This window comes from Podarcis vaucheri, assembly GCF_965113315.1.
Source record: "Podarcis vaucheri genome assembly, chromosome: 7".
Lineage (NCBI taxonomy): Eukaryota > Metazoa > Chordata > Lepidosauria > Squamata > Lacertidae > Podarcis > Podarcis vaucheri.
In genome coordinates, this window is record NC_138765.1 from 49,377,780 (window position 1) to 49,442,381 (window position 64,602).

Sequence of the window (64,602 nt, forward strand, 5' to 3'; positions counted from 1 at the left end):
GAGACCCAGTAGTGTGTCCTGTTGAAGAGGATGGGCTCTCCTTACTGCAGGCTAGTTGCCGAGAGATGGTAGACAGTGGCCTCTGAGGCATAGCTGTCAACTTACAGATTTGAAAATAAGGGACCAGCAGCCTCAAAAATAAGGGATCAGCAGCCAAAATAAGGGATTTTCAGGGCACAGGTATGTTCAGCTTCTGAGCCCCTCCGAGCCAAAGGCAGAAAGCCCAGCCAGCAGCCAAACGAAGCCTCAAGCAGTGGTTCCCACAGCGCAGCAACCCGGCAAAGGGGATGCAGCAAGGAAAACCACCATCACCTCTCCACTGGGAAGCTCTGAGCAAAGGCGAGTCCCCAGGCAACGTGGCCGATTTGATCGGCACAAGGCATGCAAGCTCCACCCCCCAGTCGTTCTTAGACTCCTTATTGGGTGAGCAACACAGCCAAGCAACACAGTTGGAGCCTCCCTCCTCCCTGGCCGGCAGGGAGGGAGGGAGGGAGAGGAGCTTCTTCCTTTGAAACCTGGGAAATTTAAGGGACATCATCAATAAGGGACAGCAGCGGGACACGGTGCTGGGATAAGGGAGTTTCCTGCCAAATAAGGGACAGTTGACAGCTATGCTCTGAGGACATAGAAAGTTGTTGGAGAAATAATTACTGGGATTGCTACACTCTAAGGGACATTCCCAAGTTGTTTGGGACTGCCAAGTCCTCTTTTTCTCCATGCTTTCCACCATGAATAGGCTGCTTACTCCAGTCCCAGGACTCAGCTACATTAGTAAAGAAAAAGCGCATTATATGAGTTACGACACTGTGACACCAGATGGCACTGTGGAGTCCCGTCTTTCGCCAAAGGGAATTCCCCTTTATGAAGTTTACAACACGTTTGACTGAATCGCTTTTTTTGATATGTCTAGATCCAGCCCCAATTGCCTCCAGCCCCAAACCCCAGCATAAATGCAAGCCCTTGATCCTTCATACCAGGGAGCGGTGATCTCTTTCTCACTCATTTCAAAAGCATTCTGCTGTTATTTATCCAGCCTAGTTTTAGCACATGCTTTTAGGAAAACGCTGCAGGGTGTTGATTCAGTTCTCTTTTGGAGCACTCCACTGCTGCATGTCTCGCAAAACTCCCAAGGACCAGATCAAGCCAACCTTTGGGGCTTCCAACTGTCTCTTGCAGCATTAAGTAAGTGAAGGGAGTGAGCATTATTAATTCACTCGTGGCTGCCGTTGCAGATCCATTTTCACTGAGCTCTTGAAGTCAGTGTAAGTCATGCAGCTAAAATCCTTCTCATGGCTTAGAAACTCCACAACACCCCATAGTCTAAATTACCTTGGCTCTCTGCCAGCCGCTTTAAATAAAGGAAAACTGCCGAATACATTAGCACCGTAGAGCCCCATGCTTCTTGTTTACCATGGAGGCTGCGCGCATCATTTGCTTCAGCTGCACACAATTTATTTTTATTTTTTATTTTTCTTAGGTCTGCTTATTAAGGATGCTAGTAACACTCCCAGCGGGACTAGCAGATATTACCTTTCATACTTCACAAAACAAAAACACAGCCGTTTCAATGGCTGTATTCATTGTTTCCAAAGGTCTTAACACTACCAAATCCTTCAAAGCCACAAGGCCAGGCCTGGACAACTTGTAAGCTCTAGAGCAGAACATAGTCTATTAGCCATGAATGACAGCCCAGCGTAGGTTTGATAAGCCCTCTGGTTCGGCTGACAGCAGGGCCAGCCCTGTCCCAAAGACACACTATGCAATTGCATTGCAGGGGGGGCAGAATGCCAAGTGTATCTGCTGCATAAGTGACTGCATTCCATTCAGGGCAACCTTTTAGTGACTGCATTCCATTCAGGGCTACATACTAGTGATGGGCAAGGCCAGAGGCCAAAGGGAATAGAGCAATGAATGTAAACTTCACCTTTGTACATTAGACTCATTTCTACACACACTTGCACACCCCTCTCTATTCTCCAGCCAGACAAGCAACAGGCATTGTCAGAGTTCAAAGACACATTGCAGCCAGGGCTGGTGAGGAGAGAGTCCCAAGGGCCAGAAAGAGAGGTTGAGAAGGTCTTCTTCGGCCCCTGGGGCCTGAGGCTGCCAACCCCAAGGAAGTGAATACCTCACCTACTTTTAAGTTTAAAGTCCCAAATAGCTCGGGACATAAATACCTGAAGGAGTATTTCCTCCCACACCAGTTTGCCTAAGAGGTAAGCTATTCTAATGAGGTTCTTCTCCAAGTAGCCCTAGCTGGTGAAGTGTGTTGTGTATGTACAAAGAAAAGGGCCTTGTCTGTGGTGGCACCCCACATTTGAATACCCTTCCCTGGGGAATTCAGCTGCTGCTACTACAACCTTTTCAGCACCAAGTAACAATATCAACCCAGCTATTTTGAACTTGTGTTATGAACTCTATTTCCTTAATCATTTTGTGGTTTTGCGTCTCAGTTTCGTTGATTTTTATGGAGGATGTTGTGCTCTGCAGGAGCGGTCAATGAAGAGTGGTGGTGCCATGGATCTGGCCTCCTGGAAGCCGCATTGCTGCTGTGTACCAGAAAGGTGTGGAGGTGGGACAGGGAGGTAACAAGGTGGGGATGGTGGAGACATTTCTGGTTGGTTCCGCAAGTGTGGCTGTACCACCCCAACCTCACCACCAACCTGCCCCCGGCAACCCCATTCTGATAAGTGGCTGTGACACTGGTGCCAGGTGGTGAGGTCCACTTGGCACTGCATCACCAGCAACCACTCCTTGTGTTATTACATTGGTTTTTATATTTTTGTGCACTGCTCTGGGATGCATTTTTATGTAGACTTGGTTTAAGATTTTTTTAAAAAAATCAAAAGCAGCCACCAGGATGCCCCAGTTTTCCTGGAATGTGAGTTAATAGGACAAATATATATTTACATTGAATCTCAGTGATATTGATATATATATATTTCTTTGCAGCTTAATAAAAACTTCCCCCAGATTTCTTGGAAGAAGAACAGCATCATTTTTTTTTTGCTTTCTTTTCTTTTTTGCAATTCAGAGAAGTGCCATTTGTGTACGGCTCTGTAATCTGTACTTAAAGCAGCTGGAATGCATCTGCTATAAATCTTTTTCAAATGTTGCAGTCGGAAGCTAATCCTGGGCATGAGCAGAAACCTTACAAAAACCTCAGAACTCAATACCGAAGGCCGAAGGTCGATACCGATAGATTCCATTACCGAAGGCCCTGACAACACACGGCAGCCTCCACCTGCCAAGGGTAACAAACTGGAGTATGAAAATTGAATCCTTCTCCAGCGGTATGTCACCATCTGCTGGCAGATGAGCACCACCAATGCAAATAAATCACTCCATTCTCATAAAAGGGATGCGCACTGCTCACGCACACGCCTTTTCCCACATATGCAACAGTTTTAACTCATTCCTCAATTCAGCTTCAAAGTCTATTCTACCTCCAGGGTAAGAATGGATCACATTTAATTGAGTGGAATGTGGTGCATTTAAAACATGGAACATGCAGACATATGGGTCAGCTTAAGCCTCGCTAGCACAAGAATCACAGTTATAAGCGTGATCCAATATAATGACCTGCCTCTCAAAACCGCAGTAGGTGATCACAAAATGTGAACCTATGTTTCATGACGGATCTACTCACTGGCATTAAGAAAGAAAGAGAAAACCCTGGGATAGACCGAACACAGCCTCTCACATGTGCAAATCCTCAAGCACTCTTCTTTTTCCTGCAGTACAGGAGAAAACAGCCAATACAGAGAAAAGGTCACTTTCATTCTTTGAAATAATTAAGTAGAGCACTGCAGAAACCGTTTGATGGGATTTACTGCAGAGATTGTGTTTAAGTAACTATCCGAGTAAAGGTATTAAATCAAATCCACATATACTCTGAGGTTAGCATAAGATCCAAAGAAAAACATGACATTCCCCATGCAAAAGGCTAGCAGTACTGTGTTTTCCTAAATCTTCAGGCCAGCAAAGACGCACAAGGTTTTACTTACTTCTCCTTAGTTTTCTGGGAAAGAAAATCGGTTTTCAGAGACAAAATGACCCAAACCTTTCTAGGAAAAACTATCATACAAGATCAATAGGGCAGGCATGTGCTACGGGAGCTTAGAGAAGAGGTGAGGAGCTTCAGGACCAAGGGTTGAATGTAACTTTACTTGGGTCACATCGCTCACCAGCCCTGCTTTGCACCCACCCCTTTACCTCACTGGAGCGCATGTTTGGGTAATGAATAGAAAGGGGGGGTGAAGAAAATAGTCCATAGTACGAAGGTAAAATATGTTGGCAGTTTGGGTGCTGAGAAGAGTAGCTGACTTCCAGCTTTCAAGACTATCCCTGTAACTTTATCTCTATACTGACCTCTCTCTATCGCTTTGATGTTTATAGTAATAAACCTGAGGTTGCATCTGGCTTGACAACTCCCTGCTCCCCCTCACATTCTTTTTCTGGACTTCAAGGAGAGAGGTCATTTTGAATTTATACTCCTGAGAACAAAGGGTTCTTTCTTTCTCCAACTAGACAGCTAGCTAGGACTATAGAACTCTTTCCTATCAAGAATATACTTCCTTTAATAAACATAAGCTTTCTTATTTTACACCAAGTCTCAGTTTGATGACCTTTCAGCTGAAGGTGTGCTCCAAGCAAGGATTTGCTCAACTGAAGTTAACTTCTGCTGCTGCTGCTGCATATACAGTGGTACCTCGGGTTACATACGCTTCAGGTTATATACGCTTCAGGTTTCAGACTCCACTAACCCAGAAATATTACCTCGGGTTAAGAACTTTGCTTCAGGATGAGAACAGAAATTGTGCTCCGGCAGCGCAGTGGCAGCAGGAGGCCCCATTAGCTAAAGTGGTGCTTCAGGTTAAGAACAGTTTCAGGTTAAGAACAGATCTCCAGAACGAATTAAGTTCTTAACCCGAGGTACCACTGTAAACTCCATTTGCTAACAAGATCCACTTTTGCCTCTAGCCCTGCCCGACATTTTTTTAAAGGGTTGAAAAGAGAGGCACCTACCTTCACAGTTATTAATTTCCAGGTTGCAGGTTATTAATATGTCAGCCATTTAAACTGTTGACAAGAGGACAATTGGGAGTTGGAAACTCTTGCTGATTTGACTGTGTCACTGTGAGTTCTACCAGTAGCTCCTGATCGACCTTCCACCCACTGCTGGTTTAGATATGTTTGCACTATAAAAGTGGGGAAGGAATGCAAATTCATGGAAGGCATGTCTAGTGACAGCTACAACCCAAGTAATTACATGGATTCTTAGTTTTCACGGGCAACCACCCAGTACCAGATGTTGGGATCAAAAGGGGGAGTTGTCCTCAACATTGTCTCCTCCAGTATGGGTGCACACCTACCCATAATGCATCATAATTATGGGCTATTGCTGGCTCACAAGAATAGCTACGTGTTGTCAATTAACACTTGTGATAGCTAGAATGGTTGCAATATATCTTTCAGGCAGCAGGTGGTGGTAGTACAGACAGATCGTGGTGACATTTGTGTTGCTGATGCCACAAAACTGAAAGGGGGAGCGGAACTGTGATTTTTGGCAATGCTAGTATTTCTATTTTTTAAAAAAAAATCTGTAGCAGCTGGCTTAGGAACTCAGGAAACTGCCTTATACCAAGGCAGACCATTAGTGCATCCAGCTCAGAATTGTCTACATGGACTGGCAGAAGCTCTCAAGGGTTTCGGATTGGGAGTATTTTCAGATGGGGGGGGGTATTTTCAGTATGTACTACTTGGAGTTGCTGAGGATTGAACCTAGAACCTGCTGCATGCAAAGCAAATACTGTACCATTGAGCTACAGCACTTCCCTTGTGACTTTTAAAGGACCAATTTGTTGATCCAACACAGCTGATCCTTTATTTCTATTCTTCTTATTTTATGCACAGCATAATCTACAACACTGGTTTAAACCTGACATACAGTTAATAACATATTTCTAGGCAACCAAAGCTTAAAGCAACAATGACTTACCTACCATATTGGACCATATTTATGCCACAAAGGTATATTGATTGATACCATTTTGAAACTGCTGTGACTTTCCTTATACGATGGATGGAGACTCTGTGACCCTCCAGATATTGTTGAATACAAGCTCCCATCATCTATGAACAGTGGGTGTAAATAGTAGGCCTTTTCTGAACACAACTGAGGAATATGTACAGTTGGTGTAAGTGTAGGAGCTAAGAATGTCAGAACATCAGCCCTCCTTCTGCAATATGGAGATAGTGCTGTCCTACCTTACTGTTGATGGCAAGGAAAAATAGGTATATAAAAGGAGAAGTCCTTGGATGTTAAGATCCAGGTTTGGAGCTGGTGAGAGGACACCAGCAGAAATTTAAAATCAGCCTGGAAATATACCATATTTTTCGCCCTATAGGACACACCGGCCCATAGGACGCACCTAGATTTGGGGGGGGGTAAAGGGGGGAAATTTATTTATTTTTTCCCAGGCGCGGGGCTGGGGCGGGGGAAGCCCGAGCTTCCCCCGACCCCAGCCCCCGGAACAGGCTGCTCTGCGCAAGCCAGGGGAAGGCGGTTCAAATCCCCATGACGGGGTGAGCTCCCGTTGCTGAGTCCCAGCTCCTGCCAACCTAGCAGTTCAAAAGCACGTCAAAGTGCAAGTAGATAAATAGGTACCGCTCCACCGGGAAGGTAAACGGCATTTCTGTGCACTACTCCGGTTTCGCCAGAAGCGGCTTAGTCATGCTGGCCACATGACCTGGAAAAACTGTCTGCGGACAAACATCAGCTCCCTCGGCCAGTAAAGCAAGATGAGCGCCACAACCCCAGAGTCGTTCGCAAATGGACTTAACTGTCAGGGGTCCTTTACCTTTTTATGTTGTAAGAATTTAAAATGTGTTTGAGCACTTCACAAGAGCTCAGGACGTCACATGCATTATCCTTAAAGATATCCTGTAAGTATATCCCTCCCCCCCCCCATATTGCAAGATGTGATATACTGTGGTTTGGTGAGCAAGGTTGGCTGCCATGAAGTGAGTTCATGGCAGAGATGAGAATCAAACTACGGATATCTTGATTCACCGCTCAGTCTCTCAGCCAGTTTGTTGCACTCTGCATGAAGGCCTTTCAATGGATGTGAAGCTTCAATTTTTCAAAGATTCAAATTTTCTAAATGCAAGATATTTGTTATTTAATGCATCCTCAGATTAAAAATATTTATGACCCCTGTGGATTTCACCAAAGTTGGCACTTTGCCACTTCACTTTCATCGCAAGCCACCAGTAAACTATTTACAGATTTCCCCAAAGGATCAGCCAGTCAAACAAGAAGATGACTTAAGCTTGTCTCATCATTTGCAGCTGCTGTCGGGTGGATGAGTTTTTTGTAATAAATAAAAAGTCAAGGCCCACAGATACTTCTGGCATCAGCATCCAGGAATTTATTTCTCTGATGTGAATAACAATGGCACATCTGCAGACTGTAAGGAAATATAAATAATGGGAAGGGATTTCTGGAGAATTTGTCTACATCTGTACTTTGAAGCCACTGAAAAATGTTGGGAGTTGACATGAAAACCTGAACATACACTGTCAACATTGCAGAATCCCTTTGAAACAGCATCTTATGCACTTGCTATGTATTAGCCCAGTCCTTCGTTAACAAGGGAGAAGCTTGTAGTGCCATAAAGATGAAAACAGTGTATTATTGAATAATAATAAATAGTATTTTTTATAAAAATAAATAGAAACAACAACATAAAAAGGTAAAGGTAAAGGTACCCCTGCCCGTACGGGCCAGTCTTGCCAGACTCTAGGGTTGTGCGCCCATCTCACTCAAGAGGCCGGGGGCCAGCGCTGTCCGAAGACACTTCCGGGTCACGTGGCCAGCGTGACATCGCTGCTCTGGCGAACCAGAGCCGCACACGGAAACGCCGTTTACCTTCCCGCTTGTAAGCGGTCCCTATTTATCTACTTGCTTCCGGGGGTGCTTTCGAACTGCTAGGTTGGCAGGCGCTGGGACCGAATGACGGGAGCACACCCCGCCGCAGGGATTCGAACCGCCGACCTTTCGATCGGCAAGCCCTAGGCGCTGAGGCTTTTACCCACAGCGCCACCTGCGTCCAAACAACAACATATTAGCCTTTAAAAGTGCCACACGTATGTCTTAGCTGTATGCAAAAGGCTAAATGCAGCCAGCTACAGCTCTGAAAACTGGTCAGAGCCATTCCCAGTTGCCAGTGATTTGGAAAACACATTTTGAAAAGTTCATTTTGTGATTTCTAAATGTACACCTACATATGCAAAATGTAGGCGTAATAAACACACGTATTAAACAGGGAACACTCAACCAAAGTACAGAAATGGCTTCACATCAGAGAGAGGCAGTGTGGTGTAGTGATTAGAGTGTTGGACTAGGACCTAGGAGACCCGAGTTCAAATCCCCACTCAGCCATGAAGCTCACTAGATGACCCAGACAGAGGGCCTTCTCGGTAGTGGCACCCACCCTGTGGAACACCCTCCCTTCAGATGTGAAGGAAATAAGCAGCTATCTTATCTTTAAAAGACATCTGAAGGCAGCCCTGTTTAGGGAAGTATTTAATATTTAATCCTGTACTGTTTTTAACACTTGATTGGGAGCCGCCCAGAGTGGTTGGGGAAACTCAGCCAGATGGGTGGGGTATTAATAAATAATTATTATTATTATTATTATTATTATTATTATTATTATTATTAGGCCAAGCACTGCCTCTCAACCCAACTGACCTCACAGGATAATATGGAGAAGAAAATGCCTTTGTGTGCCACCTTTGTACGCCACCTTGAATTCTTTGGAAGAAAGGTGGGATTAAAATAAATAAAATACATAAATATCCCAGCTGAATATGCTGGGACGCAAATAATTGAAATATAACAGAGGGAGCTGAAACAAAATGTTGAAGTGTGAACTACTTCTTTTCAGGGTTCTAGCCAGCCAGCCGTTCCCTTCATGGTATTCCATGGCAATGAAGCATGGTCAATCCTCTCAGGTTGGCTTGGGAAAAAGCTTCACCATTACATTCTTTTCTCCACTGCAGTACTTCAAATCTTAGGTTGCATTACTTTTACTAGTTACAATGCTGGGGCTTCTATCCTGATTGCTAACATTTCTTTTACACTGCGGTACTTTGCTGTGGAACCATGACTTTGTGATTGATATACCATATTTTAAGTGGCAGAAAAGAACAGTATGTCAGCATACTGCTACAAATTTAATCAGCACAAAACTCCCAGGGTTTTCCAAGGTAGTAGGGTTGCAAATGTATGGCTGTTGTTGTTTTTTCTGGAAACAAAAAAAATGGTGGGGGCAGCTAAATCTCCACTAGATTTCCAGAAGTGGCTTCAGTGTCATGTGAAAGTTCACATAAAAGTCCAAAATGAACAGGCACAGAAACATTGTGAAGATGGAATAAAAGTCTGTCCTTGGTATTTACTGTCTGCCCCAGGTTGACTACATAGCACCTGGGTTTGCTAGTCCTTCTCATCTTAGGGTAGACCCACACTGGCATCAGTAAGGCTTCTCCCTCCAGAAGTATGGCCAATTTCCTCCCACATCACTGTGCTATAATTTATACCCCCATGTTTTTCACTACTAAATGCATTACAAGCCTAATGTACAATACCTGACAGAATTCAGAATGATTATGAGTATTTATAGCCATCTTGCCATGGAAAGATCAGACATAACTTACAATTGGCAAGGCTACAAAACGTTGATAGCCTTCCAATCAGCCTCATTTGTAATCCGATGGGAATTCATTATTAGAATTTTAGCTTGATGGTATTTGATGCCACACGCAACTGCTCTTTAGCTCATTATTTTTAGGGAAGCTAATGGCAAGAGAAGAAAAATGATAAGAAAGAGATGCTGTGAGAAATCTACTAGGTGCGCTCATAAAAACAAATACGCCTGTTCAATTTCTCATAAGTAGGTACGAGTCAAGCAGAATATGCACAGGATATGCTAATCCACACCTCAGGAGCCCTCTGTCACTTTCCCCTTGCCTGTCAAGGGCCCACCAAATTACCTGGGGCAGGAGAAGGTGAGGCAACAGCAAAGGCAATGGAAAAGACTCTAGCTCCTTGGCAGAGCATCTATCAGAGATGGGGAGCCCATGACCTTCCAGATGTTATTGAACCACAACTCCTCTCATCCTTGTTCATTGGCAGAGAAAGGTGCTCAGTTACTTTTAAGATCAAAAAGGGCTGATGCCTGTCTGCACCCACCAAAAGAGCAAGCCAAGTAGACTCAGGGACGTTGCTGGTTTGCCAGAATCTACAGTTCCCATCAACCCTGGCCATTGGTGATACTGAAGAAGAAGAAGAGAAGAGTTTGGATTTGATATCCCGCCTTTCACTCCCCTTCAGGAGTCTCAAAGCAGCTAACATTCTCCTTTCCCTTCCTCCCCCACAACAAACACTCTGTGAGGTGAGTGGGGCTGAGAGACTTCAAAGAAGTGTGACTAGCCCAAGATCACCCAGCAGCTGCATGTGGAGGAGCGGAGACGCGAACCCAGTTCCCCAGATTACGAGACTACCACTCTTAACCACTACATCACACTGGCTCTCCATAGAGAGATCCATCATACTGTCTCCATCATACTGGCTGAGTCTGATGGGAGTCAGAGTCTGACAACATCTAAGGGGCCTCAGGTTCCCCAGCCTGATCACAAGGGGGACTACAATTTCCAGTGTTTCCAACAAAAATGTGAAGTTATTTGCATCAATTCCACTGGGGAGGGAGCCCTCCTAATTCATAAACCTTGAGCCAAGGGCCACATTCCATCCTAGCAGCCTTCCAGGGGCACCAGGCTAGAAGGAGGAAATGGGCAAAGTAATGAATGCAAAATGTACCTTTATAGAATAGGCTAGTTTCTACACACACATACCTTTGTGTTCTCTATCTTGCAAACAAGAAGCATTATCAGAGTTCAAGGACATATTCCAGCCAGGCAAAAACTCTCAAGGAATCCAGGAGGGTACATAGCCGGACTGGTCAGGAGTGTGGCCACAGTGGTGCTGCTTGGACCAGATAAATAGTTCTGCATTTGGAGCCCTGGCTTCTTTACACGTTTAAAGAGTCAGAGGAGATCTGAGGTGCAGCTTGGGAGCTCTACGAACAAGGTGGGGGAAGCAGTTTCAGTTTCTCTTGCTTTCTCATTTTACCAATCTTCAGTTGCCCCCCTTTCCACATCAGTTTGCAATTTGGAGAGGCAGGAATTCTCATGAAAGTTCATTAGCATTTTAGTGCAAATTTCTCCTAGTATACACATTGGTATACATTTTTGCCTATTATGCACAATTTCCCAAAGCAATTTTTTTCTACTGCACTTTTGTAATTTAGTTTCATTTTATGTACCTTTTGCACTAACACATGCATTTTTGTACACTTTCCTTGACTAGAGAAGTGCATTGCGAAATTCAGGGAATTTCAAAGGACAGCTGTGCTTCAGGTTTAGGAAGTGTGAATCAGGCAGGTTCACCTTTAACTGTGAAGTGAATAGAATTTCTCCTTCATCCCTAGACAAAGTATAAGGCAGCTTCCTAGGTAACAGCCACACCATGCACTGAAGGCACTTGGCTCTCCCCCCCCCCAAGTATCCTGTGAACTATAGATTGTCCCTTACAAGACTGCAGTGCCCAGCACCTTTAACAAACTACAGTTCACATAATTCTTTGGGGGAAACTGTGTGCTTTAAATGTATTGTGTGGATGTTGATTCTGGTTATTTTACCTTTCTAAGGTCAATATTTGCTAAAATGATTGCAGCTGTCTCTTTAGCAATAATCTCTTGCCCCCAGCAATGAACTGTATATCTGTCGTGATCCACTACCAAGATAAACATGACCACAGACCACAGCCTCCAACCATAGACAAATACCCATTCTACTATATACAGTGTTGTTGCTGAAGGCTACGTTGTAAAGCAATGTTTGAACACACCCTGGGCTTCAGCTCGCATTCTTATGACTTCTTAAACTTATGCCCTCCCATGAGATCTGTCCTACGCTATGATGGATCCAATGTGTTTTACTCATTTCCTTAAGCCTTTGTTCACTTCCAAAAGGTGGGGCTACATTTTTGAAATGCTGGACTTCAGGCAGACCTGAACACTATGTATGACAAGCCAGCAGGCGAAGGTAGTTATTGCAGCTAATTGAGAAGGCAGATTTGACTGAGTCAGGAATCCAAAAGGGTCAAGAAAAGTGCATTAATCTATCTTGATAATCTAAAGAATTTGGGAATTCAATACCCTCTCAACATGCATTCTAGTTTAGACTTCGCAAAAAGATTACAGGCTCGTGGGCTTAGCTAAGGGGGGCAGGGAGGGGCATCTGCCCCTCCAAATCAATAAAAAATACATAGCAAACAGAGGTTCTGCCCACCCCCCAACCAAAGGTCTGCCCCTCCTAACGAAAATCCTGGCTACGCCCATGTACAGGCTAATGTAATTAACACAGAATGCTGCGTAGAAGCTTTCCCCTTACTCTGAGCAAAACTTCAGAAAACACATGTCTAAAAAGGGATATGGAGAGCTAATGTAGCATGGCAACTTAAAGTATATATGTATTTCAAACAAACTGATTTAATATAGGCATCTCCTCTTTACATGGAGCCCTGGGGAATGAAATTCTGTGGAGTGCGTGGGGACCACAAGTCCCCTGCCATATTCTGATTCCAAACACTTCAGCTGTTTATAATTCACAGGAAATTTTGCATGGCAGCCCTAAGTGGTACGATACCGGTCTGAGTTTGTGCTAAGGATATGTTTCTCTCTGATGTGTTTATGTCAGCCTTCCACAACCTGGTTCCCTCAAAATGCTTTGCAACACATCTACCACCAGCTCCAGCTAGGCAAAAATCAGAAAGGATGGAAGTGACAGTCCAGTGCAGGAATGGTAAAACCTTGGCTCTCCAGACGTTGCTGGATTGTACCTGCAGGGCCACAGGGTACCCATGCCTACCCTTAAGCATCACTTGGAAAGTGTCTGGAGGATCCGAGCTTGGATACTAGATATATACTGTATGTGCAAGCATGCGCAGGTGGGTGTGCAGTATCTGTGTGACCATCTATCTATATCTATCTATATGTGTGTGTGTGAAGGGAAATGCTAACTATATTATTCGAGTGTACAGCAACAACTAGAGGAAATGTGACTTCTGCAGTTATTGATGGGTTGTATCCAACTAAGTTTTACACAATGAAGAACCATTGACATTAATGGACATAGGTTTGTGACACTGGATACAACCCAATATTTTGAGTACTGCCTTAAAGAGTGATTGTAGCAAATGCCTTCCTTCCTTTCTCTTTCTCTTTCTTTCTTTCTTCTTTCTTTCTTTCTTTCTTTCTTTCTTTCTTTCTTTCTCTCTCTCTCTCTCTCCCCACATGCCTCTCCAAATTTTCTCTAATGTACCATTCTCTAATGTAATTTTAAAAAATGAAAGAAAATACATTTTGAGGAACAGGGTCAGAGGTCTAAGACTCGCTAAGCACAACTTCACCCTGCACTATGTTTTGGGAAGACAGGACATACAAAGTGTTTCCGTCCATTTATAGCCAGCCTGGAGATTTGTATACAGAGGAAATCCTCTTGATAGAAACCCCACTGGACTCAAGCACTGAGTCTAACTGCATTGCTCAGCAAAGGAAACAAGGAGTTCCGTTCTTCCCCAGGCCTTTCTGGTGTTGCCAAGGCCACTGAAGCCATGTCGCTGCAGCAAAAATGTTAAGAACTCAGAGAGACAACCAAATGGGATGATGAGCATTGGCTACCCCTGCACTGTCTAGCATTGGGTCCCCAAACACTTTGCTACTTTCACACAGAATAACTGCCTTACAAACAAGGATTTCTTCACTGGATTAGACCCAGGTCCATTTGCTCTTTGTTCAACACTAGCCAGCTGCATATCTCTAAAAGCTCAGAGCCAAACTAGATGTTACTTTAATTGTTAGCAACCGCAAGTGGGTTTTTCTTCTTCTTTTCCTTTCAATCAGCATGGGGTCCCAGTTTGCAGTGGAGCCACATTGCACAGAAAGTTTTAACTTTTCCCTCCTCAGCAAGTTTCAACACACATACCCCTATGCCACAGTTAGACTCACACCTCCAAAAAGCTCAATGAGATAAACATCCACAGGCTCTCCAAATGTTGTTGGACTCCACTGCTCATCGATCCCAGCCCAGTGGAGGCTGGTCCATTAAGGTTAAGGGGTTGCCGTTCCACCAACCTAAGCCCGCCCCCACTTCCCTGCTTTCTTACAACCAACCCAGAAGGTCACATTTGATGCCAGCTTCCTCCTCTTCTCCTCTTTCTTAGGCTCATTGTTACCATTGTAGAACTTAGCAGGGAGGAGGATGGAGGAAACTAGACTTTGTTGTCTCTGCCTGCAGTTGGCTATGTCTCCACCCACTGCTGGGCTCCCCATCAGTCCCTATGTGCACCAACCACGACTGTCCAGCCTGCATGGCCAGTGGTCAGATGTGATTGAAATTGCAGTTCTACAATGCCTGCAGGTCCACAGGTTCACCACCCCGTCCTGTGAGTTCTGTGGGGAAGGAGGGGGAAGGAAGCACAGATGTAGAGCTTATAGCAGCCTTAGGGGGATTCAGATGGGGGGAGCAAAGAAAGCACAGGAAAAAGAGATTAAACCCTTCCTGCATCTTTAAAGCACCCTACAGCACTACTAATCAGTACAACAATAACATGGGGAGATCCTAATCATCTCCTGCATCCTGCCTGTTTTCTGTGCATCAGGGATGGGAAGCCGATGGCCCCCACAGATGTTGCTGGACTCCAGCTCCCATCAAGCTCCACTCAGTACAGCCCAGGGTGAGGGATGAACAATCATTCCATCACATTATCATTTTAAGATAGCTTCATCATCACAATAACAATGCAATGAGACGTAAGAATGTGTATATTAGTCAAAACAAATACATCTTTCTCAGGATATGTTTGCCCTGAAATGCTAGTGATTTGTTTAAAATAAAAATAAAAATTGTTGTGGAAATGTGCAGAAGTGAATTTTAGAATGGAAACACGAGAAACTTGGAGAACGAAATTAACAGATTTGTCCACCCTGAGTGGGAGCAGACTATTGTTGACTTTTATTCCCAAGCAGGTTACAGGTGTGAGGACGCGGTTCCAAACGAAGACAGAAGTAAAGAGCAAAGGGTTAACCCACCTACCCCCACACACCCCAACAATAGGGTTCCAACAACAGGGACCCAATCTAGATCGGGATGCTCTGCATCTATTTATTTTTATAAAGCAATTGCTAATTGAGCAAATGGTTGTGTTCTTCACTTTGATGGCACTTCCACCTTAAAATTTCCCTGCTTTGCAAAGTTGAGCAGGAGTTATATCTGTGAAATAAATTAAAGAATTTTTAAAAATTCATTTTGAAAAAGAACACTCTTTGCTGAAGAATCATGCAGTTTTAATGTCTAGCAAATCTCCTTACAGGAAACTGAATTTGGACCTGCTCTAGGATATAATCAACACTTGGTGAGCAAAGAGTACCTGGAAGTGACCGGCATCATTACCCGATTCTGATTCAAGTTCCTTGAAACAATTATAATGTTCTGACTCATGAGAACAAGGAGGTTTTTTTGTACACTGTTCAGTTAAGATGTGCCATTGCTCCACCTTAGCCCTTATATAGAAATTTCTTTTCCTCTCCAAGAGCCCCTTGTTTCAAGGCATTAGATTACTGACGTTTTTCTTTTTCTTAAAAAAAGACTCTATTAAGGTTTCGTGTATGGACATGTAAAAAGAGTAGGCATTCTGCAGTTGATTTGGAGAGGGGGTGGCAAATCAATCCCTCTTCCCAGGGAACTCTGGGAATTGGAGATCTTCCCTGCTCTAAAGTAACCAACTACAGTGTACAAAAGCATAGTATAAAGAACAGCAGGTGAGCTTCCAAGACGGTCATAAGGAAGCAAAATACACTGGATGAAAAGGGCAAGAATGCCTTCCCTTAAAATAACACGCACAAAAACCAAGTAGCACTCCATAAGTCTTAGCTTATGGCATAAGGTAAGTGAGAAAAATGATTTAAAAACCTTATCATCAATGGAATAGCAACTCAAAAAGAAAAATGATCTGCAGATGCAAGGCCAGGAGCCGTACATGTATAATTCAGTGATGTTGTGCTTTTGCACTGCATAGTTATTTGCTTGGATTTTAAAAAAAGGTTTTCTAAAGTGTACCTTCTTTTGTCACATGGGGCGGTATCCCATTAAACAGCTCCCCTAGCACAAGGTCTGTGCAATGGAACTTCACTGCTGTCTCGTTTTTCCACACAACCCCTAAATCCGTTCTTGGGGTTCCCCCCCACACACCTCCCAGAGCAGATTTAGGGGGATACAGGGCATCCACAGGAAGAGGAGAGGGCAGGGGAGTCCCAGTGCTCATCTAAAACTATTTTTTCAGAATGGTTTAGCTGTATACCACCTATGGTATCTACCCATGGGTAGAGTTTATTAAAATCAATAAGTAAAGGGAAAGGTACCCCTGACCAAAATCAGTAAGTATACAACATTAAAACAAACAAAATCAAAGGAAGGTAATAAATCTCAGAAATCACAAGGCTAAAACTATTCGACAAGAGAATAAAATAAATTTTAAAGGCTTGTGCAAACAGAAACATCTTTACCCAGCACCAGAAAGAGTGGCCACATTCACACCATTCATTTAAAGCATTATTATATCACTTTAGACAGCCATGGCTTCCGCCAATGAATTCTGGGAGCTGTAACTTGTTATGGGTACTGAGAGTTATTAGAAGACCCATATTCCTCTCACAGAGCAACAGTTCTCAGAGTGGTTTGATGGTCAATCTCACTTCATAGGGAACTCTTGGAATTGTAGCGCTATGAGGGGAATAGGAGTCTCCTAACAACTCTCTTTGGTGCGACGTGCTTGCAGCTCAGAACACAGACGTAGCCTGGATCAATAACTCAACCCTTGCTGTGTTGCATTCAGCAAAATAACTTCAGCTCATTATAAGACATTCAACATCCTTCCTGGATTCCTCCTCTCTCCTCCTGGAATCCCAGCCATGTACTTTCTTATGAGGAAACTTAATTGTAAACAGCCTCTGCCAAGAAGGCTTTGAAAAATGTTCCCTCATTAGTTGCTTAACCTTCCTGAATAATAGATGAAACAGATTTTTTTAAAAGTGCAATTCATCTTTAGGGCTCTGTGTCATAAAAATGTAAAATAATGTAAGCAGAGCTCAGTCATCATGAATGCAGTGAGAAAAAGCAGTCCCTTTATCCATTTTAAGCTGTAGTGAATAACAGAGGTGAGAGATTATCTAACTCAGGATTGTTATCAAAGTCGCCTATAAAGAGATGTGGTTCCTTTGGCTACATTTATTATAACAGAGCTGTGAAGCCTTCAAATTAAGCTCTTTTTCCCTTGTCTGTCCCCAGCATTGCATAATTATTCTTACATTATTTAAATAAGACATCCCATTCCTGCTTAAATGCAGCACTGGAAGAGTCTGGGTTGGATTTCCTACTGGTTTTTGAAAGGTTAACAGCAGCTACCACTGAAGTGGGGAGTTCATCTGATCAGGACTGTCACACTCCTTAGTGGTTAGCTAGTTTAAACTCTGGACTCTGGGCAGGTGGTGCTCTTTAGATCACATTTGCTTTACTGAAGGGCCCCGATTCTTCATAGGCAACCTTCTGTGGGCCACATGCCTGTGGTGCATAGGGCCAGCCATAAACAAGAAAGTGGGTGGTGCAATGGGCGTGACTCTTTCCTTTGTTATGGTGGACTATATCAGAGGTAACTCTAGCGACACAGAGCTTCTGGAGTTCTCCAGCAGGCACAAACACTACCGTGTGCAATGGGAGAGGCAAGGGGCACCAGATTTGGGCATCACGCAGGGCGCCACAGAAATTTGGGGTGCCAAGGTCTGCCACGAGCTACATTTCCAGCCCTTCCCCTCACAGAACTACAATTCTCAGAGTGGTTTAAGAACCAATCCCTCTTCCCAGGAACTCTGTACAGTGGTACCTCGGTTTAAGTACTTAATTCGTTCCGGAGGTCCGTTCTTAACCTGAAACTGTTCTTAACCTGAAGCACCCCTTTAGCTAATGGGGCCTCCTGCTGCTGCCATGCCACCAGAGCACGATTTCTGTTCTCATCCTGAAGGAAAGTTCTTAGCCCGAGGTACAATTTCTGGGTTAGCGGAGTTTGTAACCTGAAGCGTATGTAACCTGAAGCATATGTAACCCGAGGTACCACTGTATAACATTACGCACCATGTGGAGAAAGCGAATGAGGAGAACCTATGTTCATTCTCTCCGAATACTGGAATTTGGGGGCATACAATGAAGCTGAACTTTTGAAAATTCAGGCTAGTATTTATTCACACAGCACATACTGTAGTTAAGTCATGGGATTTGCTCCCAAAAGATGTGGCAACGGCCACCAACTTTGATGGCTCAAATAGAGGACTGGATAAATGAATGTAGGGTAAGGCTGTCAATGGCTATGTTCCACCTCCATTGTCAGAGGTTGTGTGCCTCTAAATACCAGTTGCCAGGATCACAAATGGGGAGAGGTCTGTTGCACTCAGGCCCTGCTTGTGGCCATCTGCTTGGCCATTGTGAGAACAGGATGCTGGACTAGATGGGCTTTTGGCCTGATCCAACAGGGCTCTTCTTATGTTGTTAAGGCAGCTTCCTTTGTTCCTCTCAGATTTCAAACCTTATACTCATGGTGCATCACTATAGAGAAATGCATTTTGGCTGCCGCATCTGCCAATGGACTGCAGTGTTTAAACTGACCCTTAGAATCAGCTTGCCAAGGAAAATTGAGGAAAACGCAGGCCTCTCTTTCAGGGGTTTAATAAAAGTCGGGTGTTACCATTCTTACATTGTACTGATGTTAGATGATGACAACGATCCTGAAGTCTTTCCCCCACCCCTCTCCTGTGGCCTGTCCCCTGCGCTGCCTCTTTTGCGACTAGCTGGCTGAAGGTAAGTTGAACCAGTAATGAGTCAAAAAAAGTTTTTATCTGGTTTCCTCCACTCCCTTCTCTCCCTGGCATTAGTAAGGCTTGGAACAATAACAGGATGCAGGATGGGAAAAAGGCGGACACCCAGCTGGGAAACCTTGGAGACTGTAAAGCTGAACACTCCCTGTATTGCTTAATGCAGTGAAATAACGGATTTCACTTAGTTCTTTATATCTACTCTACTTTATCCAACTGAGGCTTGGAGGCTGATTTCGGATTCTTCCTGATTTGGAATAAAGCCCAGCCCAGGTAAGAAACATGGTCTTTGGGGAGTGAGGAAAGAGAGAATTGTTCTTGGGATTTTTAAATCTGCTACTTAAAAGCAGCTTTGTCAAAGTTTGGTGGACTAAGGTTCCCTTTAAAACATTGTGGTGGAACTTTGGCCCTCCAGATGTTGCTGAAGTACAACTCTCATTGGACCCAACAGGCATGGCCAATGGCCAGGGATGGTGAGAACTGTCGTTCGGCAACATCCAGAGGATCAAAGGTTCCCCACACCTGCTTTAAAGCGTCCAATAGTCCAGGATGTACTTTTACAACAAGCTAGCTTTCTTGATCCTGCCATTGTACACCAACTGCATTGCTGAGGAGGACTACCTGGAGTTGCCATAACAATCTCAGGTGGCAAAGCGGAGGATTTGTGTTTTTGAGAAAGGGTGTTCAGGTCAGGTCACCAAGAACCCAAGCCGCTGCCAATAAAAGTTTAACAAGGAAATTGAGGGGTGGGGGAGAGAAAGATGTTCAGTTATCCAGTGTGTACCTGGAGAGCCTTAATGCAAACGTTTCTGTTTGAGAGACAGGAAAGCTTTCCCCAAAGAATGCTAGGAACCATAGTTTGCTAAGCATGCTGGGAACTGTTTTGTGAGGGGATTAGCTGTCTCCTCACAAACCTCAGCAGCCAGGGAACTGCAGGTGGTATAGGCATGCTTCAAATGTATCCTGTGTGTGTGACCTTAGAACTAAAATATGCCTTAAATTTTGTCATGTGGATCGGCACCATGTAGCTGATTTATGTTAAATGAAATAGCCTGAGTTAGACTGGGCCCATAATATAAAGAATGAGGGATGGTGAGTGGACTGGGACCACAGAGCAACAAAGACTTAAAACAACCCTTCCCTCATATCATGGTCCTGATCCAGCTCAGGGGAAACAATACCAGCTATTTATTTAACAAAAATCATCCACATAACACCAAACCATGTGTAGTATTCAATTAAGGTTTACTCAAAGTAAGCCTATTGTAATTGATGGGACAAACCTAGTCGTGTCTGTTCATTTCACTGGGTCTGCTATGAGTAATACATATTTCTGTACCGCCCTATGTAAAAAACATAATGTATACGTTGACACTTGTCTACTGTAAAAGTGTCAGATTTTCTTTCTAACAAATACTCTGCTAATATGTGAAAACACGGGCTGTAGCTTATTGCTGAACATATGTAGATGAATCAGAAATAAGACTTACAGAGTCAGATACATATGTGTATATATTGGCTGTTCTATCAAAAATTGATAAAAAGGCCTTGAAAGCTTGCTTTGATATCTTACTGGTTTGGGACAATAAACTGAGGCGCAAGCCAGGCAAGATGGAATTGCTCTTAACAGATGTTTCATCTGCCCAAGTGAGTGCTGTTCAGCCTTTTCTGGTGCAGGCTTCACTCTCCCTAAAGCAGGGGTGTTGAACTGAGTCTGGCTAGTAAACCAGACCTTGACCTCTCGCAAGCCTTGTTGGTCACTTTGAAAGGTGGGCAGGGTTGTCAAACTGGTCAGTCACTTGACATCACCACGATGCCAGGTGAAACTTTTTAAACTTGTTTTCATTTGAAATCAAGTCAAAAGGGCAAAGTCTCAGGGGGTTTCAGGTTCTGCCAAGCAGCTGATGCGTGACACCTGCAAGCCCTGCTTTAATCCATCAGGGAGTCATGTCTTTAACTGCCTCATATCTGACAAAATATATGATGTCAGGATAGGTAGGCATAGTTTGGGGAAAATGGTCTTTAGAAGGCTTAGACTTAGACTTGCAGGACAGAGGTGCCCAGCCACCACACTTAAGGTTCAGAAAGGATAGGGAAGAGATTTGGTTCAGACCTCCTGAAATATGAGAATGAAATATACAGCTAGTCTTCAACATCAGTTCTTCTCCAGAATTTTGCAATGTAGTTTTCCTATCCCCAGAAAATATGTACAAAGATGCATATAATAGAAGAAAATGTGCATGGAGCACATATATATGTTATAATAATATACAAAATTGCATTGTATTAGGGGAAATTGCACAAAAATGTGAATATTAGACAAAACAGCCTACAAAATATGTGTGTGTTAGGATGTTAGTATAATGCCTTATAGAGCAGTTGTAATGACGACTAAGAAAATGCATAAAAAATACTTAGAGCACTGCAAAGAGCTATGCAGTCTTTTCTCTATTGTTAAATACATATATTTTAAAAACTGATATATGTTTGGAGAAAAGGGTTCTGATTTGTTTTTAGTTCTCAGATGAGCAATTCACTTTGTCAGGTTTTGGGAAACGAGAACACACATCAGCCCAGAATAACTGGTTAGTTTCACGTATGCAAAGTCCCAAGTTGTTTTCGGCTTCAAACATTCATCTGAAGATTATAGCAAAAACTGTACAGATTCAAGTATGAAGCTTAATTTATGTAGGAGCAGGAAGATGCATGTATGCATTGAATAGGGTTGCCAGCTGTTCAGACCCCAAGATGCAAAGGGGCAAAGAGCTTGTGAGCAGAGAGGTGGAACCTGGCAGATCAAGGGGCCCCTTGTGGAATGGGGCAAAGTGGGGGTTCTGTGGGGGCAAATGACTGCATGTGGAAGGTCAAGGCAAGATCTTCACCATGCCCGGGGTCATGAGGGTGGGGCCTGATGGGGTGGAGGAAGAGGGAAAAGCAAATGGCAAACATTCTCAAACTTAGCAGAAAATAGCAGTCTTGACTCAGAACCTTCACCCTGAGATTTTACTCCATACCCTGGAGAGCCCAAAGGTCAGACTACACACTCTGGTCCCTTCCAGATGACCTGTTTATTGAACCTCCTTCCTGATTTGTTTACAGAGAGATCATTGGCTACTTAATGAGCATTTGCTCTCATTTGTTTAACATTTGTTCACCATAGCGTCAGAGCAAGTGTTATCCTGCACTTTCTGAGGCATTTTCCTATAGCTTTCCTTATGACAAAAAGTTTATGGGGGGTGGGTTGTGGGGGCTGTTTCACAGAGCTGCCAGTCAGTTTTAATTGCACAATTTGAATTAGCTGGTACGTGATCAAAAGCCACCCCAAAGGAGTGATGGCATGGAAATGCCTTGTGTGCCAAGAGACCTGGATTCAAATCCTCACGCAGCCATGAAGCTCCTGGGTGACCTTGAAGTGGTCATCCTATCTCTCTCTCAGCCCGGTTTGTCCTGAGGATAAAGCGCGGAAGACCTTGTACACCACCTTGAGCTCTTTGGAGGAAAGTTGGGGTTCCATAAATAAAATAACAGAAGAGATCAAGGAGTAAACTTTCACTTAAACAGTTAACAGTTTGCAAAGAGCTTTGCCAAGCTGAAAAGACTTGCCTCATATCCTGCTTTTGTTGAAGCAAAATGGAGTAATTGAAAACAGGATATATGTAAAGGGATTTGTATAGTCTTTTTAACCTTTGGAGGCATTTTTGATGGATTGCCTTTGCCAAGTTGAATTGTATGAACATCAGATACTATTTAAAGAGAAATCCCTCTCTTTCTTCTCTTCTCAAGAAAACAGAAATCACATGGCTTCCTAGCAGAGTGGTAATTGGCATTTGAGTGCCCTTCTTCAACAACAGAGGGAGGAGATGTTATTTGGGTGTTTGTTTGCATTTGTTAATTTATGCTAGATGGGGGGGAAGCAGGAGCAGGTTGACTTTCTTGCAGAACAACAAACTTGACTGCAAAGTGCAGGAAAATCTACAAACATTCCCCTTCCTTTTAGGGTACCCACATGTTCTACTTCAGTTGTCTATTTGAAAGTGTTGCCTGTTTGAATTGCTCGAAGTCCAGTCCAGCACCAGTTTAAAGAAGGAAGAGTAAGTTGCTAAGTTGCTCACCAACAATTAGCACCTGGATAGCAAACAGGGGTCACCTGACCGCAGACTTCCACACTGTGGCAAGAGGTATTCATAAATGACTTGATGGGTGGGGCAGAGCTGCTATGGCAGCTTTCCAGCATGTGGGTGGCTTGTGCCTCCCAGGAGAAGGAGGGGTGAGGTGATGGGGAGTCGGGCGTTGTGCAAGCGCACCAGCAGGAGTGCCAGATTGCATTTTACACCATGCTGACCTCTCCACCCACTCAGTAAGCAACAGTAACCCACCTGCTGGGAAGCTAGCATAGTGGCTCTGCCTCATCTAGTGAGCAGCTTTTGAAGGCACTGTTTTGAATGACAGTAATTATTTTTTCCATTTCTAACTCTCCATATGCATTGGCATATGCAAATTGTATGTAGACCTGTATACTGATTTGTCCTCTTTTTTTGATGGTGCATAAGTAGCCATCCTTGAGCCATCCTTGAGTGATAGCGGTGATAGCGGTGGGGGGGTAGGTTATTGCAATCGATTTGGCTGGGTGTACATGAATAATGGGTGTGAACCACACACACACACACACACACACACACATTCCTTTTCAAGCTAGGCATAGTCTGAAAGAACATGAAATAGCTGAACCTAAGCAAGTTTGAATTTGGTTAGTACCTGGATGTACAACTGCTTGTTATGTGCCCTGAGTTTGCTGCCTTGAGTCCCCTAATGAACAAACTGCACAAAACATTGCAACCAAAACAGATAACCATGGTCAGATTTTGGGACAAGCATTCATGCTTTAGTAACCCCCAAAATGGACTTCTTCCATTCACTCTACATGAAGCAGTCCTCTATAAGCATTCCAGAAACTTCGCTTGGAATAAAATGCCACATCAGACTTCTCACTGGGTGGAGTATTTCACTCCAGTATCATTCAACCTGTCTTTGCAACATAAGCACTTAAAGCATAAGAAAAAGGAGCATGTGGCCCTCCAGAAGTTGTTGGTCTGTGGTCAGGGATTAGGGGGATTGTAATCAAGCAATCTCCAGAGGGCCACAGGTTCCCCACCCCGGAAAGGAGAACAGTCCTGCTGGATCAGACCCAGGCCTATCCAGTCCAGCATTCTGTTCTCACAGTAGTCCACCAGATGCATACAGGAAGATAACTTCTGACAAGGAGTAGGAACCGCATCAAAGAAAAAAGGAGGGCGTATCCAGCATTTTTCTCCACCTCATTTTCTGACTTCCTCTATGCTTATCTGTACACAAACAGAGTAATGTGAAAGCCTCCTTATCGCTTGGTGGTGCAAGGAAGTTCCACCAGTTACCCTGGTGCTCCACGGGAGATCATCAGTGCTCCTAAGAAACTATCTTATATTGAGTTGAAGCATCTAGCTCAGTATTGACTACAGGCAGTGCTCTCAAGGGAGCACCCCCAACCCTACCTAGAGATGCTGGGGATTGAATTTGGGGCCTTCTACACCCAAAGCAAATGCCATACCACTGACAATGAGATCTTCCCACTTTTTTCCTGTTGAGGTTGGGGGGAGTCCTAGAGCTATGAGCTCCTGAAATCTGACCTTCCCTCCTCATACACCACTGCCTGCTAGATTAGACTAGAGGCCTATCTAGTCCAGTGTTCTGCTCTCATAACCACCAATGGGAAGCTGGCAAGCAGGACATAAGAACATAAGCGGAGCCCTGCTGGATGAATCTGCCAGTTTTAGTTCTCTTAGTTTAATATCCACATGAAAATTTTCCAGCATTTTAGTGCATGATAAACTCATGCTGGTGTGTAGATTTCACTAATATGCATGTTTCTACTAGCAGTTTCCCCTAATTTCATGCATTTTGCATGTTATTATTTCTATTTCCTCTAATATATTCATTTTTGTACACATCATTTGGCTCAAGAAGCAATCACAAAATTCAGAGAAGGGCAAATTTTGAAGGATCCCTGCATTTCAGTTCACATATTGTTTTGAGAAATGTGAATTTAGTAGCTTCTCGCTAAAATTAGAACAAACCTGAATTCCCTGCCTGATCCCTACCCAAGCTACATTAATCCATTGTCTTTGTCTTGCCAGGGATAGAATAGCGTGACCTTTAGGTCTCCCATAGTATCCATTGAAATCACTGGAGTTTCCATTCTTCTGCCATCCTCTGCCCATTCCTCACTTCCCAGTCAGCTAATAGAAACCTTCTGATAGCACAGAGCTGGACACGTCCACAGAACACATCCACAGAGTCAGGGTCACAGTTTCTCATTCTTCAAATTTTAAACTCAGTTCTCCACAGTTCTACAGCAATTTGAGAGTTATTGTTATTTTTTAATCCTCATGAAAACTCGCCGGTAGTTTGGTGTGTATTTCTCCTTATAAACACATTTTTGTATGCAGTTTCCCAGTATACTCATCTTTGCAAGCAAATTCCTCTAATGTAATGCATTTTTTATGTTATCTTCATGGATATATTCATTTTTATGCATGCTTCCCCCTAATATATGCAGTTTCAAAAACATTGGTTGGTTGGACAAGTGTATCACAAAATTCAGGTAAATGCAAATTTTGAAGGATGACTACATTTCAGTCCGTGTATTGTTTCAGAAAGTGTGGATATGATAAATTCACCTCTAAATGTGAACTGAACCCAATTTCTTCCCCATCCCTACTCCTGAAGAACCTTCGTGAATGGTGAGATGTGGTCGTTACAGACTAACAATTTGCTTTCAAAAGATCGATTTTGTAGAACTATTTTACAAAGCCACTCCAGCTGTGAACTTTCTTCCTGGCACTCAGCACACTTTTTGCTGTACTCAGAGCTCTTGGGTGCCAAAAAGAACTCAAAGTGGGTGGAGATGCAAAACAATGTGATCTCATGAACAGCAAGAGGCTTGCAAATTGTTGGCTGTTGCCCTCTGTCACCTCTGTGCCAAACTGTAAATGTTGTATCTTTTTCTAGCTCGCTCCCAACAACATCATCCAGGCCAAGAAATCCTAATAAGCACAGGTTCTATTAAGGATCTGAATGTGAAAAGTGTTCCCTGCTGAAATAAGTAAAACTAAAAGCAACTGTGTGATCATAGAAGTAATTAAAGCTATGAGGCAACTCATAGCTAGTTTACAACATGGTATGGACATTTCCTTTGCTAGGTCATATTTATGTACTCATGAAGCAACGTGGGTACAACAGGACCACACATTTAGATCCATCTCTGAGATCATGCAACCCTTCCCAGCTTCAAACACAAGGATAGGCTAGGGTGAATCTGGACCTCAAAAACACATTGAAGGTTTAACAGTAAAAATACTTTCCTCGTTCTATCTGTTAGCAAAGTCACTTAATTAACACATACAGTCCACAGAGAAAATACCTGCTATCATATTACTGAGCAAAACTGGACAAAAACAGAGTATAATTTGAGGAGGAAAGAACAGAGAGGTATTGTCTTTCTTTCTTCAGGCCTTGCAGAGAAATTTAATTCAGTTCACATTATAAGCAGAATTTATCACATTTGCACTTTCCTAAATACTATGAGAAGTGAATCATAGGCTTCCATTGAAATTTGCACTTATTCAAACTTTGTAATGCAATTCTCCAACCAACCAGTGTTTACAAAAATGTATATATTAGGTAAAAGTAGGCATAAAAATGAGTATGTTGATGAAAATGACATACATTACATTTGGAGAACTTGCTTGCAAAAATGTGTACATTATTCAAAACTGCATACAAAATGTATTTATTAGGAGAAATTTGCACTAAAATGCTGAATAATTTTTATGAGGATATTTTAAAAGAAAATGTGTAAATTGCTGCAGAAATGCAGAGAACCAAATTTAAGGTTGGAAAAATGAGAAACAAGTCGAATCAAAACTGCCAATTCCTTCCATCTCAATTCCTTAGGTTCATGGTTCAATGAAAACATAAGAACCCTCTTTAATTAGGCCAAAGGCTCATCTAGCTCAGTATCCTCTTCTCATAGTGGCCCACCAGAACTTTGATCAAGACAGTATTCCATTTTCAGATTGTAAGCTCTGTTTTATTTGGGGTGCAGGGGAAGAGAGCTAACCAAAAGGAAACTAAGACGCCTTGAACTTTTTTGACATGTTGTGATAATTGCAAAACTGCTTAGTGCAGCATTTTATGGAATGAACTAAGATGACCATTTCTGCTGTTGCTTCAAAGTCCAAAGGCACTAATACTCATCTGGTGGGTATAATTCTCTAGCAGAAGCAACAGGATAAGGTATCGCCATTTCTCATTTTAAATGCCCTTATTTCCTATTTTACCTGGTTTAAAATAGACCTTGCATGAATGTTGTATGCACTCCTAAAGTGCCTATATCAAGAATGACCCTTTTTGGTCAAAGGTAGAAATAATTACCTCTAGTAATTTTTAAATAACTAGAGGTTCTATTAATGCACACAGAGAGCTAGATGATGTTTTCTTCGTAACTTTTGATGGTCCATAATTATGAGCTAATCAGACATGCCTGATGTGGAAGGTGGAGAGAAATAATGTGGCAGTAATAAGAACTTGGTAACTGGAGACTGAAATCAAAATAGTCACTGTTGTAACACTCGAAGGCGTGATACAGAATCTTCTTTCCAGGGTTGCCTCTAGACTTTCATTATTTTGCACTGGAGCTTAGTTTTGAGCACTTAAAGTGGAGTGTTCGGTCATCCTGGGGCAACAGTTCTACTTTTAAAAAAGGACTTTTGCAGTTAGGAAAGTGACAGAAATGTGCTGAACAGTGGGTGATGAACAATTGATTGTGCTACAGCCTGTATAGTGAATGTAGAGAGAGGTTGATTCTCCCTCTAATAAGAATTCTTCATGGAAGATCTCCTGAAGATCTCCTGTTTTGCTTATGGGATGTTTCCTCTAGATCACTGAGTAGTTGCAATAAATAAATAAATTCTGACTTCAGTGAGGATCAGGAGAAATTTTCTGCTGGCTGCTTGAGAGAGAGGAAGAGGAAAAAATGGAGGCTGTAAATGCATCTGCTTTTAATTGCTTTAACTAGTCATATTTTTCATTTGTGCATCTAATTTTATTGATCTGTGACTGCTGTAAACAATTCATTCAGTTAATGAGAAGACTGTAAGCACCATGCAAGCAAATCAGGATGACTGCTCATTGTCATATAACGTTGCAGCAAACAAATCATAATGAGCGCTCAATAAAGACCGGATATAGTACAACTTCTGTTTAAGCCTTGGGCAAGCAAATCAGGATGAATGCTTGATTAACAGGTTGCCTAGTGAAGCTCTGATAAAGGTTGGATATGTCACTCTCTGTGGTAAAGGACCACAGATCAAGGGCTTCTCAATAGTCCATTTTTTTACTTGAGATGTGGCTTGGAATTCTCACCACCGACCAAAGTGGAATGCTTGTAGAGAGATGCAAGTGTCTGTGTGTATTGTTCGGTTTCCTTGAAATGAGGGACAGCAAAGACTGTGGTGTCTTTAGGATATATGGTTTATTTGCACATATTTACAGCCTGAGTGCTCACAGATCAGGTCCTCCCTTTAAGAGGGCTCGTGTTGTGGTGAGACCTGGCAACCAAACCCTGTGTTGTGGGTGGGTTTGATTGAATAGCCACAACACCCAATTGGTAGGTCCCTTGATGCTGGGTTTAATCAGGCCAATGGGACGCAAGCTAAATGGATCAAGGGACCTATATATAACTATGCATGTGACCCAGAGCTTCCTCTTTCGGTGCATGCATCGGAACACCCGTCCACCTCTCCCTATATTTAGGACTGTGCGCTTGACCTTGCTATGCCATCATGTGTTGTCTGTTGTTGGGACAGGGGCACGGCAGTAATTTTCCCCACTTGGCTGATTGGCTGGTGCCATTTGGGTTTCGCCTGCCGCGTAGCAAATCGTCACAACTTGTAAGGTTGCAGATAGGCTCTGGTTCAGGTGATAGGGATGGGGAAATGCTCTCGCCATCCCTATGTGAAGGGTATTCCGTTAAAGGAATCCAGGGACTCAATGGTTTGGTCAACCCTTTGAGGGGGTTGTACCTGTGCCTGAGTCCAGGGGGCATTTGGGTGGCGGAGATAGCCTGTTCTCAGCCTTCCGCTTATCCAGGTGTTCACCATAGCCTGACCTATGCTGGTGCCCTGGGTCAGCACTACCTGCAATGGTGCAGGGAGCTAGTCGAACCAGAGCCTATGCAACCACTCACTTGCTGTAATCAATAAAGTTGTGGCCTAAATTCTGCCAAAAAACTGAACTAAAATTTGAGTCTTGTCTGAATTTATTTAAGGGGAAGGTTTAAAGGTCTCAACATGCAACATTAACACCCCAAGAAGTTTTTCCTTCTCCCATAGCCACAGCCTTGGATCCCAGGAGAAATCAGGCATGACTCTGTCTCTCAGCTGCTTCTAGCCTCTAGCTTGCACACACCTTAGCTGGGACTTTTGTCTTTCTAACTACAAGCCAGCTGGGGGAGTGAGGTACTCTTTTCCCTTGTGTCATAGAGACACTTCCTTTGCCATCTTAATGGCCCGTACTTAGACCATTACCTCACCAGGAAGCTGGCCTGCCTATTTCAGCAATTGAATCCTTGTTGGATCCAGGAATTAGAAGGGACTCAGGCGTATAGCCTAACTACTCCCCACACAACACTAATACAATAAGGTAGTTGCTCAGGTTTATAGTAAAACCAAGGCCAGTCATTGCACTAGCTCTAGCTTCTGAAGCGCCTTCAATGGCAACTTCTTGTAAAGCACATGATAAGAGTCAATCTTTGAGATCACCTGATCATGAATGAAAGCTCTACCAGATCCCTGGCATCGTGAATGAAGGAGGGGACTGAGGAAAGTTGCATGTATAAAAGCTGATAGAAGACTTTGGTTGGGAGAGAGGATACAGATGAGGTGAAGAAGTGTAGTAAGAGTTTCTTTGCTCCTTGGCATGGTGTTCCAGAAAATTTGCTTACCACAGCAATTTCCTAGTCAGTTGATGGCCTTCTGGATACATACAGTATATCCCAAATGTCCTGTTATATGTTTATGTCTGAACCCTCATACATGCCCAGCTTGCATGAGAACACTAACATACCCTTTTTGATGAGAAACAGAGTGTTGTATGTGGAGACAAAGGTGCATTGTTCTAAAAGTGTGAGTGTTCCAACCCTTATACCCAAAAAAAGAACTTTCCACAGCAAGAACTAACAAAAGAATTATTACAAGGAAAAGAGAGTAGGCGTACTACAGAGACAGTAAACCATGTGAGATAAACATAGACATATACACCATAGCAGCATTTTACTGTAGCTACATTCCTAGCACTCCCGCTTAAGGATAAAAGACCTTAGGATCCTAAGAAGCATAAGCATAGAGAATCAACATGGCATGTGTTATGGGACTCATGAAAAATAGGGATAGAGGCAAGATTATACCTTATCTAGGAGGCTCTGGACCAAAAGTCAGAATGAAGATTTCTATATCTGTGAGAATTAAGCTCTCACCTCTGAAACCGTCACCGTGTCAGGCAATAGAGATCTCGCCCTTTCCTTGGTCTGATCTCCAGCAGAGTGCTAAAACTCAGAGTGGCGTGAAGTGGGGTGGAAATTGTTAGAGCTTTAGGGTGCTGCCCGAACCTGTGCAAAACCTGTCCTTGAACATGATTTGGGGTCTCATGTACTTGCATGTAAAACGGGAGGGAAAGTACTGACTTGCAAAAGGGGACAGGAAAAGATTCCTTTCGAGGACTTCCAGGTTGGCGCGAAAAGCTAATGGCGGATTCCCTCCGAGCTCCGGAGGGAATCGGCTCTGTAGAGGGCGGGTCCTGCCGCGGCGGTGACGCAGGGACCCTTAGAAACCACAGGTGCGGAAGCCTGTGGACTTGGTGACTCAGCGGGCACCGTTTGCGCCCCCCAACCCGCGAAGAAGCCTTTTTAAAGGCTTTGGAGCGGGGGACGGAGTGTGGCGTGGTGCTGTGAGTAAACCGCTACTTCTACGGAGTGAAGCCGCAAGCCATGGCTGGAGAGCGCTGACTTTCTTCCTTGAAATTTGGACCATAAAGTAACAACCCGTGAGTACTACGGAAATTGGACTTAAAATCTTTTTTAAAAAAATTTGGCATGATCGGGGGGAGTGTCAAAAGGAAGTCCCCCCCCAGTTTTGTAGTCAATTTAAAGCAAGAATTGGATAACTAAGGTCGAGAGACCATTTCTCTCGTTGCGAAACAAAAGTTATTAATTCCACAGTTTGGTAATACAAGCACAGTGCTTAAGGATAAGAACTGTTTTTTAAAATTTGATCTGTAACCTCCCCTGGATCCAGGAGCGATCCGTGAGAGAGTCGGCTGAGGAGACATAAGGAGTTTGACAGCTGTCAAAGTTAGGAAAATTAACTTGTGGCTATCTCTGCTGGTTATTTTGTTACATTTGACTTTAAGTTGCTGAAAGTAAAGAAGAAATAAAACAAAATAAAGTAAACTGACTGTTGGAGAAAGAATACTAAGTAACCAGAATCCCTCTAGAGGGGGTTCTGGACATTACAATGGCTGCAGATGGAAAAATACAGGCTGAGTTGGAAAGAATGTTCTTTCTCGTGGGAAAATTAAAAGACCAGAGTGAAGCTATGGCTACAGATATTAAGACCTTGAATGCTACAGTAAACAAACTTGCTGATGGTACCAAGGACTGGATTCAAAAAAATATTGCAGCTGAACAAGAAGAGAAATGTGTTGAGGAATGGGAAGGAGGAGCTGAAAAGCCGTTGGTGAAAAAGGACAACCAGAGGCCTCCAAAATTGGATTACAAAGAATATAAGATTTGGACAATTAAAATTTGGTTTGAAATCGAGAAGGAAGACTGTAGAGACTTTTCCAAGGGGATATTGGAAGACCCTTGGATTACAACCTTGCACAAGGAGAAAGATGGAGCCTTTGGGACATTTGAGACATTTGGACTTAAAAGAAATATGAAATATGTTTTGGGCTCCAGTCTTGATCGCGGAGGACTGGCTGGAAGAAATACTGACCTTACTGGGACAGAGCTTCTCCGAGATATGAGGTTCAACATAAAAGACTATCGACAAAACCGGCTGAGAGGGACTGTGGGAGATTTGAGGGCCTCGGACGTGAGAGATCCAGGCTGAGAACTGATTGGCCTAGGCTATTTGGGGGGGGGTCGAAACCGGGAAAGGGGGGGGAGAAAATTTTGGAATGTAAAGGGTGTATAATTATAAGCTGTCTTTTAGTATGTAATCAATATAAAAATTGGGAATTTTGTGGAAGGGAATTTGGGTCGACCTTTGAAAAGGGTGTAAGGATTTATATTATGGTTTAATTTAGATATATAAGATAAATGTGGCTATCAAGACAAATTAAGTAAAATATTGATAAGGTTAAAGTGGAAATAATGAACTTGCTGAATTAACTATTGGAATGGGGATACAAGAAGGGGAGGGGTGGGGAGGTCAGGGATAGAGGTTAAGAAATTAAGGATATGAGATTATGCGTGTGTGTCTTTGTTTTTGTATGTTTGTATGTTTGTATGTTTGTCTTAAACGTGTAAAACCAATAAAAAAATTATTTAAAAAAGGAAAAGATTCCTTTCAACTATAAAGTTTAATGATTGTTCCTCAAGATTATCATAGTGTCTATGGAGGTGAGTAGGGCAAATTCATACGTTCAGGCAAAACAAGCTTTATCTTGCTATTTCTAAGTGTTATCAATTAAGTCTTAAATGGAATCAGTGTTTGTTTCAAATCCAACTTACAAATCCCTGAGGAAACTGATTAGCAGGTTTTCCTGGTGGCAAAATAGTTTATCAGTATATGCTTCCTTGCAATCAGTCAAAAAGCCTGATGTTTCATTCTACATCACAAGCAGAGTAAGGGGTCACTGAGAGGTTGATACTTCAATATAACACAAGCAAGATTAATGCCCTGATCCATAAAAATGAACCAAAGAAAAGTCATATCAAGTGTCCCTAATTTCAGCCTAGTGAAAGTTAGGGACAGAAAGCAAGACAAAATACTGTTTAAGACACACACACCCCCGCCTTAGTTTAAATGCTTGGGAACTTCTGAAAATAAGAACCTTCCAACATTACAAAATGTATCCTTACATTTTAAAAAAAACTGAAAGGACTCTTTCAATGAAAAAAAAAACCATCGAACTCCTTTGTAAATGCAAGCAGAAAATTGGTTTCTTCCAGTAATAGCATTCTATTTATGTTAGGAATTGCAATAAAGCCCTTTGTCTATATAACATAAATGCATTGTTCATCCAGTCATAGATGCCTTGTGGTGAAGAAAAAAGCACATGTATCTGAAAGTGTCCTTATTATCTCTTTTAGCTGAGTATCATGAGGCTTCACTTACTGAAGTAATATTCACTCATTATCCAAATCCTCTGTCAAAACTAGATTGGTAGATGAGATTGTAACCATGCATAAATGGAAATTAATCAAGTGTTGTGCCCATCGTATGTAGATTAAGGGCATGATCCACAACCTCCTTCTGTGTCTTTTATAATACCAACATACCTTTCCCAACCTTCACGCATACAGGACTATAGTATAGTCTTTGTTTTGCTCATCTCTGTATAGGGATGGAGGGGGAAATTCAATTCAGTTCACAAATAAAGTCAAACTTACCTTGTTCACACTTTCTAGAATAACACATGAACAGTGTTACAGCCATATTTTGAAATTTACATTTCTCCAAATTTTGGAATGCAGTTTCCAGCCAAGTAATGTAAACCAAAATGCATATGCTATGGTAAAATGTGTATATTCAGGGAAATAACTCTGCAAAAAATTGTATATCAGGAAAAACTACAGACAAACATGTTTATCAGGAGAAATTTGCACTACAATGCTGGTGAATTTTCATGAGGACATTTAAAAGGAAAAATTGCAAAATGATGTGGAAACATGAGGAACTGAACTTGAGAATAAGGCTATCAATGGTTACAAATCCTGATGGCCATGTTCTACTTCCACTGTCAAATCTCTGGATACCAGTTGCTGGAAACCACAGGAGGGGAGAGCAGTGTTAAGTTCATGTCCTTCCTGCTTGTGGGTTTCCCATAGGCATTGGGTTGGCCACCGTGAGAACAAGATTCTGGACTAGATGGGTCATTGGGCTGCTGTCAGCGTGGTTCATGATATGATAAGTCCTGCCCTGTCTGAAACAGGTCTTTAATTTGATCCAGCAAGGACTCCCAGCTCAGTGGCAGAGCTCATGTGTTTTTTGTGTGTGTGTGTGTTTTTAAAAAGGTCTTAGGTTCAGTTGTTCTAATCTTCAGACAGAGGTGGGAAACTCTGAAACCTTGTAGATGAGAGTGGGGAACCTGAGGCCTGAGGACAGCATGTGGCGTTCCAGGATTCTCTGTATGGCCCTTGGGATTTCCCCAGGTCATAGCCCTCATTTGTCCTGCTCCATGCCCTCTGAGTATTTTTGCCTGGCTGGAAAGTGTCCATGGACTTTTGCATGACTGGAATGTACCCTACTGTACTAAGTTAGGAGTCCCATCCATTGCTTCACCCACTTTTGCCCACCACTGGCATGTGCCCCCCCCCCAGAAGGCTGCCTATGAGGAAATGCAGTCATTGGGCTGAGAAATGTTCCCCACCTCCACTGCAGCCAATAACAATGTAGGTGGACCAGTAGTCTGATTCAGGGCCCTTCCAGACTTTCTTTTTATTGCACATTCATGATTATTTGTACTAATGACATGATCCTGTTTTTAATACTATTTGCACCTGCAAAGCTTTGGGGACGATCAGACTGATTCACTTCAAATCAGTCCATATCTGATAACTTTCTGCTAAGATCCCATAACTTTTTATACCACAAATATGTGGGGGGGGAGGGGCTTGCCCCACGTTTGTTATGCTACAACCCCTCCAGACAGCAATAATGCAATAGCATTGGGGAAGTGTTGCAGAACAAACTACAGCAGGATAAATCCACCGCTGGTTCTCTACTGTGTCAATGACATGTTGCAGAATATACCCACTGCAACAAAACACCAATATGCAGGGGCCCAGAGTATAAGCCAGCTTCCTGTGTTCTCAAATTACTGGCAAGAAGGGATTTGCAAGTGGAAACATGCACGTTCCAAACTTTTTGCTCATGATGCAAACATTGTAATATTAGAGTAAATCTTGTGGCTGGTTTGGAAAACTTCAAGAGAAATGGTATATTGGCTTCAGCAAACAAACTGTTCCAGGGAGAAGGGGCTGACAATCCAGTTCCCAAAAGTCAAGAAGAGACAGATGTATTTTATCTGGCGACACAAAGTCTGCTCAAAAAAAGCACTTGGAGGAAGTGAAACCCTTTGCAAGTTTTCGGAATGTAAAAAGAAATGATTGTGAAGGAAATGGAAGGAAAGGGGCAGATGAGAAGTACTGTGGCCATCTTTTCAATGATGCAGGGAAGCTGCCGTTTTTGGGGTCAGATCATTGGTCCAAATAGTTCAGTACTGTCTACACAACCTGCTCATCTCCCCTTTGAATTGAGGATGTCCTACACACAACCCACAGCCACCAGTGCCCAGCATCAACTGCCTGAGGCAGCCACCTCACTGTGCCTAATTATAGGACTGGCCCTGAGGTGGTGTTTCATAAATTATAATCAATAAATGTCACCTGGTATCAGGCATGTTTGCAATGAGAATGCAGTGATGTGAGCTTAGATAGACCACCACTTCCGCACCTGATAAAACAATGCAGCTGCAACCCCATCACACCCATGATTCATCAAAATCTGGGCAGGTTAAGGTAATCCCAAGAATAAAGGCTCCCATAGTATTTAGATGTATTGTGATATACCAGGGTCCTCCAGATATTGCGGACTACGGCTCTCTTCATTTCTTAGCACTGGCCATGCTAGCTGAGCCTGATGGCAGTTGGAGGCCCACAATAGCTCACCACCCACAAATTTCATGTCCCTTCAATTAACTGAATTCAGTGTGGCCTCACTCTGTTGAACCATCAGACTTTGTAGGCCCGTAAAACTCCAGGCTGGTTCAGACATTGCCAAGAGGTGCGGAAAGATGGCAGGTGAGAGACCTGTGCTTCAGTTTCCTCTCTTAATGGTATATATTTAGTTATTAGTTCAGTTAAATTGATTGTTTGTAGGCTGTTTTCCCCAAAAAGCTGCCTGAAAATCCCTTTGCTATTTTACATTGCGGTTTATTTATATGCTGCCTTTTGACCAAAAAAAGGCCACCAAGGCAGCTCAGAAAGAGTAAACAAATACATGCAAATACAATAATGTAAATGCAAAATAATACAAATGCAAGTGATACGATTCAAAGCAAAATCTTAACATTTCAAAAGTATTAAAAACCCAGTGTATCTGTGTTCCTGCCAAAAAGAAATACTTAAGCAGCAGATTTGTCTTATAAGGGTCAGTGGGTGCCAGTGTGGTGTAGTGGTTAAGAGCGGTAGACTCATAATCTGGTGAACCAGGTTCGCGTCACCACTCCTCCACATGCAGCTGCTGGGTGACCTTAGGCTAGTCACACTTCTTTGAAGTCTCTCAGCCCCACTGACCTCACAAAGTGTTTGTTGTGGGGGAGGAAGGGAAAGGAGATTGTGAGCCGCTTTGAGATTCCTTCAGGTAGTGATAAAGCGGGATATCAAATCCAAACTCCTCTTCTTCTTCTAATGGGGCCTCCCGCTGTCGCTGCGCTGCGTGATATCTGTTCTCATCCTGAAGCAAAGTTCTTAACCTGAGGTACTATTACTGGGTTAGCGGAGTCTGTAACCTGAAGCGTCTGTAACCTGAAGCATCTGTAACCCGAGGTACCACTGTATCACCAAACTTAGAGGTGGCATGCTACTGAATAGCAGCTACTAGGGAGCAACAGTGAGAGAGGGCTATTGTCCTCATGCCCTGCTTCCCAGAGGCATCTGATTGGCCATTGTAGGAAGCTGGATGCTAGACAAGATAGGGCTTCAGGTGCACGGGGAGAATTTCATTGGAAAGACCCCAACAACATCTGTAGTCATTGTTTGTATTGCTTTACAGGGCTTTCTTCCACAGAGATGGCAAGATGCTGCCTTTTCCTGCTTTCTTTGCTGCTGGTTCCCACTAGTGCTCATGGGGAAGATTTCACAAGGACTGCTGTTAACAGCAATATTAACAAGCGCATAAAGAGAGAGTGGATCTGGAATAAAATGCATATTATCGAAGAACACAATGGGACTCTACCACATCATGTTGGGAGGGTAAGAATATATTTGTTGAATTTCAGTCCTGCCCATCCTCCCAAATGAATGTAATTTTTACCCTGTTCTTTTACAATTAACGATTGATGAACCATCAATTCATAGTTCAGTTGTAAAGGATGTGCTTTATATGCAGAAAGGCATAAGTACAATTCCTGAAGTCTCCAGTTGAAAGAAACTATCAACGGCCACTAGCTAGGATGGCTATGTTCTGCTTCCATGGCCCAAGGCACTTGCTGTGAATACTGTTGCATGAAGGTCTTGCTTTTGGGCTTCCCATAGGCCTCTGGGTTGGCCTCTACAAGAACAGGATACAGGATCAGATGGGTCATTGGCCTGACCCATCAGGCTCTTCTTATGTTCTTACAAGCAGGTAACTAGTGACGAGGAAGATCTCTGCCTATGAGTTGCAGAGTTGAGGCAGATTGACAAATTGTCCAGCGTGTTATGAAGCAGCTTCCTATATTTTTCCAAATTCCTTTTCATTTCTATTGTCTGCCTGTGTGCCAGCCTCTCATCCAACCTGTGGCTGCTGTTGCTGAGAAGACCCTGCTCACTCATAGATGAGGAGACCAATCTGGTCTGTATCACTGAGACCTGGGTGCTCACCTGTGTATTCAGTGCAGTATCAGGGAGGGGAAGTTGTTGTGGTCTATAGAGATTCTCTCTCCCCCTTCAAACTTTCTGTCCTGTTGGAGGCGAGATCTAGAGTGTGTTTTCCTGGCCCTGGGCAATTGGGACAGATTGGAGATTCTGCTGGTTTACTGCCTGCCTCACTGAATCTCAATCCACATAAGACTGAGGAACTGTTAGTGGGTGGTTCCCTACACCGGGTGGCTGGGAGGTTGCCTACTCTTGATGGGGTTGTACTCCCTCTGAAAGAGTGGGTATGCAGCTTGGGGTTCCTTTTAGATCCATTACTGTTCTCATATGGCCTTGGTGGCTTGGAGTGCCTTCCATCAGTTTCAGCTGGAGGCCCAGCAGCACCCCTATCTTGACAGGGATAGCCTATTGTCTGTCGTCTATACTCTGGTAACCTCTAGGTTAGATCACTGCAACACACTGTACATAGGGCTGCCTCTGGAGATGGTTTGGAAACTTCAGCTGGTGCAGAATTCAGTGGCCAGGCTTCTCATTAGGGCAAGACAGTTTGAGCATATAAAACCAATCCTGACCCGGCTGCTCTGGCTGCCAGTTAGTTTCTGGGCCCAATTCAAAGTGCTGGTTTTGACCTAAAATGGCTCAGGACCGCAATGCCTCAAGGATGTCCTCTCTCCATATGAACCGACACTGAGAACATGCTCTGAGGCCCTTTTTCATGTGCCTCCTCAACGAGAGGTCCGGAGAGTGGCAACACATGAACGGGCCTTTTCTGCGGTGGCTCCCCACTTGTGGAATGGTCTCACCTGGTCCCTTCCTTACATATCTTTACGTGTGAGGCAAAAACATTCTTCTCCCAGGCCTCTGGCTAATTAAACAATTTATGGCCTTTTAAACTGGGTGGGAAGGGATATTGTTTTTGTTTGTTACTATGTTATGCATTTTTGTGTTTATATATTGTAAACAGCAAGTGATTTTCAGGTGAAGGGCAGTATAGAAATTTAATAAATAAATAAAATAAATAGAAATAGAAATTATTCAGCAAACATTAAACAAGCAGTGCACACCACAGCAGTTCCGGGAAATTATTTTGCCCATGAATCTACATGAAAGTACCTAAAGCCATGAAAGCTGGAAATCTATCATTTTCTATGAAGCCCTAGTATTATAGCACTATGACCTTTCTGCAAAGCTTCGATGCATTTGCGGGTCTGAGAGCTAACACAAGCATGTTGAGAAGGAATCAGATATATGCTGTTCCTTTCTTGGAAGACGAAAGTGCAAACATACAAAGGAAGGAACTCTCTTTGAGGACAATTCCAGGAAAAGAGAGGAAGCTTCGCCATGTCCTACAGAACAAGCTCACATTAGCAGACAGCACTTGTTGCAGTACTCACAGCCTGTCAGGCAAATGCACTGATCCAGAAAGGTCCCCTTCACTTCACTATGACAGCCTGACAGAACCCTGCTAACATTCAGGGAGATGAAAACATACAGCTGCCTCCATCAAGGACAGCATCAAACTCAGCAATGAACACCATCTGAAAAGCTTTGCCTGAGTCACATGCAGTTAATCGAGGGGATTTCATAATACACTGTTCCATTTACAGATAGGTAGCCGTGTTGGTCTGCCATGGTCAAAATAAAAAAAAATCCTTCCTGTAGCACCTTAAAGACCAACTAAGTTAGTTCTTGGTATAAGCTTTCGTGTGCATGCATCGTGTGTGTGTATCTGAAGAAGTGTGCATGCACACGAAAGCTTATACCAAGAACTAACTTAGTTGGTCTTTAAGGTGCTACAGGAAGGTTTTTTTTTATTTTGACACTGTTCCATTGACTATATTGCTGTATGCCACCCCTATCTCCAAGCGGGATGAGACTCTAAGGGTTCCAGGCCGCTTACCCAGGTTTTGTGTTTTCTTTTGGAAATGAGGCACAGCAAAGACTTTGGTGTCCTTCTATAAATATGGTTTGTTTACACATATATACAACCTGAGCAATGGGTTTTATGAGTCCCTGTCCATTGGCTAGGCTTCTTATGGCTTCTGGGAGTTGTAGTTCAGCAGCATCTGGGGACTGTGTTCCTAGGATTCCTTACTGACTGTCACAGTTTTGTTCTGCTTTCACATTTTAATTCTTATTTACAGACTTTGTTGTACTTTTTAGATCACATCAACCATCAGGAATCCCAATGCTAAATACGTTCTTGAAGGGGAAGGTGCTGGGACTCTGTTTAGAGTGGAAGACAGCACTGGAGATGTGTCTGCAAATGAGAGGCTGGACCGAGAGAAGAAAGCTGAGTACCACTTGAAGGCTCACATTCTTGACCGTTTCACCAATAAGTCATTGGAACAACCTTCCGTGTTTCGTATCATAGTCTATGACATCAATGACAATGCCCCAGTTTTTGTTCAAAAAGTGTTTAATGGTTCTGTCTTGGAAATGTCACCACTAGGTAAGCTCATCTCTCTCTTTTTAAAAATGCTACTGTGCTTGCATGCAAAAAATGGGTACCTTAACAGAAACTAGGCATGGGGAGTCACTTTTTGCCCAAGGGACAGATTCAAACCTAGCCAACCTAGGACCCTAGAAGTTGTTTCTCTGCCCAATAGCAGGCAAGGCTAGAAGTGAAAAGGGAGGGACAAATGTCAGCAAGCTGAAAGGCCAACAAAGCAAAAATACCAACAAAACATTTTTTTTAATGTGCATATTTTTTATTTATTTTATTTTATTTTTATGTATTCTGCAAACATTTTACATATTCTTAAATTTAAGTCTCCTTTAAGGCTTAGTCTTTAAAGCATCTAAAATGAATGTAAGATACATAAAATGTTAAGTTTAATCAGGGGAAAGCCACAGATAACGTGGAAAGTGACAGGACAAATAAAAATGATAGATGGGTAACATCAAATGATGTCACATGATTGGCAAGTGGGCAGAATTTGCTAGAAATGGGTTCAGAGGCCGGAGGTTTCCCACCACTAATATAAATGAAAAGAAGCATAGATCATCCAGTTGCAGTAAGAAAGCTAACTCTCCCTTAGTTTCTTACGCTGAATACTTGCAGAAACAGACGATGGCTCAGAGCCACTCTAGTCATGTGGAGCTAGCCGTGTGCAGTGATTTATGGCCCTGGATGGAGGTTCAAGAGACATCTAGCCAGCTCAGCCAAGCCCAGATTAGCACTTAGATGCATAATGTTCTTTGAGAGCTTACACACACACACACACAGAGAGAGAGAGAGAGAGAGAGAGAGAGAGAGAGAGAGAGAGAACCCACCCTAGATCCCTGGTCTGTAAGTAACCTCTCCCTTCTCTTAGTTAACCCATTCCATCCTTGACTCACCACTTGTATGGCTAGCCCCAGAATAGCTTCCTCTTTCACCAAGCCTTTTAAGCTGATATCTTTCCCAGTCTACATCTGCACTGGAATTGTTTTAAATATATTTTTATTGTTTCATCACTTGTTTGTCACCCTGGGCTCCTTTGGGAGGCAGAGCAGGCTATACCTTTATTTGATTGTTTAATTGAGCATTCTTATTATAACCAGTGTGGAGTAGTGGAGTAGAGCAGTGTTTTTCAACGACTGTTCCGTGGCACACTAGTGTGCCGCGAGATGTTGCCTGGTGTGCCATGGGAAAAATTGAAAAATTCAAAAGATTTTTTAAAAAAAGTCAAATTTTCGCCCACTAGGCAGGCGCCGGACTCTGTCCACCCCATTTTCCATCCATCCTGGGTGGGGATCAGATCGGATGGGATCGGATGAGAGCGGACAGGTGGTCCGCTCTCATCTGATTCCCTATAGAGAGCAGCGGGGCTCTGACATCTCCCTCTCCGCACACAGTGCGGAGACGGAGCTGTCATCCGCCGGCTCAGCGGGGATCAGCGGATGTTAAAACATGCTTCTTTGTGTTTATTTGATTCCTATTCAAGAGAATTACTTTATATATAGTCAATATAGGCACAGAGTTAATTTTTTTAACATTTTCTAATGGTGGTGTGCCTCGTGATTTTTTTCATGAAACAAGTGTGCCTTTGCCAAAAAAGGTTGAAAAACACTGGAGTAGAGTTCTGGACCAAGAGCCTGGGTCAGGCACTGTCTCTCTGCCTGGCCTACTTCACAGGGTGGCGGCAGTGATAAAATGGGGAGGGAGAGTAAAAACTGTGTACACTTACATGGCCTTGAGTGCCTTGGAGCAAATGTAGGATAGAAATGTCCTAACAACAGCAGCATTAAATAGGAGGGTTCAAAGTGGTGAGGGAGGAAAAGGTTTGTCTCAGGAGAGTCAAATTTTCACACCTCTTTAAGCAGATTCATCACAGTTCTTGTTGGCAGTTTTTGACACGAACAGAATCTAAACACTAATAATTGAGTATCATCTTTTGGTAACAATCACTCTGCCCCCCCCCCCCACTCTGCTCTTGCTCTTGCTCTCTCTAGGAACATCAGTCACCAAAGTGACAGCTGTAGATGCTGATGACCCCACAATTCTTGGCAATACTCGTGTTTCCTACAAAGTTATTCAGGGAAACCAATACTTCAAAATAGATGATACTGGTAGGTATGATATCAATAAATCGGCTGGTGAAAAGTAATCCTGCCAGACTCAACTCCTCCCAATTCAGGAAAGCTAGTCCTGGGAAGTCTGAGATCCATAAGTAGAACAAAGCGCTCTTATTGCTCACACTAACAGGCAAGCCTGTGTAGGAAACTTCTGTGTAGAAGTCAGGCCACACCACATCATCTGTCAAGTCAGCTTGTTGATCTGTCAACCTTTGAGAACTTTCAGACTCACTGTGAAATAATATACTTCTGCATACCCACCTGCTGAGTCTTCCAAGCAAGCAGAAACCAATGCCTTTTTGACAGGAGTGCCAACTTGGCCCTGCAAACATGGGTGCCCAGGGCTGTGAGTGCCATGCAGTGTGCATGGCCCTGGCACTAAAATTGTGGGTGCCCAGCCACTTCGTGGGGAATTTTGTGGGAGCTCAGGCACTCAGGGCCCCAGGGAGTTGGCACCTATGCTTTCTAATTGTCCCATTTAGCTTCCAAACCAATAGATATGAAACCACCAAAGTTTGGGATTAGAAGGATCTTTGAAAAGTTCAAAGGATTTCTCACCCCCTCATCTGCTGATGAGGAGCAAACATTGACAGCTGGCTTTTCTAGACTTGAAGAAGGTGGGTAGGTATGTAGGTAGGTAGACCATACCACACATAAAGTTTACCTTGGAAGGATGGAAAGGGAGAAGAGAGGACTGCCTTGGAGAAGACGGCTGGACAACCAAAACTGGCAAGTAGTGACCTGAGGGAGGGAGTTAAAATTCTGTTAACTGTTTTTAAAATTAAAAATAAATGCTAAATTAAAGGCAAGCAGTAGAAATTTAGGTTATACAGATTAATAGTAAAAAAAAAATGTTGAGGTGATAGATGAGGCAGATACATGTTTAGCTTTCTTCTTTTCTTTTACAGGAACAATCTACACAGCTGTACCGGATTTGGACAGAGAAAAAAACCCTGTTTATACAATTGTGGTAGAAGCCGTGGATGGCCACGGTCTACACTCAGAAGAATCAGGCACTGCTACAGTCCGCATCTCATTGACTGACATCAACGACAACTTCCCAACATTTAGGAAAAGTTAGTTTTGCAAAATCAATGAATTGAATTTGATGAAGCCATCTGCTCCTAACTCAGTTCATGGAAATTGCATTCAGTTGGATGTAATGCAGTGTGGGTTCCAAATCTGACTAGATATTTAGAACATTTGTATATTGCATGACAGCATGTCAGACCACTGATGCATCCAGTACAGCATGTCTACACTGGCTGGCAGTGGCTGTCCAGCGTTTCCAAGAAGGGGGCACTGCATACTGCTAGGCAGATTAGACAGTATTAAGCTAGATGAATCAATGGTCTGACTCTTTCTATTTATTTTTTTAAAAAAATATTTATTAAAGTTTCCAATTTTTTACAAAAGAAAAAGAAAAAAGCAAACATAAAAACATTAAAAACACATTAACTTTCACAACTTATTTTCTCATAACTTATTTCCAAAACCTCCCCATACCTCCCCTTCTTATATATCCAGTTCAAATTGTTTATACAGCAAATCCTTATCTCAAAGCATTTCAGCTTAAAAAAGAAAAGAAAAAAGAAAAAAGAAACACCTTATTTTCTCTCCAACGTCTTAGATTGTTATAACTTCAAATTCTTACTTAGAAAAAGAAAACCATTTTATCATAATTACAGCTTGAAACCACTTAATTTCAATCCAACATCATTCAACATTCCTTAGGTCTGACTCTTTCTATGGGTGTTATGCAATTCTACTTTTACTCAGAGTAGACCCATTGAAGTTAATGGACACGCCTAACTTAAATTCCTTAATTTCAGTGGGTCAGCTCTGAGTAGGACTAAGTTGGTTACAGCCCTGTGTTCCTTGAAGCTAACACAGCCTTCTGTCCATGCCACCAACTGACACGCCATCATTTCCCCTTCATTCAGTGAAAAAAAGAAAGAAAGAATGGGTGGGTCTACAGCAAACAGTTAGATTTACACACAGAAGCTACAGTTTAGGGCCTCAAATTAGAAGGGGCCTCTAGATACAAAAATATTGAATTTCAAGTTTTACATAACTGGTTAAAAATGAACAGGCATATCGCAAGTGGGAATGTAAGAAGGCTGCACTTTCTGTTGTGATCTGTATTTGTCACAAACAGTGCTGTTTCCATTCTGCTGCAGTTTGGTTTCTGCCAAATATTCTGTTATTCATCACGTCCATTATTTAATGTATGTTATGTAAGCTACTCCAGGGGCAGCCTGTTTCCAACAGCTGATCCCGATGCAGCCCCTTAGCTAAAAGGATACCCAGGCCCCAGAGCATGAAAACACTCAAGATGGCCACACATAAGGCCAATGCCACACAATTTAGTGATAAAAATTGAAATGAGAAAAATGATGATCCTTTTGTTAGCAAGAACATGTGTTCTGATTTTCCTTTTATTCCAAGATACTTTTATTTGTTTGTTTTCCAGAAAACTTCCATTTTGAAGTCCCTGAAAATACCAGGTTAGACGGTGAAGTTGGTAGACTGGAAGTTGAAGACATTGATGAGCCACAGAACAGAAATACAAAGTACAGTTTTGTCCAAGGACCTTACCAAGATACCTTCAGAATAGAACCAAACCCCTTCACAAATGAAGGAATAATTAGACCTAAGAAGGTATGGTGATGATCAGTGTATCATTGTTTACATCAGGGGTGGGGAATCTTTGTGAGCCCAAGAACTACCTTCCCTTAATTTTCTGGGAGCACGTGCCCATGGTTGGTGGGGCCAGTACAAAAGACGGATGGGACAACCACTTTCTCACACACATCCATTCATACATCTAGACACATCCAGTATACCTGAAGGAGTGTCTCCAACCCCATCGTTCAGCCCGGCCACTGAGGTCCAGCTCTGAGGGCCTTCTGGCAGTTCCCTCACTGCACGAAGTGAGATTACAGGGAACCAGACAGAGGGCCTTCTTGGTAGTGGTGCCCGCCCTGTGGAATGCCCTCCCATCAGATGTCAAGGAAATAAACAACTGTCTGACTTTTAGAAGACATCTGAAGGCAGCCCTGTTTAGGGAAGCTTTTAATGTCTGGTGATTTATCTTTTTTATTATTATTATCATTAATTCTGTTGGGAGCCACCCAGAGTGTCTGGGGAAACCCTGTCAGATGGGCGGGGTATAAATAAATAACATTATTATTATTATTATTATTATTATTATTATTATTATTATTACCCACTGTCACACAACAGGCTAATAATTGACTAAATAAATCTACATGGGTACAAAACTTCCAGAAGAGTTTGCAAGAGTTTCCATTAAATTAAATTCCAGGTTCATTCCAAAATGGGCTTTGCAGACCAGAAATATAAATATAACTCTCTCCACAGGAGCAGGACCACAGCTCAGTGGTAGAGCATCTGCCTAGCATGCAAACACATCGGGTTCAATATCCAACATCTCCAGGTAGCACTGGGAGAGACCTCAGTCTCAGACCCTGCAGAGCTGCTGCCAGTCAGTGTAGATAATAGTGACCTAGCTTCCTGTGTTCCTAAATATAAAATATGTGTTCATTGTAGACACAGTGTCCCTTTTTATTGTGTACTGATAATGTTCGCGTGTGTGTTTTTAGCCACTGGACTTTGAGAAGGTATCCTCCTACAAGTTTGATGTTGAAGCAACTGATGCCGACATTAACTATGCATATTCCAGAACGAAAGGATCCAAGAGTATTGCAAGTGTAACAATCAAAGTTCTCGATGTTGATGAACCACCTGTCTTTTCCCAACCTTTCTATATATTTGAAGTTCAAGAAGAAAGTGACATCAAAAAGGTTATCGGATCTGTGTCGGCACATGACCCAGATAGAGCAAAACGGGAAATAAGGTAACAGAAAGTTTCTTCTGTACCCAAAAGGTGCTTAGTCAACCGAGTTTGCATCCCTTGCAACAACACTTTATCCACAATACAGCCCATGATAATGTGTTGAAGAACTGGGTTTTTTATACTGTATAATGCAGCGATGAAGAGCCTATGGCCCTCCAGATGTTGTTAAACCAGAGGCATAGCATGGGCAGGGCCAATGAGGCCATGGCTCCAGATGCACATTTCCCATGACATGTGGCCGGGCCTTTGGGGCTGGGGCAGTGGCAGAGCCTCCTTCTTGTGGTCGCAAAGGGACTCTGGCGCATGCCCTGCCCCTGAGCTGGCCGTGAGGGAGGGAGAGAGCACTATGCCTCATGTTCCCCTTCGCTGTCCAATGACTCATCCCCCGGCCCCAACTCTGTCTCTGCCTTGGCTCCTCCTCAGATACTACTTTGATACCATTTTTTAATGCACCCAACACAGATATCACATCCTGAGATCCAGTTATTTCAAAATATCCACCAAGGGACATATTTTTGCCTTGAAGCCTTTGGACAGGGAAGAAAGTGCCTGGCATAACATAACTGTGGCAGCCAATGAACTGGAGCAAGGCAGTAAGTATGAACTTGTGTCACTAGGGAATTTGACAAGAGTGAGGCACCCAGCCATTCCCTCTTCTTTGCAGATTGCAATAAGCAGGCAAAATACAAGTCCTCCCTCTTTGAACCTTTTTGCTGTTGTATCCATGCCGTGAAAGCCATTCTTCAGTGGGGACCATTCCAAGGCCTTGTGCCAAGTGGATGGCACCAATCATGAAGGTCTTACTATCTGATTCACTCCCCCACTCCTCCAGTCCTGTCAAGGATATGATTTTATGTTAAAAACCCATATTTGCATGATAATACAGCATCACGGAATGCAGGGAGGGAGGGGGGAATTCAAATCAGTTCACATTTAAAGGTGTATCTACCTAGTTCGCACTTTCCTAAACTATAGCTATACAGCCATCCTTTGAAATTCATAGTTGTTTGAAATTTGCAATGCAGGTTTCTCACCAAGACATGCTTATAAAAATGCATAGAGTAGAGTGAGCATAAAAAATGTGTGTATTGGTGACAATGCCATACAAAAACATGTTATATTAGGGGAAATTGCTTTGAAAAATACATACATTAGGGGAAACTGTATACAAAAATGTGCATATCAAGAGAAATTTGCACTAAAATACTGGTGAATTTTCATGAGAACATTATTGGAGGGGGGGGAATCACAAACTGATGTAGAAATGTGGAAAGCTGGACTTTAGACTGGAAAAATTAGAAACTGACAAAAACCAAAATTGATAGATTTGTCCGTCCCTACGTGGAATGAACCATCTGAAAAGCAGATTCCTCAGCTCTCTGCAAGTTGCATCCAATGGATATTAGAATTGGATACAACCCTATGTGAGCCAAAACCCTGCTTTTTAGGATTCCAGATCACATGAAGATAGCCCTAAGCGAACAATTGTGCATTACACGTGGCAGTTCTCTGCAGACATTCCTCCATGTCTCAGAGCTGAGGCCAGCCAACCAGGTTCCTCCACTCTGATTCACTCACTGCACTGATGTGGTGTGAATACTGGTTGCCTCTATTTGATTTCAGATGGATGCCTGATTGATAAATCTGTGATTTTTTTCTTGCTTCAGGAATTGTGCCCAATCTAGAAACCCACGTACCAGTTTACATTAAAGTTACTGATATAAATGACAATGCACCAGAATTTGCTGATGTTTACAATCCTAAAGTGTGTGAAAATGCCGCACCAGGAAAGGTAAAGTATCAGAACCAAACTGCTTTTACTACTCAGCCGCACAGACCAGCAATCCTTGCCAGCCTAGGAAGTTGGATGGGGAAGTTTCCAGTTTGCTCCATATTTTGGATTGAATCTTCCCATTTTGCCCCCCTTAAACCTATGTGCAAATCAGAACACTGATCTGCAGATATATTCTCAGAAAATATTTCCCAAAATTAAACCCCTTATTAAGGAAATGCCTTTGGGGTTCTTCAACTCCAAGAGTATCATTATTAAAAATGCAACTGCAAATAAAACAAGGAGGATTTGGTATTATATCACCAAGCTTATTTATTGACAAATACTAGAAACTTGAAACCCAAAATTAGTGATAACTTCCCAACCTGGGCAACCCTAGAATATAGATGTATAGCTCCTTTATCTTATGGACTGCACTAGGATCACAATATGTTAAAACCCTGGATTCTCCTGAAACAAGATTGTCAGCTAGAAAATATGGAACACAATGATTTTCCTATGGAACACACGATTTTCCTATGCTAAACTGACGTTGTGGGGAAATCCCACTTTAAAAATCAGGGTGGGGTGGGGAATGGTAATATGAAAGAACAGGATGGAGGCAAGCATATTGACTTTAGGCCAATTAATAGATGAGAATGATGAATTTTATACTTGTGCTATATTAAACTAAAAACACCACCTATTTGATTCAGCCCAGTGGCAATATTTGCAGCTGCACCATATGCTAACATCTTTATGTGGACCGGCAGCTTTTACAGCATCTAATACACCTAAGATAATAAAACAATTGGTTAAATCTTCTCAGACTAAAAAGCTGCTGAATGTTTTCCACAGATACCTGGTCTCAATTAATCAATTTGACATACAGCATCTGAAAAATGAATAGAATAAAGAATTGGAGGTTCCTATTTTACCTAAGCAGTGGGACAATAATTTAGCTTCTATAGTTAATGTTTTATACAACAAAAAATAATATGAAGAATCTATTGCCCTTAGTTTCAAAACTGTTTATTTCATATTGTATCACAATTTCAAGCATTTTTATATTTTTCTTTAATATTTGCTTTTGCTTTTGTTTTGTTCTTTTTCTTTTCTTTTCTTTTCTTTTCTTTTCTCACTGAAAATTTTCGATAAAATATAACTAAGAAAAAACTGATCTGCAGATGAAGCCACATAATCAACAACTGTACTTATGAGGTGCTTCAAGGACTGGCTTTTTCTTCTTTTTAACCTTTTTAACCTGTTACACTGCTCCACAAAAGCCCGTGGCTGTGTGGTACAATATATTTCTCAAATTGCTCCCAGGGAGTGACTGTACCTCATAACATGAAGTCTCTTCCTGGGCAATTGTTTGAGGGAAAAGATGGCCCTATGTATTCACGACAACCTTTTCAATTTCTGTAGACTGTTATCATGATTTCTGCTGTGGACAAGGATGAAATGTCACCAGGAGTGAAATTCAGGTTTTCCTTGGTGTCTGAAGAGAGCAACTTCACTCTAATTGACAATCACGGTACGTTTCTGTGGATTTCATGAGGTGGCAAAAAGGAAACATTGTGTGAATGTTAACTAGCCATGCTCCAAATACAGCTTCATGGTTTGCTTGTCCCTATTTATAAATTATTTAGGGCTGTCTATATATTGTATTATATATATTGTATAATCATTTATAGAACATTTCTAAACTGCCAGCTCATTCAAAACTATCATGGTGATGTACAACACAAGCACTAAAACATCACAAAATTAAAAAATACAGAACAAATGACCAACACTGAATCAAACTGATGCTCTAAAATTGCTAATTTCCCAAAACAAACCACTCCTGTATAGAAGAAGTCTTGGTGACTCCTGGCCACCCAGACATTTTCTGTGTTCCTTAAAAGATTACTTTGCCTCAGGAGCCTCAGGAGCAGACTGCTGGCATTCCTACAAGGCAATCACCATTTGAGATTATCACTTAATGAGACGCTATTGCCTTCCTCAGATAGCACAGCGAATGTCACCGTCAAATACGGACAGTTTAATCGGGAACTAGTCAAAACCCATTACTTGCCTATCATCATCTCTGACAACGGCTCACCCCAGCAGAGCAGCACAAACACCCTTGCCATCCATGTCTGCAAGTGCAACGAGGAAGGGGACTTCACTTTCTGCGAAGAGCCAGCAAAACAAATGGGAGTCAGCGTCCAAGCACTACTTGCCATCTTGGTCTGCATCCTCACCATCATTGGTAAATCTACTCAAAAATATTCACATTTCTGGCCTTCCCAGGGGAAAGGGGGAAAGACCCCTTTTATTACATATAAGGAACATAAAGGGGTGGCAGAAAGGGATATGAAAATGGAGTAATTTTGCTCTTTAAGGTCATGCGGTAGCAACCATTTTTCAGAGATGGTTACTTCTCCCACCTTGCCAAACCTCAGGTTGAATCAGGTTACGTTTTCTATTCAGCCACATGCTTGTTTTGCTTCTCCATTCTGCAACTAATTTATGATTTGTTTGCAGTGATTATGGTGCTAATAGTTATGAGGAAGCGACACAGGAAAGACCTGAACATTCTCAGGAAGAATGTGACGGATATCCACGAGCAGCTGGTGGCCTACGATGAAGAAGGTGGTGGTGAAATGGACACCACCAGCTACGATGTGTCAGTCCTCAACTCAGTCCGCCAGACCAGCATGAGGTCACCCAGGATGACCACGGAGAACAGGCCTTGCGTGTACTCCCGTGTACAAAAGCCCCCAGGAAATGGGATCTCGGGCACTGGAGAAATGGGCATTATGATTGAGATGAAAAAAGACGAAGCTGACAACGACGGGGATTTGCTGCCATATGACACTCTCCATATATATGGTTATGAAGGGGCCGAGTCCATTGCAGAATCCTTAAGCTCTTTGGGATCAGGATCCTCAGACTCTGACATCGACTATGATTTTCTGAATGACTGGGGTCCCAGGTTTAAAATGCTGGCAGACCTTTATGGGCTGGAACCCAGTGAAGATCTTCTGTATTGAGCGTTCTGTTCCCCCAGCCTTAGCCACAGACAATGTGGCTAAGAAAATGTTGGTTCAGAAGACAGAACCAACTAGCAATTCCTGCATTCCCAATACCTAAATCAGCTCAACATACTTTTTTCGGAGCAGGTTTACATGACCAGGATGATAGACAGCAAAAGCGATGACTTTTGAGCACTTCAGAAGGGACTCCATGAGCATACTAATGCATCCTGCACATGAGGAAGGACCCTGATTGGGCCACATAGAGTCCTATCTAGTGCACTCTGACACATGTATGAACAGCAAGGGCAGGGCTAGATCCCAAGGCACACACACATTTCAAAGTGTGGCTCTCTCCCAGCCAAGCATTAATGATCCTTTCTTGCTTATTTTAGTTACTTAGAATATCTGCCCTTTTAAGTCAAAACCCACCCATGATTCTGGAAGGAACAATTTCTGGGACTTCAGGGAGTGCAAATTTCCTAGTCTTGAGTGTAGGTTTCATTTGATTGCAACTTCCATTATGCATGTATATACAGGCTAACTTTTTATTCATTTTTAAATGCTTTTTTTTTTCCAAACACAGCTGAAGAAATTCAGCTGCATCAGGGAACTTTTCCAAGTTACAAGCCTCATTAACTGTGAAACTATCTTAACACTTTTCTTCTTGCTGGTGCCCCTCACCCCTTCTTCCAGGTACTGTAAACATGGATATTTCAAGCATTTGATGCTTCCAAAACACCAATAGGAGATTCATCACTGATTTGACCTTTCCAAAACTAGCCTAGACCTTTCCCAGGTGCTGTGTTGCCTGTTATCCAGTGGAGGCTGGTGTCCATTGAGACTGGAAGAGCAGAAGATAAGGAGGCCAACAGTAGGGGGCACTAAAGCGAGTGATAGGAGGGGCCAACTAATTCTAGTTTTGTCCCTATTCTCCTCTCTGCTGAGTTAGACAATGGCAGCTCTGAGACTAAGGATGAGGAGGCTGACAGCCTGTGCTACCTCCTGGACCTGTGAGGAAGTAGGTAGGTGGGGGCCAGCTGAGGACAGGCTGAACTTGGAGGGGACAGTGCCCCACTTACCCCAGTGGACTAGTCTCCATTGCTGTTACCTCCTCCCCCAGTCTACATTACAACTGTGCCCTGATATCTACTGCTTCTTCATCCGCCGAGTTCCTCCCCCCCCCCCCAAACAATCCCCATTCTTCTGTTTTCCATGTTGCCTAATGAAGACTTCTTTGTGAAAAACTCCAAATCCTCCCACCTATTGTGTGATATTTTGGTTGCCCTGATACAGATTTTCTTGTTTTCTAATGGGCCAGCATGACTACCTTTACTTTTTCTGTGAGCAGGGTATACTCATTTTCACTAGCATGCAAAATCCAAACTATACATATAAGTATGGTTCTACTAAATAATGTATGGCTATTATTTGTTTAACAAAATATTCCTACTAATGAAAGTAGTTGGGTGTAATTAATGTATGTGATGTTTAACCAGTGAGGTTAACTATAAAATCATTTAAAGCTATTGTAAGGCAATTGTAAACGATATCCAGTTTTTAAAGTGTCCTGTGATCCTTGTATTTTGTAATCTGTTTGTGTTAAAAGCTACTCTACTGTACATCAATGGTTTTTGCACTGGATAGTTTCATTTCCTATTTAAGTTGTATGTATGTATGTTGTGGATGGGGAAGGTTACTTACATAAAAGCCAAATTCATGTATACTTGCATTTGTCTGCTCATTAGTAAGATCTTCAGGCAAACCTATGGTGACTTTAGTGCATTTAAAAGCAGGGGAATCTACAAACCGGATGAAAAAATCTGCTTATCAGATTGCTGAGGAACCACTTCTTCCCTTATGTTTGTATGTCACCCCCAAGGCATAAAAGGGCTATAAATGTACTGAGGAATGGGGTGCAGCTCAGTGGCACAGCACATCCTTTGCATGCAGAAATTCCCAAATTCAGTCCCTGGCATCTCCAAGCAGGACTGGGAAATATTCCTGACTGAAACCCTGAAGAGAAACCCAGCCAACCAGCATCCTCTATACTGAGACAGGGGGATTAATAGTCTGGCTCAATATAAGGTGATATTGTTCCTGTGTTCCTAGAGCAGCACTCTCTCATTTGTTGGATTTGTCTTACTGTATGGCACACTTACCACAAAAAAGTGCCTATCTCAGGGGTAAGCTCATTGAACTCAGGGGGGATTTTCTTCAAAATAAAATAAACACTCCGTAGCCTAGGGAGTAATACATGGCCTAGTTAGCAAACATTGTTCTTGACGACTTAAAAGATGCTTTGCGAAATAATTGCTAACATCTAGCATATTTGTCAAACAAAGTAGCAGAGAACAGCTGCTGAATTATGTTTCACCCCTGGGCACCTTTCGAAATAATCACTTGTGCTGGCCTATTTATGCCTTCCAAGGTGTCAATGAAAATCCCCTTCAAAGAACTGTGGCACACCTGAGAAGGAGCTTGTGGTTGCACTTGGTGAAGGCATCACATAAGCAAGGTGCTTGGAGCAATGTTCATGTGACCTATGTAAAAGGATACGGGATGGTGTGCAGTGTTGCAAACCCATCACAACCTCCAAATATTCATCAAAAGGTTGGGTTGGAGCCTGTACAGATACAGCTGTATACCTTCTGGGTCTCTCATGGAGGTTCAAGACCTTGTGTTTTGTAAGGGTACTATTTGCATTGATGGAATCTGCTAATGCACATTTCTTTCTGCATAGGCTCTGTTCTAACCTACCAATGAACGCATTGTGATATATTGGTCACAAGTGAGACCTGATGGCATGGTCTTGTTTTCAATAATCATACATTTGCATTTATGTAAATAGGGTTTGGGCTTCTTCACTCACTCACCCTTGCCCTGAGACATGCAGATTACAACCCCAGAAACAGGATCATCTTGCATGCCCTTCAAGGAAGGCTCAGTACAGGAAGGCTCAGTACAGGAAGCCTCTTTCAAACCAGCACTCCTGCTGAAAGCAGTTGGAGTCATTTACCTTTTCCACACTCCCTTTCACACACCTGACCCAGCTGAAGAGGCAGTCCAGTGAGACTGTCCCCTCCTTTCCATTTCTACGTGTTATATCATTTCCCTGAGTACTTTAAAATTGTAAACCGCCCTGGGTGCAATGATGGAAAGGTAGTATATAAATGAAATAAATAATAGCTAACTGGCCAGAAGATTTTAACAGTTCAGCAAAAGAACAGAATGGGCCCAAAACCTCATCCAGTTCTCCCAGTGGCCATTCAGATGCCTACAAGAAGCCCACAAGCAGGACCTGAGTACAACAGCACTCTCCCCACTTGTGAATCCTAGCCACTGGTATTTGGAGACATACAGTGGGACCTCAGGTTAAGAACTTAATTCGTTCCAGAGGTCCGTTCTTAACCTGAAACTGTTCTTAACCTGAGGTACCACTTTAGCTAATGGGGCCTCCCACTGCCGCTGTGCTGCGTGATATCTGTTCTCATCCTGAAGCAAAGTTCTTAACCTGAGGTACTGTTTCTGGGTTAACGGAGTCTGTAACCTGAAGCGTCTGTAACCTGAAGCATCTGTAACCCGAGGTACCACTGTACCACCAAACCTAAAGGTGGCATGCTACTGAATAGCAGCTACTACGGAGCAACAGTGAGAGAGGGCTATTGTCCTCATGCCCTGCTTCCCAGAGGCATCTGATTGGCAATTGTAGGAAGTTGGATGCTAGACAAGATAGGCCTTCAGGTGCATGGGGAGAGTTTCATTGGAAAGATCCCAACATCTGTAGTCATTGTTTGTATTGCTTTACAGGGCTTTCTTCCACAGAGATGGCAAGATGCTGCCTTCTCCTGCTTTCTTTGACGCTGGTTCCCACTAGTGCTCATGGAGAAGATTTCACAAGGACTGCTGTTAACAGCAATAGTGGGGATTGTTCTCTTCAGATGGTCAGTATCAAAGTGAACGCTCAGTCCCATTAAGGAAACATAAACCCACAATCCTGTTGTCATTAACATGATGGGCCATTGACTCCCTTCAAGTCTTTGACAGTGGAATTAATTAAGCACACAAGAGTGGGGGACTGCAGGGATGAACATGCCAGCTCCATTAACTTGTGTATACTGTGGATCCAAAAATGGCTGTTGGCAGGGAAGAAGCACATCCACTTTACCCTTGTGGTATCCTTGCTGGGGGTCATGAGATTCTCTCCCCTAGGCAAGTTAACAGAGGGATTGCTCTCTCCAGTAACTTGCACAAGAACAAGAAAGACAGCTTGCATCCCAGAAACATCAGGGAGGGGTGACTCATCACTCCTAGCAAGGACCCTGTTGCTTCCTTCCTGCCCCATCAGGCTCACTGTCTACCAGCCGACACTGTTGCTGCTCCCCTTCAGTGCCTGCCCATTGCCTCTCCAGGTTTCTTTTGTGTAAACAAATACAGTGGTACCTCGGGTTACATACGCTTCAGGTTACATATGCTTCAGGTTACAGACTCCGCTAACCCAGAAATAGTACCTCGGATTAAGAACTTTGCTTCAGGATGAGAGCAGAAATCGTGCTCCTGCGGCGTGGCAGCAGCAGGAGGCCCCATTAGCTAAAGTGGTGCTTCAGGTTAAGAACAGTTTCAGGTTAAGAACGGATCTCAGGAATGAATTAAGTGCTTAAGCCGAGGTACCACTGTACATTGGGAAATCATGGATCTTGTTTGTAACATAAGTAATTTGGCCCTCAAACAGCCATGTAACTGAGTCTTCAGTGAAATCAGCATATATCTATATTTAGTTGTGGCATGTACACAAATGAGCAGCAGGTGGCACTCAGCTCCAGCAATGCCATAATTAAGGCAACACACTTCTGCAGTTCTGTTCCCTGCCTTTGCTTTTTGCATAGACTGAATACACTGCCATCAGGACTGGATGCTTTCATGCATAGCCCTGCGCTGCCTCTAAAACGTGGTCTCCGCATGCAGCAGAATGAAGTGGGGATGCAGTGGTAGACTTGAGGTGACAGAATGGCAGGTATCACTTCAGAAAATAGGGCAGAGGTCAAATTTGCTCCTCTAAGTTTTTGCTTTCTTGTTCATTTTAAAAAACAGAACTCCCTGCAAACGGAAAACTAGCAGAACAGGGAACAAGACTGGGCTAGACTCTTTCTTCCTAATCTCCTAGCTTTGAACAAGAAGATTTTTATTTTTCTTTATGAGGAAGAACATTTAAAAATGGCCCTACCTAAATTTGGTCTGACATGGTACAATCCAGTCTGCCACCTCAGACAATGTGTAGACTTTCCCTTAGGGACTCTGAGGCATACGGGCACTGGGGCACTGGGAAGAGCTGTTCGCAGGGTTGGCATTAGCTATGTATTCACCAAGGCCCATATGCTGATAGGAGGCAATCCTAGGTCATTAACACAATGGGCCATTAGCAACTCAGTACTATTGGCACTGCTCATTCCCTTGCCTAATTCTGGGCCTAATCACAACAATTTCTAAAGTTAGAGGACAAGATGTGCCGTGGTTACTATTCTTTTTCTCTTTCCTCTCATTTGCTCATCGGGCAAGTACAGGTGAATAGGCAACAACAGCAAGAAGGAGGAGGAACATCTAAGCCAGTAGCCACCTCTAGCTGGTTCACAGCAATGAATTCTAGGACAGTTCCAGGTTGTCTGACAATTCCCCCCACCTCTGCCAATGGGCCCTGGCAAGCTTACCGGGCTGCAGTGGCAGCACTCTGAGCAGTGCCAAGCACCTGGCTCTTACCACATTTTAGTTTCCCACAACGACTCAAGAGAGAAGCTAGGATGGGGGTATTTGGGGAAATTTAAAAAGTGTCTAGATCATGGGTAGGGAAACTAAAGCCCAGGGGCCGGATCTGGCCCAATCGTCTTCTAAATCCAGCCCACGGACGGTCCGGGAATCAGTGTGTTTTTACATTAATAGAATGTGTGCTTTTATTTAAAATGCATCTCTGGGTTATTTGTGGGGCATAGGAATTCGTTCTTTTTTTTTCAAAATACAGTCCAGCCCCCACAAGGTCTGTCTGAGGGACAGTGGACCGGCCCCTGCTGAAAAAGTTTGCTGACCCCTGGTCTAGTTCCAGGTGCTTGATACGCCAGAAAAGCAAAGTTAAGGGTAGCCCATAGAAGGTTTCATCAGCAAGCCCGGCCAGGTCATTGGATTTTTGTATTTTTTTATATTTGCTCCTGTTTTGCTATGTTACTATGACATTTTTAAATAGTGTTTGTTTGAAATGTGTTCCTGCTTTCTTTGATGTAAACTGCTTTGAGCACAAATATTTTGTGGGAAAGTGGCATACCAATAAAAGGACTGAATGAATGAATGGTGCTGCAAAAGAGATAAAAAGGATTAGAAACTTCTATGGGCATTGTCAAATCATAATAAAGGCAATCCAACAGGTCCTTCAAACTGAAAAACAGCTATATGTGAGCTTCATAACAAACTTTTGTTTGCAGATGATGCTGTTGAATTTTCAAGAGCTCTCTTGGTCTCTATAAAGGAATCTTGACCCTCTATGGGAAAACACCAAAATAAAAGTCTACGTCACTGCTTTTTTTTCTGCGGATACTCAAGGGTACGCAGTACCGCCACCTTTTTTTCTAGAAGAAAAGCACTTCTTTAAAGTGTGGCACTTACTGTAACAACTTCATGGTGAGTACCGACACCTTTTTTCCTAGAAGGAAAGCACTGGGCTACGTAAAGTCTCCATGCCCCTCTGCAAATGCCTTTTCTTTCTTTCCCAGACTGCAAAAATGCCGTGCCTCCCATTTCTCTTTATATGGCAGTCCTTATCAGCAGGTCTTCATACAACACTTTCCCTCTGACACATGTGCCCATTGCCGCTGGTAGCTCCATACATTTTGTGTGAAAAACCGGCAGACATATAACTTCACATTATTTTTTTCTCCAAGGTGCCATTGGGTGCATTTTCTGCTTGCTGATACCCTTCAGAGCACAGTGACACATCTGTGGGAAGACCATTTGTTCCAAATTTTGCTGTATTTTTAAAAACAGGAGGCAAGCCCAAGTATATGACTTGCTGCTGTTGTGCTCAGGCCCTGTTTGTAGATTTTCCGCTAAGGCATCTGGCCCGCTACTATGAGAACAAGATGGCGGACTAGATGGGCCACTGGCCTGATCCAGCAGGGCTGTCCTTGTGTTCTTCAGAATGCCAAAACTGGTTCCAGCACAGCGTTTTGCCTTATATCACACCCCATAGAATTATTTTGTGTGTGGATTTGTGGGCAAAATCTATGAACTCAAATTCTGTGTTGCGTTCCTTCAGAACTGGCCTGCTAAGACTTCCTGAGTGACCTGCCACCCAATTTATCAGCAGTGCTGTTGCCAGTAGAAATAGGGGGGGGGCATACCACACAAAGGCTGTCTTTGCAGCTTCCCCTTTGGAGAACACTTCCTTCTTTTTAGCAGCACTTAGGAAATTTCAGCAGAGCACTCAGGCACAGGGTCATCAAATCATAGAACTGTAGAACTGTAGGTTCACTTCCTTTGTTATCTTAACAACTCATACTTAGGCCATTACCTCACCAGGAAGCTAGCCTAGTTATTCCAGGAAATAAATCCATGCCTGATCCAGGAATTAGAAGGGACTTTGCATACAGCCTACCCCCACCCTAAACTCATAGCAGGGCAGCATATTTGGAGGTGAGGCAAGATAAAATGGGGGGGGTCACTTGTATCCTACCATACTTCCAGCACCCAATCTCCTTCTCCTCCTCCTTTTCACCACTTTATTTGTAAAATATCAGCCACCCTTGGATATTTTTTTGCCCCCCATAGATGTCTTTTTTGTTCTCCGTGAAGGTCAGTCTTAATGCATTCAGACTTTCAAGCATGGCCTTGTTTACCAACAGCCCTTTCAGAAAGTGCAAAGGATGCATTTTAAGTGTCTTATACCCAGTAGCTCTTGACATATGCTTTGCTCTCTGCTCTCTCTTTTTTTAGGCAGCATAAAGAGTTCTCAGAAACAATGGTTTTGCCCTTCTCCTTTATCCATCACTAAACCTTGACTCTTTCTTCTAGCAGGATTTTGTATGCCATGACCCTCAATGAGCCTCTTTGTGTGCATCCTTTCCTTTTGGTCTTCTAAACCTCTCTCACATCCCTCTGCAAATGGATTGTCCATCGTCTCAATCTACTGGCAGCCCTTTAAGGATGCTATTCTCTCGTGTACCTAGGACCTCGGCCTTTTTGCCCTTCCTTTTTCCTCCAAAATATAAAGAAGTCCTGGCTGATCATCTTACCACCTCTTTTTTACAGGTCAAGCTTATTTAAAACACATACTGTCAGAGGAGAAATGTGTGTCACATTCTCATAAGGGAACTATGGACACTTCATAGCCAAAGCTGTGAAACTGAATTCTCTATTTCATTTCATAACAGAGAACAATCCAGGAGAATACAAAAGGCTGCAAAGTTGAGTAACTTGACAGGCCATTTCTTTTTGGGGGGTTCTCAGAGTTTCATACCTGAGGATAAACTGGTTAGCTTTGAAATGATCTCCTTCAGAATTCTTTTTCTTCCACCTCTTCTGGAAACGTTCCCTTTCTCAAGTCCCAGGGATGCTAATGTGCTCCCTGCTTAAAATGTGCCATGAGTTGCATGCACTTAACAAGAAGCAAGGATGGCCTCCAGCAGTGTGAAATTCAGAGTCCCATCTTCCATTTAACCACCACAAAGTGCCAAGTGGGAGGTGATATTCTCAGTAGGAAAGCAGTTCAATGATTATTTAAAAAATAAAAAATAAAAACCCTGCTGGTTTATGACCAGAGTTAAGACTACCTCATGTAGGCCCAAACTCCACAAAGCCAGGAAATGAGAAGGTAAGGCTGCCACCTTAACAGATGTCCTTGGGATCAGCAGTGATGTGCAGTGTCACAACTTATGCTTTTCCTTGATCTTTCAGGCCAAAATCCAGATAAGCAGGATGGTGTCATGACCCCTGACTCTAGAAACAACCTGGACAGTCAGGGGCATCAGGTAGGGAGGCCATTGTGCCTGAAACTCATGAACCCCTGTTCCCCTCACAGAGCTACAATTCCCAGAATGATTTAACAATCAGTTCCTCTTCCCAGGGAAGTCTGGGAATTGTAGCTCTTTCAGGGGAAGAAGGGGCCTCCTAACAACTTTTAGCACCCTTAATTCTTTGGGGTACAGCTCCCAGGATTCTTTGGGAGGAGACATGGCTGATTAAAGTGGTACTGTGGTGTAAAATTCAGTGGAGCCTCAATGTACAATTACCCATTTAGGTAGCAAACACTTCACAAACAATGCAAAAAGAGTGGACTGTGGATGCCACATTAAAAATCTTCTTTCAAGGCATTCCACTTGAAGCAGCTCTTAAAGCTAGTCCAGAATGCAACTGAGATACCTTGGATACAATTGGAGAACATTCCCATGGAACCTTCAATTTAGAATCATAGAATCATAGAGTTGGAAGAGACCACAAGGGCCATCGAGTCCAACCCCCTGCCAAGCAGGAAACACCATCAGAGCACTCCTGACATATGGTTGTCAAGCCTCTGCTTAAAGACCTCCAAAGTAGGAGACTCCACCACACTCCTTGGCAGCAAATTCCACTGTCGAACAGCTCTCACTGTCAGGAAGTTCTTCCTAATGTTTAGGTGGAATCTTCTTTCTTGTAGTTTGGATCCATTGCTCCGTGTCCGCTTCTCCGGAGCAGCAGAAAACAACCTTTCTCCCTCCTCCATGTGACATCCTTTTATATATTTGAACATGGCTATCATATCACCCCTTAACCTCCTCTTCTCCAGGCTAAACATGCCCAGCTCCCTTAGCCGTTCCTCATAAGGCATCGTTTCCAGGCCTTTGACCATTTTGGTTGCCCTCCTCTGGACACGTTCCAGTTTGTCAGTGTCCTTCTTGAATTGTGGTGCCCAGAACTGGACACAGTACTCCAGGTGTGGTCTGACCAGAGCAGAATACAGTGGCACTATTACTTCCCTTGATCTAGATGCTATACTCCTATTGATGCAGCCCAGAATTGCATTGGCTTTTTTAGCTGCCGCGTCACACTGTTGGCTCATGTCAAGTTTGTGGTCAACCAAGACTCCTAGATCCTTTTCACATGTACTGCTCTCAAGCCAGGTGTCACCCATCTTGTATTTGTGCCTCTCATTTTTTTTGCCCAAGTGCAATACTTTACATTTCTCCCTGTTAAAATTCATCTTGTTTATTTTTGCCCAGTTCTCTAATCTGTCAAGGTCGTTTTGAAGTGTGATCCTGTCCTCTGGGGTGTTAGCCACCCCTCCCAGTTTGGTGTCATCTGCAAATTTGATCAGGATGCCCTTGAGTCCATCATCCAAGTCGTTGATAAAGATGTTGAATAAGACCGGGCCCAAGACAGAACCCTGTGGCACCCCACTAGTCACTCTTCTCCAGGATGAAGAGGAACCATTGATGAGCACCCTTTGGGTTCGGTCAGTCAGCCAGTTACAAATCCACTGAGTGGTAGCAGAGTCAAGACCGCATTTTACCAGCTTCTTTACAAGAATATCATGGGGCACCTTGTCAAATGCCTTGCTGAAATCAAGGTAGGCTACATCCACTGCGTTCCCTTCATCTACCAGGCTTGTAATTCTGTCAAAAAACGAGATCAGGTTAGTCTGACATGACTTATTTTTCAGAAATCCATGCTGACTATTGGTGATCACAGCATTCCTTTCTAGGTGCTCACAGACTGTTTGCTTAATGATCTGCTCCAGAATCTTCCCTGCTATTGATGTCAGATGTATTTATGTGCTCACGTTTCTGCATCCCTCCAGAGCAGCAATTAAAAAAACTGGAAAACCCATTCTTGCAGGTTCCCTTTCAAGTCTGAAAACTATGGGAAGTGCAGCTGGCACCTGCAGTGTCCCCTCGTATGCCTATTTTAGACCACCTAAGGTTCCGTTATACAGACAAGTTTAGGCATTATAAACAGTGGGCAAGAGCAGGAGTATTCAGGATACAGGACACTCTCCCAAGAGGATGCTCAATTACCATGGAAAATTTAAAGAAACAGCTTGGGAATATTTCAACTAATTGGTTTTAAATGCAACAAATTTGTATACAATACATTCACTCATTTGTTAAATCCAAGGGCTTCGATCCCCGATGAAGTCTGAAGCATTAGGAATTAGATCTAATACAGAATTTAAAGATGAAGCTTCTCTAATTTATAAAACATTATTGGACCTACAAATGGACACTGGGCAGAGTTTTAGGGAAGTGCTGAAGCCAACGTAGGCCAACAAATTGATGAACACAAATGGTGCTCCCACTGCTTACCATTTTGGCTAAATTGCAGGAAACCTCTTTAAAGATCATATGAGGGCACTAGATGTCCCTATGCCTTTCAAGAGTTAACTACTTTCTCGCTCTTACACTGGAGAGGATGTATTTTTAAAGGCACATTCCTTCACGTGTGATGGGAGTGTCTGCTTCTTAAAGATTTCTGGACCCAAATTTTTCCATTGCCATCCATCATTACAGGGCAACATCTTGTACCCAATCCCAGGTTAGCCCTACTGTCAATGCAAAATGATATCGATCAAGTGTTCAGCATAAAGAGTTGGTCTTCTTTCTTATGACAGCAGCAAGACAAATAGTTGCTTCCAGTTGGAGGAGGAAAACCCTCCCACCACAGAAACCTGGACCCAATAATATGTGCAGAACATGTAGCACTTATGGAATGCTCAGGTCACCATTGGAGGGCGATAAGAGGATTAACAAAGAAAGATGGGTTTGACTCCAAATGGCCTTGATATATATCATTTATTAACAATTGTACAGTAATCCCCCTCATCTCAGTTACAGCAGCCAGTACAGATAAATTATCTTAACATTTTAGATCCACCCTCTGGATGACTGCATACAAGACTTAACAACTGTACATGTAGGTGGCACTTTTTTGCCTGCTAGTTTGATCTGTTGATTTTTATTTTTTTAATTCCCCTCTTAGAAGAAAAAGAGAGCAAGAAACATTCATACACCTGAGATGGTGCAGCTGTGTTGCTGAACCAGAGCCAAAATATTGCAATGCCAAACTGATTTCTTTTCCTGGAATAGTCATATTAAAGTGGATAGAACCAGCATCACCTGAAAAGTTCTGAGTCATAGCTGGGGAACCAACTCAATCACCACAGAATAAATTTGATTTAAGTCCTACTGCTAACAGCATAGCATATATTTCCAGACTTAGATTCTTAGCATCATGCTGGGAACTAATCATTTCCTAATTAATGCATTGCTTCCAAACTGTCACTTTTGATAGCTGAAATTGCCTTTGATCGCAGGGCTATTTTCATCCAATGATTTCTTAGAACTGACCTAGAGAACACTAGGTAAAGAGAAAATAATGTAAAGACATCATTTTCATTGTGCATTCAGGATGGCTTGTGCCCACATGATCTCAGGGCAGTTAGACACAATCCCACTTTTTATACCATAAATATTCTAAGGGTTGTTGTTTTTGTCCTACGTTTAGCATCATAAAAGGTACCCAAGGGTCATCTAGTCCAACCCCTGCAATAAGGGAATCACAGCTAAATCACAGCTTTTGCTGCACAACAGCATGCCTCCAGGTGGCAATACTGTAATGTGGCTAGGTGCACACTAGACCTTTAAAGCACATTCAAAGCATATTATTTCCTTCAAATAATTCTGGGCAGTGTAGTTTACCCCTCACCGAGCTATAGATCCCAGCAACAACTGTTAACAAACCACAGTGCCCAGAATTCTTTGAAGGAAAGAATGTGCCTCGAAGGCATAGTTGTGTGTAATAACCATGGGAAAGCTTTGCAAAACAGCTGATAAAGTGTGTGGACAATCCAGAATAAATTCGTCATTAATATGCTATTCTTGTATCAAACACTGCTACTAACGCTGATAAAGTGTGTGGACAATCCAGAATAAATTCGTCATTAATATGCTATTCTTGCATCAAATACTGCTACTAACGCAAGAGCCAGTGTGATGCAATGGTTAGAATGTTGGACTGGGACTTGTGTCAATCCCCACTCAGCCAGGATGCTCACTGGGTGACCTCAGGTCAGCCACCGCTTCTCAGTCCCTAACTCATTTCACAGGGGGGATTGAACGAGGACAGGGACCACCTGGAGCTCCTTGGTGGAAAACCTGGCATAGAAAGACAATCAATCAATGCTGCAGAATGCATTGGGAGAGGTGGACGGGAGGAAATCCACCTTTTCTTTCTGCACTCGAGATGCTCACACCCTCCTTTCCCTGTGTCTAAAAGGTCCGCTTTCTTCCTCTTCCTCCGGAGCGCTTGGCTGAGCAGAACTTCTACCCCAGCTGAGAAGGGCAGCCGAGGAAGAGCCTGGCGGGGAGGTGGGGGACGTCCCGGCGCCAGTCCCCTCGGCGCGCTCCGCTGCC

The 64,602-nt window shown here is 43.0% G+C and overlaps 1 protein-coding gene across 2 annotated transcripts; it reads left to right on the forward strand.

The window, feature by feature from the left end:
• The first annotated feature begins 19,159 nt into the window (after positions 1-19,159).
• On the forward strand, positions 19,160-52,902 carry CDH5 (cadherin 5). Of its 2 annotated transcripts, XM_082232301.1 has the most exons (13): positions 19,160-19,319; positions 35,984-36,168; positions 37,142-37,341; positions 40,108-40,396; positions 42,382-42,498; positions 43,413-43,580; positions 44,978-45,165; positions 46,131-46,384; positions 46,847-46,977; positions 48,052-48,176; positions 49,584-49,692; positions 50,167-50,412; positions 50,688-52,902. In XM_082232301.1, the coding sequence occupies exons 2-13, from the start codon at positions 36,162-36,164 to the stop codon at positions 51,194-51,196; spliced, it is 2,343 nt and encodes a 780-aa protein (XP_082088427.1). In that variant the 5' UTR covers positions 19,160-19,319; positions 35,984-36,161; the 3' UTR covers positions 51,197-52,902. The 2 variants fall into 2 exon arrangements, with proteins under 2 accessions (XP_082088427.1, XP_082088428.1); XM_082232302.1 differs by lacking the exon at positions 35,984-36,168 and having other exon boundaries at positions 19,161-19,319.
• Positions 52,903-64,602: the final 11,700 nt, after the last annotated feature.

Bases quoted from the DNA above. Each gene is read 5' to 3' on its own strand.
- CDH5 (XM_082232301.1), top strand. The intron at 46,385-46,846 runs GTAACAGAAAGT...CACCCAACACAG, and splicing joins AGAGCAAAACGGGAAATAAG to ATATCACATCCTGAGATCCA. The intron at 46,978-48,051 runs GTAAGTATGAAC...TTCTTGCTTCAG, and splicing joins CAATGAACTGGAGCAAGGCA to GAATTGTGCCCAATCTAGAA.